Raw genomic sequence first — 71,256 nt, 5'->3', positions numbered from 1 at the left:
TTGGCTTCTAGGGAAAAGTCATGATACAGAAACCAGGTGTTTTGTGTGTTTTACTTAGCTGTTAATTGCAGCTTGCACCTTCCTTGCAGAAGCTTAACTCTCCCTTGTAATGTGATGGAGTTTTCTCACTTGTCTCCACATTCCTTCTAGTCCATGCACTAAAAGAAAGTGTTGTGTTTCTAGCAGAGATTTCCATTTAATGCAGTTGCTTTGCACTAGTGTTTATTCACTGTTACATGCAGGGTTTGTTCCAGCTGTTCCTGGTTATGACAACTCAGGTACTTAAAGTCCTGCTTGCTCAGGGCTCTAAGTGGAGCTCTTTCTTGGCAAAAAATCTTACAGAGCTGCCTCATGGTTCCCGTGAAAAATAATCCAAATTCATTTAGATGCAGGCACTGGAAATCGTCAGAAAATCTGCAGAGATGTGGAAGATAAAAATCCATTTAGGGTGGCAGATTTATGTCCTGCTCCAGCAAAAAGTCCCATTTGCCCCTATGTCTCCTTTTATCCCAACCTCTCAGCTTGGCTCTGAGGAGTGAGGTAAGCCACACAGCAGCACTGCTCATGGAAGATCTGGCCATATCCCACCCTTTCTGGGGTGCTGCTGGATTATGGAGGGCTGGGAGTAGTGATAGCTTGTTGGAAAATCTTAGTGAACATACAGATGTGGTCCCTAGATAGGTCAGGGCTTCATCCTGCTCTGGTTGCAGCTCTATAAACACTTGGGAGAGCGTGGGGAGGGAGGCTCAGGAGAGAAAGGGCGTTTACAGGTTGGTGTCAGGACCTAGGAAGAGACAAGGTGACACCTGCAGGCCGTGTCTGCACGGAGGAGGTGGGGAAGTCAGACAAAGGGAGATGTGGTGTTACCTCTGCGCTCCTCTGCAATGCCAGCCTGGCACAGTGCCTGGTTTTGGGGCACGGAGTGGATGATGGAGGAAGATGTAGAAGGAACTAAAAAATACCCAGGGAGGGAGCAACTAAAGAGACAGTGCTTCCCTCCATGCCATAGGGAAGGAATTGTAGCTAGGAGCCAGAAGAGTGGCAGAGAGGAGAGGAAGAGGAAAAATTTGCTTTCAAGCCTTCTCCCTCTTTCAGGCCTACATGGAATAAAACATGGGGCAGAAAGCAATAATACAGATGGAGGAACCATCAGGCAAGGGCAGAACTGGAGAGCAGCAATGGATGGGCAAGAGCCAGGAAGCTGTCACATCCCAATCTGAGGGTGCAGTGGCATGTCACATTAATCTGAAATCCCAATGCTGCCTCTCTGCCTCCTGTTTCTGCAGCAAACAGCAGCAGCTGGATGAGACAGCTCAACTCATCAATCCAACAAAACACTCATCATCCTGCAAAAATTGAAATGAAATATCATTTTGGGAAAAGCTCACTGCACACCTGCACCTGCATTACCTTTGACACGAAGCAGGAGCTTCTGCAGGATCTGGAGGCCAAAAAGAAGCAGACAAGGAAGCAGAGAAGAGTTACCCAGGGGGTCATGGGTGCAGCATAGCTACTAGGAGAGTTTCCTCACCTTGCTTGAGTTTTCTTCTGCAGCCTGACACATCTTGGCTGTTGGCCACCTTAATTTTCCTGCTGCCACTACAGAAGATATCCCCCTTTGCCAGGAATCTCTCCATCTTCTGCCTTCTCTTAGATGGCCTCTGCTACATCCCAATCTGCTTTTTGAAGCCATCACTTACTCAGTATAGAGAGACATCCTGAAAAAGGGGGACCAAGGGAAATTTGATGAAAGGGAGCCTTCAAAGAGGCATAGATTGTTCCAGCTGAGGACTTGGAAGAAGCATAAAGCCAAGAGCCAGTAAAGGAGATCTAGGCCATGGTCCAAAACTAACTGCAGCCAATGGGACTGATTTGAATGGGCTTTGGACTCGATTCTTGAACAGCAGCTGTAAAAGAGGATCAGGGAGTATGATGAATGTGGAGAACTGAGGATAGGAAAGTGAGGAGGAGGAGGAGGAGGAGGAATGATTTGCTCAGCCATTCAAACATGGTTTATGTGGGACATGTAAAAGCTTTCTTTAATGCCACCAGGGCTCTCCAGATGGTGCCACAGCCATTGGCAAGCTCTGCTCTGTGAGGCCGTGTTTTATATGGCAGCACTGGCAGATGTCTTGTATTGCAGTAACAACAACTATCAGAAGAAAGAAAAACACTGCAGAGGGGAGAAAACAAGTGGAACTGTGCTCGAGACTGCTGTGCTGCCTGGTGGGAAAGGGATGCTGAGCCATTTCAAACCCTTTATATCGATCCCTGGTGGCACAAGCCCAGGGAAGGGAGGGAGGATGCGCCAGACTCCTCTAGTGAGGTCAGCTGAAGACAGCAACACAGTTTGCAGGCGGAAACGCCTTTCTCATGGCCGGGATCCCTGCGGAGCCCGGCGGGAGCTGCCGCCGCCGCCTGCCGGCCGCTCCCGTGCCCGCAGCTTGGCAGGTGGCGCTGGCAGCTGTCCCTGTCCCCGCTGCCCAGCTCTGCCAACTGCACGGGCACAGAGCTGGGCAGCGCCTTGGCCATCACGTCAGGAATCGGTCCTGTGAGCCCAGCGCAGCTGGAGCACCTACCCCAGTCCTGGTGCTTTTGCCTTCCTGCGGAAGAGGTAAACAGAAAGGAGTGGATCTCCAGGGACATTCCACTGGGAGCGTTCACATCTGCAGGTATCCACGTCTTCTTACAAAAAACGCAAGAAGGAATGCCTTTCTGGAACTGGCTCACACGATTTCAATGCCACTTAAGAATCTGAGCACACCCATGAGTTGAGGATGCCTCAAGATCACTCCTCAGCACCGAGCCAAACTGTCACCAAATGGTCACCAAATGCAGATGACTTCTATGTTTTACCATCTAGAACAGGCTGGTTGTACCTAAACCATATCCCAAAAACTATTGCTTGTCCTAACCCTAAATCTCCACCCAGAGGTTTCCTGAGCAGCAAAAGCCGGCCCAAGCCAGCTGCTGGCTGCGGACCATGCCAGCCATTCACTGACCCAGCTGGTTGAGCTGCAGTGCCCAGGAATATTTCCTGGCACTTTTCAGTTTGTTAGGACAGACGTGGGAATTCAGCCGTACCTTCGCTTATCAAATGGGCAACTTGACTGCAGCAAGGAAGATCCCTGTCACCCAAGTTGGTTCTGGATGACTTCAGAGAATTTCCAGGAGAGTGAAGAAATGTGACTACATTGATCTTGACTTTGTGAGACAAGTAGTCCTCTCAAGGGGCTTGATATTGCAGGATGCCAGGGCAGTGAGGATGTGGGAGCCAGGCTGAGAACCTCTGAACCATGACTGAATGGTAGAATTTGAAGAGCACTGCTGAAGGGATCTGAGCACTGCTGAAGGGATCTGAGCACGTGCTGATTTGGGAGAAAGAAGTCTTGTGTCTTTCATAAAACAGCATATATAGAGTATGATGTTCAGAAAGGAAAAACAGACTGAGAGAGGTTAAACATTTAAGGTCAGATAAAAAAACACAGCTGATTCCTTCATCATGAATCATCATTTTGTGCCGACTGTGTTCCTAACATTTCATACTGGCCCTTGCTTTTTCCTGGACTGTCAGGAAGAGACCAGTGAGCTAAGCAGGGTGGGTGGACAGGGTGTGGCATGGTGAGACACGGTGAGGAGCCTTCCTGGAAAGGAGCAGTGGCTGCTGGGCTCTCACTCCTTCCTTCCATGTTTTTTGTGGTGTCTGCAAGCTGCCGTGGTGCTGCTGTGTCCCTCTCAGTGGGCTTTCCCTTTGCCCTGGACCTCAGAGCTCATCCCAGACCACAGGAACTCCATGGGGCGCAGGCAGCTGCCAGGTTGAGGTGAGGGTCACTGCACTACACCTCAGCAGGGAGGCAGCAGGTGCCTCTGAGGGCATCCCCTGCCTCCAGGAGCACTTGGCACTGCAGCCCCAGCTCTTCCCCTTACCAGGGCAGAAGTAACCTCCTTATCTGTGAGTCAGGAAAATTCTTTCGTTTCTTTCTCATGCTGCACTTCAGTTTTGCTGTCTCTTGCACAGGGTGTCAGCACCAGGGTATTTGTGTGATAGTAGCTCCCAGCCCACGGACCTTATAGGAGCACTTTCCTACTCAAAGAGGGAAGGAGGCATGTTTCCAGCTGTCCATGGCAGCATGCCTGAGTAGGCATGTGGAGGAGGCTGAATCCCCCCAGACTCTGGACCACCACAGACTCTGGTGGACTGCTGGCCCCTCGCCATGCCAGCCCCATCTGCCCCCGCTGGAGCAGCTGCTTTCCTCGGGCCAGTGTCGATGTTTTCCTGCTCCAATTCAGGAACGTGTGCCCACAGGCAAAGAGATAACAAAGGGCATGTTTTACCGGCAAGACCAAGCCTCTGAGGATGGAAAACACCTTTGGAGCCACAATAGCAGATTGGTGAGGGAGTGACTGAGAATGAAAGAGTAGGTCCAAAGCGTTGCTCTGGCCTTGGAAGAGCAGGATGTCGTTACTGGGAACAGAAAAAGGATTATGTTTCTGGATTGAAGTCCTCGAGGAAGAAACACAGCTCCTGATAAGAGAAAGTCGCTTTTTCTTCTGAGTCACTACATTCCTGGGAGTAGTTGTGCAAGATGTTTTCAGAGACCCCTTTTCAGATCTCCATGGTTAGCTCTATCTCCACCTCTATAGATGCTGACAAGCTTCTTGATGGGGAGGAAAGAAGATCTCAAAACATAGGCATAATTGTCAGAGAAACAACATATGCTTGTGCACTTAATATACATGAAAAAAGAGTGGTTTGATTATTTTTAAAATAACACATCTGTATTTTAAACTGGAAAAAAAAATCTTTGGTATTATGGATAGGAAGGAATTCTCACTAATGGAAATTCTGTCTTACCCGAAATTTTACAAATAACAACAACAAAAAATCTCTAGATCAGGTGAGGACTGGAATTTCCCTAAAATGCAATCAAAAGCTGGAGTTATCTTTAAAGAGACCTCAGTAGTTAACTGTTGCACCACTCTTTATATGACTTCCAACTATCTCCATGAGAGGAATCGGCTCATTTTCAAACTGTGGAAAACTGGAAGAAAAACCTTTGATACTTATGCCTCTTGTCTCTTGCTTGATTTAGGAGTCTAAATGTCTTTGGAAGCTCAGAAGGCCTCTTGGTGTCCATGTCTTTCCCATACTTCACTTGAGGTGACTAAAAGCTGAATTGGGGTCTTAAAAATCCTGAGACTCTCCTGATTGTGGAGTGCCCTGAATCATGCACCTGGTTTAGGTTTGAGTTCTGCATCAAGATGTTCTCCAAGGACTTAATTACAAGCAAGCCTTTGCTGAAAGCCCTAACTGTTGACACTCAAGTTGGGAAGAGACCACACAAGTCTTGTAGCCCTAGGTGATCTTTCTGTTTGCATGTTCACACCATGGCATGGAAAAATTAGACCACAAGCAATCTCAGTTTCCAGGGCTGAAAGTTTGTCTTGAATGCCAGCAGAGGAAGGGACAGAGTAGTGAGGAGCATCCCTTTCCCAAGAATGCAGGAGATAAGGCAGCTCTTCTCTCACAAAGGACTTTGGGTCTACAAGTTATCTGCAGGACAGGCTGTAACTCTGTGGAAGGCAGCAAGGCATGTCAGGGGAACAGGATCTGACTCAAAAGCAAAACTGCACAAGCTTGCGACAGCTGCCCAAAAATACCTGGGTGACTAAGGGAAGAAGAATGCTGAAAGCAGAGGAGTTCCATGTGCTCTGTTTGGCTTGTTCTCTTCTTTTGGAAGAGCACTAAAAGCAGTGGTTTTACCCCCAATCCTGCCTGTTGCAGCTGGGCGCAGGAGCGCTGAATGGCAGATGTTACATTCGGCATCTTTCTAATTTTCTTCAGTACAGCTCAAGTGCTAGGGATCAGCGAGTTGGAAATGAGCTGTCAGAAGTTTAAACTAAGGGAGGCTGGATTTAGACTAGATACAAGGAAGAAATTTTTGCACTCAGAGTGGTGAAACACTGCAACATGTTTCCCAGGGAGGGCATGAAGGGCATGGATTGTGCAGAGAGGAGTGGGTGCCCCATCCCTGGAAACATTCGAGATCAGGTTGGGCTGGGCTCTGAGCAACCTGACCCATCTGAAGATGTCCCTGCTCATTGCAGGGCAGGAGGATCTAGGTGAGTTTTAAGGGTCCCTTCCAACCCACACTATATTACATGATTCTATGAAGTACACTTAAGAAAGGTAACAATGAACTTCCCTTAGTTTGAAAAATTGAATCAAAACACCTACCTGGACCAATAGGTTAGATATTACATTAAATAGATTATCTATTATACAGATTGAATTAGATATTAGATTAGCTTACTCAGTGTTTTAATTAGAGGAAATTAGGAGCAATGAGAAAACTATTCATGTCATTTACCAGTGGTTAACTGGTCTGGAGTCTAATGAATGTCACAGATTGGTATATCCAGACATCCAACATGTGTGAACATGCAATGAGAATCATCCATGAGTTTTCATCCCCTATTTTCCTGTTTTTGAAGCAGGGGGATCCAGTGGGTGTCATCCCAAAACAGATGATACCTCAATTTAGAAACACAGGGCTTGAAAGGGATTCCCAAGACTTTAATTCCAGTCTCCTGGCAACAGACTGTTTGTTTTTGTGAATAGCTCAAATTTTTCTTGTTTCTTTGCAAGTAACTCTCTGTTGCCCTTTTTTAAAGAGGGTAAGTTTGACTTCTGGAGGTGTCAAAATCTGAGAATGGAACTGGGGGCATTGCAGAAGTTGAGACATTAATTAGAAGAAACTGTGTTCACCTGAGTCACAGCATGGCAGGACATGCAGGTGAGAGGGAAACAGTCGTTCCTCATCAATGAGGAGAGCGGGAACATCCTGCTCCATCAAAGAGCTGTTCTGGATCAAAGCCCAGAAGGCTGCTAAGGCTTCTGGGAGAGTTTGTTCCCATCTGTCCCCAGAGGTTCCTGGCACTTCCCTGCCATGGCTTTCTGACAGAGCTGTTTTGCTAGGGAGATTCCTAGCACGCACCTCCTTAGTACCTGTACTCTGCTGCATCAGGCCACACATCCTATGACCTCTCACTCCAAGAGGATCCTTGCTCTCTTGCTGAGCTCCTGGTGCAGCTGGACTGCCCTCAACAGACTGGTGTCCTGCTGACTTTTGTTACCATTTACAAGCTGTTTGCTTCCTGGAAGGCCTCCAGAGCTGCTTCTCTGGCATCAGTTCAAGGTTTGCTTTCAGCTCTAGCTGCTCTAAACTTCAGCACACAGCTCCATTACTAGTGTGGGACCAAGGGAAGGTATTTGGTCATGAATTTTGGCTAGAACACAGCTGACCTGTGTCAACAGAATTGTAAGCTCCATGACTGCCTTTTCCAAGGCAGCTGCTGATGGAGTAGCAAGGAGAAACCTATGGCCTCACACAGTCCTCTGGAGCCATGATTTCAGTCAGCCATAGCAAACCCACACTCAGTTTCTGGAGGATGGGCTCTGCCCTCTGTTAGATGGCTGGCATGTTTGCTTCCAGCTACTGCTGCATCCACAGATGGAAACAGCCTGGACAGAGGTCACTTGTGTGGGAAAAATGCTGGATGGAGAATGTGCCTGAAGTTGTAGCTTACTCCTAATGTAAGATTTTTATTTATTCTTTCTTTTTATAAAAGCTTCCTGTCTTCATCCTGTAGACGCAGAGTGCTCAACCATCAGACTGAGGACACATAAAGTGTTCCTAAGATACTTTAGGTCAGAGAAAGCAGACATTTGCTCTTGATGCCACCCGAGTCCTCTAAGAACCTTACTGGTCTTCCTATAATGAGGCTATGACACATGTTGTCGTCCCTTGCCCCAAACCCGAAGAGCTTTCTTGAGAAGCTGGTATTTGCCTAAGATTTAATCTGAGAGAAGGAATACCAGTTGGTTTGTTACTGTACAGTGATAGAAGCAGGAAAATCTGACAAGAGAGGGAAACCAGGGTACTTCCATCTTACAGCTTTGGGGCCAAACCTTCTGATTTCCTGGATTTTATTTCTCATGGACTCCTGCTCCAGCCCGTGCCAGGCAAGCAAGATGCAGCAGCTCTGACCTGTTGAGCCCCACCAATCTGGGTTGGTGTGCTGCTGCAGGACTGCATGGAGCTCTGTGAGAACCGAAAACACCCATGGGTTCCTCGTGGGGGGTCAACACGACCAGCTTGCCTCTGACAAACAGAGCTTCTGGTTTAATGTCATAGTTCAGCTATGGACTGATTCAGGTGCCTGTAAATATCCACTCAAATAAACAGGATGCCCAGTTTGTTCCTTTTTACACTCCTTTATGGTGCATGAGGAATATAAAGGAAGATAGAAGCTGAATGGTTTGCTTGCTTGGGGACAGGAGAGGGGACATATTTGAAATTGAAGTGGATATGGTTTGCTTGGTTACTTGGTCCTTACACTCAGAAATCTGACTTCTGTGTTGCCAGAGTCAAGAATTTGAGGAGAGCTCAGCAAATGAATGCTTGCTAACAGAGAGCAAGAGATCTGGAATGGGGATGTTTAAAATGTGTCATGTTTGTATATCTCTAATGAACTTTTTGGAGAAAAGAACTTCCGTGGACATCAAACAGTTCATATCAGTGAGGGCAGCTCTCTTCCTCAAAAGCCCTACAGGCAAGAAAGAAATTTTCACACTTTCAGCATTAAAAAAACTCAACCCACGAAGCACACTACTGAAAGATTACAGGGTCTGCCCCGAATCTTGCCGTGCCTGGGCTGGTGCCAGGGGCAACTCTGTGCCACCACTGCAATAAGGAGTCCCGGATTTTGCCATTCCCGTGTCACCCCAGCCCCGTGGGCACGGGTAAATGCCAACAAAACCACAGCAAGCAGCACCTCTTAAACCCTCAGATCCTTTGTGATTAATTTACTTATTGATGGTCTTTCATAACTGTGTGGTCATCTTTTTTCTCACTGCCATTAATTATTCCTGGAAGCAAATAAAAGGGCCCTCCGATATCTCTCCCTCCCACTCAGCACAGCCAGCTTTTCCTTAGGGAGAAAAAACTTGCTCGTTTGCAGTGGGACAATGCCGACTTTTGAACCTCTAACCACTAAACAAACAAACCTTGCGCTCTGCTCCACAATCCAAACAGGGTTTATTGACAGGCGTATCGCAGCAACGCGCAGCAGCTCCGGCAGCAGCCGGGCTGGGATCAATGCTGCGGGGGTGGCCCCGGGCGCCAGAGGACATCCTCGAAGGGGCGGCCCCGCCCGGGGCTGCTGCCGCCCGAGAGCCCTCGTGTCCCGGGGACAGCGCAGAGGGTGGAGTGGGCCGTGGTGCCTGCAAAGCCCTTCTAGCTCAGAGCCCTGGGGCAACTGCTCTGCGCTGCTTTGGGACCGGGGCTGCAGAGCCAAGACTCTCGGCTGGGGTGTAGCTCAGCTTTGGTTGTCCCCAGCAGCTCCTCCAGAATGATCCAAGGACCCTTTAGAGTCAGAGAAGGATGAATCCAGCTCCTGCCTCCCTCTGATCAGGAGCAAACCGTGGACGTTGGACTCAGCAGGACGTGCTCGGTGTCAAGCCCATGCGTAATGAGCATTACTGCTTTGGGGCTGCACCCGTGCTTCCTGGCCAGGCCCCCTTCAGAGACCACGTAGGCAGCAGAAAATCAAGCAGGTTCTTTGCACTGGAGCTGCTGCCTCCCACCATGATCTTGTCCCAGGCACAGGAGCCCTGGATCAGGTTTGCATGGCCACATGTCTGCTCTAGGACTGCCAATCCCGACCCTACAAGGCACGGAGCTACATGCAGACAAAAGGCAGTGCAGAGCTTTGGGGCTGATGCCTTCTATATCCCCCAAGTTCCCTTAGGCAGAGACAGCAGCCTTGTCAGTAGGGTCTGGCCCTGACCAGACCATTCTCCCCATGCAGTCCTGCAGACACTGTTAGGATTTGACTTTGGCTTTCAGCGAAAAGATAAGGAAAGCTTCAACAGCAAAAAAAAACAACAAAGTGCCCCAAAGAAGGCAAATGGAATAGCTTAAATAAATGTGATGACCAAAACTGAACAGCATGGGGTTAGATCCTGGGCAAGTAAATAATCCACATAATGTGTTTGGGGCTGGACAGCGCTCCCATCATCCCTTCTGGGCCCAGACCCACATCAGCTAGTTCCACACCCAGCCAAGGGCACTGGCTGTAGCGTGGCTGCTCCAGCCTGGCCTCACTTCACAGCTGGACTTCTCCCATTCCTGAGTGGAAAGTGGCAAACAGCCAGGATGATTTGGCCAAATCAGCTGGACTTTCCTTGTTTCCATCTTTGCTTAAGTGAGTCTTTTGGCCTCTCAGGGCTCTTTGAGGATTTCTGTGTCTGATGGAGCTGTGATGAAGCCCACACAATGCTGATAAAATCAAGGGAACTTTGGAAAATCAACTGAAAGAGCCCCCCACAACAAGACAGAAATTTCAAGGATGTGAGAAACAGTGTGTAGTTTAACCAAAGGGACATTGCACGTGTAAACAAGGCTCCTCACTTCGGCGTGACAGGACACCTTTTTCAGAAGAGACTAAATTCTTTCAATTTCTCTGCACTGCAGCTAATAAATCTGGATGGATGACTATCAGCACTGGATTTATGGGCTCTTTTACAAGTGTCTAACATTAGGCAATTCACTTCTGAACGTTTAAACAGTGTCTTATCTTGTCTGCTCTGACCCTCGGGGCAGAATGAACATTTTGCATATTCATGGTTGCAAGAAGAAAATGAAATAAAATATAAAATAAAAAACCATGTGCTTTAATTTTTTTTTTTTTCCTGCTAAAATTCATCATTAGCCCAACAACATTGCAAAGGTCTTTTGGACCGATCCCTGAGATATACCGGGGGTTGACTGGCAGGCAGCGCCCCCACTTTTTCCAACAAATTCCAGGGTAAAAAAATGCACCCGAACACAATAATAATAATAATATTAATAAAGCGGTGCACACGCTTTCCCCGGACGACGAGACACATACACTGTACACCTGTACACACGGCCGGCCCCGCGGGGCGGTGTAGTGCATCGGGGGGGCCGCTCCCGCCGTGCCCCCCGGCCCGGCCCGCTCCGCCGCGTCCTCCCGCAGTCCCTGCGCCGCTGTCCCCGGCCGCTGTCACTGCGGGCCCGCGGGGCCCAGCCCGGCTCCGCCCGCCCCCGCCGCCGGAGCCTGCAAGGAGGCGCTGGGGCTGAGGGGCTCCGCGCCGCCGGGCTGCGCCTGCTGCAGCTTCTTCTTGTTGATCTTCCTCTCCTTCGCCCGCCTGTTCTGGAACCAGATTTTCACCTGCCGGGAGGCGGACACGGGAATGAGGGGGGACAGTCGGCCGGGGATGTATCCCACTCTCACGGGGTGTCACCGAGAGCGCATCCCAACCCCACGCGTTCCGCCCCTGTCCCGCACGTCCCTGCCCCCGCGCATCGCTCTCGGGACAGACCTGCCTCTCTGACAGCCCCAGGTTGGAGGCCAGCTCCGCTTTTCTCCTGATGGTGATATAGCGGCTGTAGTGAAACTCCTTCTCCAGCTCGAGCCGCTGGTGGTCGGTGTACACGACGCGGTACTTGTCTTTCGTCCTGGTTTTAACTGCGGAGCACAAAGCCAGAGTTGAGAAAGTCAAAGCCAAAGGGCAGAGCTCAGCAGTCCTCTCTGCGGTGCAGAGCGATCAGGAGCGATCCTATCCCCCCCCTCCCGGGATTGCTGCTCGCCTCCCCCTGCCCTGGGCTCTGCTGAGCAGCAGAGGAGGAGACGTTCCTCAGTTCCTTGGGGACATGGGACATCAATGCCAGGCACGCCGGCGGGCGCAGGCTCCCAGCCCTGGCCCCACCGCACACCCCTGCCTTGCACGGGGACACCTTTATTGTTGGCTTTTGGTTTTGTTTCTCCTTCCCTAGCGACAACAAACATTTTATAGGGAAAGAGGGAAAAGGAAAGAAAGAAAGAAAAGGCCCATTCATGGCACAGTGATTTCGTTTCTGAACAGCGAGCTAAGGGTGGAGAATGGGGAGCGGCATCCGGGAACCACTCGTGAAGCTGCCCAGCTCCCCCTTTTCTGCTACGGCATGGGGGCTAAAGGGATTTCTCGGGAAGCCTGGAAGTGTGACGTGGAACTTCAGAGATCAAAAAAACGCAACCCAACCCGAACCAACAAACAAAAAACCCCAAACCGAGCCAAACACCGAAAACCCGATGGAATCCGAGGGCGAATGCCAGCTAGCAGCCGGTGAGAGTGCATCGCCGCAGCCGCTGATCTCCTTTTCCCGAGGGTTTCTTGTTTAACTGGTTGTGACCCCGGCCCTCCCGTTCCCCAGGGAGCCGAGGCGGGGAGTCTCTGCCCCAAGGTGCTTAATGGCTAGTAGGCTGACTTTGTTCAGGTAAACTCTCTGCAAACCACAACAAAAGCACCCTGTAAAGATACAAGCCTGATCAGAGAAAACTCCCCAGAGCCAGTGAATAGGGAACACAGTCCCAAACAATGCAGGACAAGGAGATCTTATCAAAGAAAAACCCTTCTCAAAGCCTTAATGACAGCCACATTCTGTTTGAATTACCACTACTGAACAAATGGCGGCAGGCGCTTTCATCCCCCCAGCTCTGCACATTAACATAAACACTGGCTCCAAAGGCAGAATTTGAATGGAGACAAGGGACCGGCCACCGCCGCACAAGCCCAAACTGTGGGAACACCACGGGCTGCTGTGGGAAGCGCGGTGGGCCTGTAAGAGTTCCACCGCCACCGGCGCCCGGGACGTGGCTGTGGCAGCGGTCGGCACCGGGGCACCGAGGCTCTTCCCCCGGGGCGCGGCGGCCACAGGCGCAGCCGGGACTCCCTCTCCGACCTGGGTTCCCCCGCCGGCCCCGCCGGCCCTGCCGTCAGCCACGCAAGGCACGGGATGAGAGGGGAACGCCGTAAGTCCTTATTTACTTCGAAAGTGGCCATCCTTTTTTTCTTGGCCAGTACATATAAATATTTAAAAAATAAAAAAAAATAAAAAAATAAAAAAAAAAAAAAAAGAAAAGAGAAAGAAAATAAAAGGAAATAAAAAAGGGAAAAGAGGAGATAGTAGCCGTGGAAGGCGTATATCAAAGCGCAGGACACGCACGTCCCCTGGCAGATGCACGGTGGGAATGAAAGAGGGTCTGCGGGGGTATTAACATGACAAGGGAGCGCGGCGCCGGCTGCAGCCTGACCCGGGAGGGCACGCCCTCGCACGGCCCGGCCCGGCCCGGCCCGGCCGGGGGCACGGCACGGCCCGCAGGGATCGGGCTGCCAAGTGGCCGCCGCTGTCGCTCGGGAGGCCTGGCCGCACGGAGACCTTAATAAAGGGCAGGCGCCCAGTGACTCAGAAACAAATGCGGAGCGACACCGGCCGATGATTTATATGACTATAATTGGTTATAAAAATCTTCTAAGTGGCTATAAGCAGGAGAGCGGAGCAGGGGGAGGAAGAGGGAGCGTTTCCTCGGGATCCTGGCCGTTCCACCCTGCTCCGCTGGAGCTCACGCCGGGCCACTGAGCCCCCGGGCCCGGCACCCGGCGGCGCTCCGGCCCGGCACTCGGCGGCGCGGACGAGCTGCGGGCAGAGCGCGGCAGTCCTGCTGTCCCGAGGACCGATCCTCGGGCGGGTTTGCTCCGGGGACCTCTCCACGAATAAAGGTTCTGCCCGGCGTACGGGGAGCCGGGGGACTCGTCGGCAGGGCAATCCCCGCCCGCCTGGCCCCGGCCCGCACTTACCCTGGCTGCTGAGCGGGGGCTGCGCCGGCTTCCTCATCCACTCGCAGAGGCCGCGGCGCTGCCCACCGGGGGAGAGCGGCTCGGGGGCGGCGCTGGCGGCGGCGCTGGCGGCGTTGAGGGGCTGCATGACCCCGGCGGAGCAGTGGGGCGCGGGGCCGGCGTGGTGGTGGGCGTGCGGGTGGTGGTGGTGGTGGTGGTAGTCGGCGGGGCTGTAGGCCATGGGGGCGGCGGGGGAGCCCCCGTTGAGGCCGTGGACGGCGCCGGCGGCCGGCGGCGCCCCTTGGCCATAGGTGCCCCAGTCGTCGCGGAGCGGGGCGGCGTAGGGCGCGGGCCAGGCCGGCCCGGGGGACTGGGCGCCGTCGAGGTTCACATGGTAGCCTCCGTAGTCCGCGTACTGCGGGGCACCAACGAAGTTCTGCGCCGCCAGGTTAAGCCCCCCCGAGTGCCGCACCGGGCCGGGGTACATGGGCCCGTCCTTCTCCAGGAGGTAGCTCACGTACATGCTGGCGGAGCCCCGGCGGCGGCTCTCCACATGCTGCTCGGGGTTCTCGCCGCGGCGCGCCTGCTGCTGCCTGGGGCCGGGCTGCCCGGGGCGGGGAGGGGGCAGGCGGAGGGGCCGCGGCCCCGCGCTGCGCTCCGCGCTCCTCCGCGCTCCCGGTCCGAATCCAATGGCCGGCAGTCCTTACATGATTAACGATTGTTTACAAGGCTGTATTAGTAATGGCCCAGACACACCAAAGGCAGGTGACGTGGAGAGGCGCTGGGTATATAGCTACTACCCCTAAAAGACGATTTGCATTTAAAAAGATAAGGAGAGGGCAGCGACCTGATCACAGCTAAATATTCAAGCCTTTATTGTTTAAGAGCTTCCTCCTTCCATTGCAACCTGGTGCACTTTAACCTCCAATCACAGGTTCAAAGGATGAAATCAAGAGACTTGCAAAAGACAGAGAGGGAGATCTAAGGGCGAGGGTGGGAATATGGGAGCCGTGTATCACGACCGATCTGTAGGCAGCACTTTAGCCAGCTCTTCTCTGTGCTTTGGGATTGGGGGTGGTGGGGGAAGGGGCGGAAGAGGAGGGAATTTTGATTAAAAATCCACAAAGTCATTTTGTCTTGGTTGTTTTGAGCAACAAACCCCATCACGACGGCCTACTGCTTTTTTGTAAAACGCTTCCCTCCCGCTCCCGCTCGGTCATGGGCGATGAAGGCGGGGTAAGAGGAGAAATCCCCCCTCTCCAAGGGCGCTGTGTCCTTCCTCCTTCTGCTCCTGCAGTGCTTCGAGGTCGGGCGCGCCCAGCAGGTCCGGGAAAGGACGAGGACAGGGGGTACCATCGTCTAAAACACCTCGCGTTCAGACCCACCGCTGGAGCGAGGCTGGATAATCCTGTCGCCCGGGGGGGGCCTTGTGACCGAGGCAGGGGATGGTTCTCCTCGAGGAGGGAGTCTGTCACCTCACTGGGCGGTTCCCTCGCTGGAGCGCGGCCGAGCCCGCGGGGAACCCGACGGCTTGTTCCTCCAGGCACACTCACTTCTTCCCTCCCCAACTCCTTGGAAACCCTCTGGAAATGCTGGCTCTGGAAGGGCGGCTCCCAGGCAAGCGGCAGCCGGCTCCCCTAGCCCGGTCAGTCCCCTTTGAAGAGGCGACCCCCTCTCAGCTTTCCCCCGCCGCTTTTATGCTTTAACTTTTCACCCTGAGCGGGGACAATGCGAGACGACGTTTGCATATTCGCATCTTTTCCCATGACACAGCGAGGAAACCTTTCACCCGCCGAGAAAAAAAATGGATGGGGACGGGAACGTCCCCCCGTTTTCCCAGGACTTTTCGCCGGTGAAGCGCAGCACCGTCTCAGCCGTTCTCACCGGCTTTCCCTGTCCCGTGGGGCGGCTGCGGCTCGGTCCTGCCGGGGCTCCCCGGACGGGCCCCGTGCTGTCCCGGACCTTCCTGTCCCGGGTGTTACATACGGAGATCCACGTGCTCGTGTCCCAAGGGTGTTTTTCCTTCCACGTGGGTGATTGCTCTGCACACCGAGGAGTGTCACTGAGACGGGGCGTCCTGCAGCTGAGGGCGGATTTCAGATATCCGAGTAAATTCTCTGTAAATATCTGCCGAGTAAAGGCAGATATCCCGAGTCCATTCTCTGAAAATCTCCCTCTCCTTCCCCACATTCTATCGTCCCTTTCCCGCTGAGCGTGGGGTTGACACGGAGCCACGCCAGCGTGGGTGATTCAGTGACCTCTCTCAAAACGACCCAAGGGATCCAGTGTCAGTGGCCCCGGGAGACCAGGACGCTCAAGTAGGAAAGGATGCAGCATCTCTCCTTGGGAAGACGCCACAGACGGACCCCTCGGAGTCCCTGTGGATGTTCCTGATGCGAGGAACGGGGTGTCCCCACCCCGCACATAGCCGCGAACGCTTGTGCCTACACCGTCACTTGTTCGCAGGCTGTCGCAGGTGGCCGCGGTTGCAACCCTACCATAACACCAGCACAACAGCAGGGATGCAGAGAAGCCTGCCAGACGCTTGCTCTGGAGGGAATTTCTCTCTCTGTTGGCTATTCCCACCGTGACACTTTCCCCGCGCCCCGGCGGTGGGGTAACGAGGAGAGGGGAGCGGGGCTTGGAGCTCCCAGCGCTGTCTAAGCAGGAGACTGAAATGTCACTCTGGAAAGGAAATGCTATGTCCCTTCAATGTAATCGCCTCTCCCGATAAGCACCGACAGAGCCGATCTATGCAGATGTGAATTTGATGATGCCATAAACAGAGAAAGGGGCCATTAAAACGACAAAACTCTGGATATATTGTAATAAAACGCGCTACCACCCTGATCAACCCCGAAACAGCCCTCTTCAGTGTCTAGGGCTCCATCAGTGAATCCCTGGCAGACAGGTGGCAGCTTTTGCTGGTGAGGCCCGAGCTGGCTGGGCTGGGGACCATCGGCCGTGGGATCGGATGAGAGTCTCGGGGCTCCGGTGAAGGAACAGGATAAGGCTCCGAGGCAGCTCCGTGATTACCTGGAATAGCAACTAGAGAGCTTCTCCAGTACTTTGCCATTCTGACAGTGATCCCAGTTGCCTTACCTCCCCACTACGGGGAGTACTTGGGAAGACGGGGCCCCACCAGCCGTACCCTAACCGGGGTCGGAGGCGTGATGGGGACGAGTTCCGCTTCCCCGCGGATAAATGCTTCCAAGCATCCTCCACGGCTGTGCAACTGTTTCCCAGACTCGACCCATGGCAGCTGCTGGGGACGGGGACACGCTGCTCCGGGACACTCTTGTCTTAAAATAAGGGGGATCCCGATCCACTCCTAGATGCCTTTGCGGCCCTTCGGGCTTTTTGTTGTGACTGACACATGATTTGTCCCTCTCCGACCCTACCTGGCTATCGGGACCTCTCAAGGAGGTTGGGGACAGAGAACATATCTCTCGTCCGGGTTTCACTGCTTTTTCCCCTCCATTCTGCCTGCTCCCTCTCTGCTTCCGTTTTGGTTTTTCCCGCCAGCTCCGGCCCAGAGCTGCAGATCCGAGAGGAGTGGGGACCCTGGGACCAGACCCCCACACAGGAGCGTGGGAGAAGGCCTGATCTCTCCCTCTTTGCTTCCTCCCACATTTTTCCTATTTCGTTAGATCCCGAGCAGGGAACCTCAACCTGACGCCTCTCACGCTGACAAGAGCCTGATGAGGGACACCATTCCCGGGGAAATATCTGCCGCTGCCCCTCCACGCTGACCTCGATATTTTCCCCGTAAAGCTATTTCACCCGGAGCTGCCTCCTAGGCAGAAGCTGGACTCCCCGCCTTCCTCCTTCCTCAGCCTTACTGCTTGATCTGAAAAAAATAATTTCCGACATTATTCCGGGGGGAGCCAGGGCAGCGGCATGGCTGCGGGGCAGTGCCGGGGGCAGGGCGCCCTCGCACCCCGGGCAGGCGGGGCTCGCATCCCGAGCGGACACCTCGCTTCGGGGCCGACCCCCATCGTCGCCTCGGGCCTCAGGGGTGACGCGGATTGAGGGATAAAGGGGTCGAGCATCGCAGACCGAGGACTCCCGTCGCAGGTCAGAGATGTCCCCATAAGCTCCGGGAAGGGTCGAGTGCTGTGCAGCCCCCGCGATCCCTCCTCCACAAACCGCTCCCACTCGGCGGGACCCCTGTGGGGATGCAGATTCACCGTCTGTATTTCTACTTGTTTTGTGGTTTAAATAATTAATTTTTCTGTGATTTAGGAGAGTCTCAGGGTGGGGGGGAATCTTCCCGTCTCCCTCCACCTTAACGACAAGGAACAGGGAGCGCTGTTTGCAAGGTAAAGAAAAAAAGAAAAAAAGAAAAAAAAAAAAAGCCAGCTTGAAAGCCCTTTGGCGGCCATGGAGAGAGAAGGGAAGGAGGAATCGTGTGTTAGTTAGTCCGACCTGTGGAATTTATGACTCCCCCTAAGCACAGACATGATAAGGACTTAGAAAACATCTTGGATCTTTTCAAGCCGGCAGCCCCCGAGGCTTTGATGTAGATTACCTTGCAGAATAACCCAATACTTTTATCGTGGGGTTGATACTCGTTTAAGCACATGCCTCTAGGAGGGGGTTAGATGCTGAGCGCTCGCTCCCGAGCGGATTGGCGTTGCTGGGAAGAAAGCAGGCGGGGAGGGAAGGTGGCACCTGGTGCCTGGCCGGGGCACAGCCGCCCCGCACCAGCACCGCCACGGGCCGGCCCTGCGGCCCCGGCCAGCCCTGCCTCTTTGCACAGGTGCTGCCAGGCCTGAGTTCACATGGCCCTGGTCCCCTTCAGGAAACAGGAACGTAAACAGAGAAGAAGGAAAAAAAAGTCGTATGATACACCGGAGATTTCTACAGCCAGAGGCTGGTGAGGGTGTCCTCAGCCTCCCAGATCCAGTGGCCGGCACACCTCTGCTGACCAAGAAAAAGCCTTGGTTGGATTTAATTTCTTTACTTGACTTTACCTTACTTTATAATTTTTAAATGTCACAGGGGAAGAAGGCCGCACCAGGGCGTCCCGGCTGCCCGCAGAGCCCTTGTGCCCGGGCCCTGCTGGCATGATCCTCCTGGGACGGCCGGGACCCGGTCCGGTCACGGGAGCCGTGAGTCACCGGGCAGTGCGCACCCGCAGCACGGCCCCGACGGGCGGGGACGGTCCCTCTGACCCTCTGGGGGAGCCCAGGGCTCGGTTGTCATCACCCCTGCCCCCCGAGAGCTCCCCCGCCCACCCAGGGACGCTCCCCGCGGCACGCAGGACCGCTGTTATCTCCCCCGGCACGGGATGCAGCGGCAGCGCGCTGCTCCCCAGCCTCCCGCTCTCGGCTTTGCGGGGCGGCACGGCCGGCACGGGAGAGCGAGGCTGAGGTTGCCTCTCGGTCTCCCCGTCCTCGCCTAGAGCCACGTCACTCCTCGGGAAACCGCAAGCTGGTGGGATGGAGCCGCTAACACGAGTGTCATCTCCCGTGCCGAGCAAAACACCGAGTCTGAGCTGTAAAATGGTTTGCACGCATTTACCACCAGCGTGCCTGCCCCCGTGCTATGTCCCCCTCCCAAGGGCAATCTCACGGCTGATGTCCTCACCGCTTTCCTCAGAGATTAATTTTCTATATTTCCCAGCTCTGAAACCTTAGCAGGGAGATGATGCATGCCCCTTGGGTGTGTTATCCCCATCTCCACAACACGTGCTAGTCTTGCTGACTTTTCCCCACCGTTCCCTCTTCTCCAGGCCTTTCCATGGCAAGTTGCTATTGCCCCACACCACTGTCTCCCTCAGCCTTGCTCTCCTTGGCAAGCCCAATCCTACAAACCCCTTCAGTGAGCAGAGGCACGGGGTGTTGCTGACCCATGTAGGTGTTGTTTGCAAGACCATAATTGTACATATCCCTGAAGGGCCATGGCGCTTTGTGGATCATATTTTGTGCTAGCAAATGTAGGAATCCAAAGCAGAGACGTGTCAAGCACTTCTTCGGCCTGGTAGGGAGCAGGCCAAGGCTCCCACATGGAACTTTTCCTTATGGTGGGGCTGTAGGAAGGCAGAAGAAGACTCACCTTTCTCCCCAGACAAACCTTTACTCTCTAAACCAAAACAGCCCTTCTGGCTCCAAGGATAAATTGGTACCTGACTGCTCTCCCCCATCTCACATTTGCTCTCAGCTATTTTATTCTAGTTCTGGGGAAAAGGAGTCTCACTACATTTTGTTTCTGGCCTGAAAAGAAGCCCCAAAAGGAGCTGAAGGTAGGGCCAGGCAGCTCCAGAGCCAGCTTCCCAGCTGTGGCCCACACTCCCTTCCCCCAGGCTCTTCTCCATGACTCAGCTGCCAGGGACCAGCCCAGCCCTGCCTCAGTTTAGCCTCCTCACCCAGGGCAGCCCTACACACAGGAGGCTTTTCCAAAGGAGAACCCAGTACACATCACGTAGTCGCTTCTCCAAGAGAAGTATGTTGGAAACTAGAGCTAGGGATCTCTTTCTTTTTATGATCTGATGCCTCCAAGCCTCATCTGAACACGGGGCAGTCATGTCACTGGTGGGACTGGAGGGCTGTCATTAGAAGTAACTTCAGTGTTTTCTTCAGCCAGAAGATGCATAGAGCATGGAGAGGAACTCTAGTGCACCTGGAAAGAGGCTTCTCTGGGCAGCAAAACTAAGTGTCAGAGCTTAGCTGGGGCACAAATGACCGTGAGTAGGTGTAGACAATACATGGCAGCAGGAGTGGGTCCCTGTCAGGATCTCCTGTCTGTTTTCACCCCAGCTAAGCAGTATTAAATGGACTGGATCCCACACCAGTCAATGTGCCTGAGTGGAGGCAACCACGAGAGCACCGCCACTTTTCCATCTCTCTCCACAAGAAGGTTTTCAGAATTTCTTCTCAGCTGAGATCTGAACCAGACTGTGCCCCAGGGCACCCACACTTCGAGGAGTGTTGCTCTATCAGTTTTCTGGCACAGCCTTAAACATTTTCATCTGTCAGTGACCTTTAAGGCAGGATCCCTACCCTAAGCAGCTGCACTATTTATCTCATTACAGTGCATTTCAGGAAGCATGAATCCAGCCCAGGTCTCAGAAAACCTACCTGGAAGAGCTCCTGCTGGAGCCATTCCATAGTGCTGGGATGCTCACCAAGGGTGAGAAGGAGCTGGGCTCAAGTTCCAGCTCTTTCTGAAGCCATTTGAGGCTTTCTCAACCACAGATCTGGGTGGGTCTTTTTGTGCGTTTTTTTTAAAAGCTGCTTTTCTTTGCATGATCTAATTAATTAGCCAATGATGCAGGAGGGAATGTGGCAGAATGGGAAGCCTGAACCCACTGAGATTTCATTCTGTGTCTGGGAGAAGGGGGCTGAAATTTGGTGTATCCAGCTCCATGGGAATCCACTCATCTTCAGTTGATTCTTTTGTCCCTGTAATAATTTCCAGCAGAAGTTTTGACTCTTAAAATATTATCTATCTGCAAATAGCTCTGGAATAGCTACGACCTTGGATTTCTTCATTGACTTTCACAATGCCCCCATGAACATGTGGATGAAAAGCCACTGCTAGCACGCATGACAGGGTCACTTCTGTTCTTCTCTTCTGGTTTAACACATGGTTGATCCAGCTTCTCTCAGAGGGACCCCACAGAGCCCATCCCAGGCATCCCAAACCCAAAAGCATGACGTGTTGGAGGAGTACCTCCAGTGTCTCTCGATCGGGACAGAGAAGGGTCTCTTACATTTTTGGTCCCTGCTGCCTGTGACACAGGGACACGGTTGTTTGGCAAAACTCTCTGAGGAGGGGCGGGCGGAGTGGTTCGTGATGGTGCTGGCCTTGTCCCATCGATGCTACGAGGTTTTGGCTATGGAATCCTTTTAACCGACATCCCCAGCCGTACTCTCCGGGTCTCCCGTAGCTCTGCTCCAGAGATGTTACGGCGGCTGGCCCAAGTCCCCGTTCCGAGGGGGGCCAGCCGCGCTCCCTGTCCCCCGCCCAGCGCCCCCGGCACGCCCCGGCCGGCAGCCGCGGTGGCGGAGCTCCACCTAGCGCCGGCTGCGGCCCGCGAGCATCCCGGGATCCCGCGGGGAGAGCTCCTCGGCACCGCGCTCCCGGCTCCCACTGCGCTCCTGCAGGGAGAGGGGAAAGAAAATTCGGGCGGAGTCCCCAGCGCCATCCTGTCTTTCAGCCCGGGTTGTCAAATTATCTTTATTCTTATTTCTGTTACTGCTATGAGGGAGAGCTCAAAGGTCCTTTGCCCTTCAGTGCTTTTAATTCATCTCAACCCTTCTATTGCTCTTCTTGCTGGATTAATGATTACTGAATCTCTGCCAGTCTGTGCCTAACTTAAGGAATCCACCTTATACTAAAGGCATCTCTGCTGGAGGTCTTCAAACAAGTTTAACTCTCTCCATTCACTGCAGAGGAATTCATCACTTTCTTCTGACAACGTGCTTCTGGAGGCACAGCTTAGGGGTCTGGATCCTAATGAGTGAAGTGTGGGAATTTCCCTTCAAGAATCACGAAACTGATCCCTAAACAGAACTGTCTGTGGCTCTGCACAAGCCTCAGGAGTGGACCACCACTTTGCTAAGTTGTGTTGGAAGCATCCTGGAAAGAAAATGTCCTAACAGAAATTATTTTTCACTCAGTACCTCCTGTAGCTTTGTTCCATCTATTTCTTCTGTGTGGAGAAGCAGATGCACAACTTCCCACACATTCAGCCCTTACAGGAGGGTTTTTCTCCTGATTGCCTCCTGATTGCACTTCCTCACGGAGTGCTGTGTTGCCTGAGCTGCTTTTCATGAGTGAATCATGAGAAATTGTACTTGCTCCAAGGTTCTCTATTTGCCTTTATGTTCCCAAGTCTCAGCTAAGAAGGGATGATGGGGCCAGATGATCCATGTCCAGTTCTTTTCAAGTTTTGTGGATAAACATGTGACACAACTCCCTGGCATGTTTTTAAGTACATGGGATTCCCATCTGCTCCTCTTTGGGCCAAGTTCACATCTGCTACATTTCTAGGGCCAGCCAGGCTTGGAAGTGACTGGTTCAGCATTAGATTCCTCTGAATTTGAAGGTTGAAAACTCCTGTCTGCACAAGACACTCAACTTGCACTGTCCAGCCACTGCAGGCTGTGTGCTAACAGCCCTGGACAGTGACATCTTGCAGATGAACACTTTCAGACTGTTATGGGTATGTTAAAAATAATACACGATTTCCAGAGAATGCAGTGTTAAAATTTATTTCTGTTTTAATATCTCCAAACTGCTCTTCATCAGTTTGTATCTGATTAAAAAAAATCTGATGATTCATTGGTAATTATTAACAACATTAACAAAAATATACAAATCATTATCACTATATTGCAACATTATTTTCAGACAGTGTTAGTAAAGAGCAGCTCAATTTCTGTGATAGCATATTCCAAACAGTTATTAACTTATAAGACATGCCTCTGAAAAATCCTAACTGAAGTTAACTGAACCTTGTAAAATATAAAAGAGGAAAAAACTATTAATCAATATATTCTCATCTTGATCCACCGTGATATAGACGAATGTGTCCTATTAGTCATGATGAAAGTTGCATTTAGAAATTCCTAAATCTCATAATGAAAATAGCTGTGTTTTTAACTATACTGAAAACACATCAAGCCTATCTGGATATTTTCCTGGGAGTCAGTGAGAAAGTTAAAGAGACATGCTTTCATTTTAGTGCAGCAGTGTTCATACACCCCAGCTGAATTCTGTGGCTTTGAAGTGAAGATAGTACACTCCTAAATTACAGAACATAATTTCTTCAAAATGAAACATTTTTTTTTAAAATTTGCTATTGAAACACACAAAGCCCCATGAATGGAATTAGGTGTAACTTATCTGAAGTGAGACTTCCAACTGGAGGCTGCCATCTAGAGTCTGCCACCTGGATTTTCCTGACCAGGGAGGTAGAATGTATATCACTCCTCCTGGTTACTTTAGGTGCTTATTTTAGCTAGAAAGGAATCCCTCACTATGAGTGCCCATCTCTCATCAGCAGCTGCAGAATGTAGCCTGGCTGAGAAGAGGCCACATGAGTAACTAAATCTTGATAAAATGAACTCACCTGAACTGAACACCCATCAGCTGCTTCACAGCTCTCGAGATGTCCAGGGTAAGACAGTTACACTCAATCAAATAAGGAGCTCCTTGTGAAACAAGACTGATGGAACTGTAGATTGTGAACATCTAAAATTGGTGACTCCAATGGGTTTTTTTTCCAACATTCACTGACATCTGGAGATGAAGATGTGAATGGCACTTCTGGAAATCACACCAGCTGTCTTTAGCTGCGTAGTTGATGCTTGTAAACATTTATGAAAAAAATTGTGGGTATCTCTCATGTTTGCTTGCAATGTGGCAAAAACAGTATGAATTCAATACCTTGATTGGGCACTACTTACATAACACCAGGAAAAGAGATACTCAGTTGGAGAGAGGCAGCAAAAAACCCCCATCTTGATATAGATGTGTTTGCTGAATTCAAATAAATGAATTACACCTTCTTTCTTCTTCTCAAAAAGTCACATAAATATGGACTGGCCCACAAGAAATACAAACAGTGCAGGAATTGGTTACAATCTCTTTTCTTAGAGCTGATAAAAAACACCCTACACAGAGTTTATGACAATACTGAGACCAAATCCACAACCCAGATTATTTTTCAACCTGAGGGTCTTCATGCTGGAGCGCAGTTGGGGACAGCAAAGATTTCTCATCCCTGCTTACACTTGATTTAGTTTTGATGCTGGAATGGCGTGTTGCAATGTTTTTCTTCATATTATGATAAACCTAGAATTGGGAAGAAGAAATAAAAGTTGTCTTCTGTTATTATTTATTGTATTTGGAAAACTGCTCTTCTCCCCATGAAGCAGGCACTGAGAAATAGATTATCTAGTCCAGAATGGATACCCAAGTAGGAATTGGTAACTTGGAAAGGAATTGTTTATCCTCCATGAAGAGGAGATAAACATCTGGTATGGATAGAACAGGACTTCCTCAATAATAATAATAATCTTTATTATTTTGACCTCTGAGAACAACATACAACATTCTATCTGCGAGGACATGGCATGATGATCCCTCATGTGACCCTCTGGCCCATGCTCAGCTCCCCTCCCATGGCAGCTATCAGCATCACCAAAGCTGACTGCACTGGCTGCAGCACAAGGGAATCCTGTTCCCTCAGCACAGGCTGAAAGACTTCAGCTCTGCAGAGACCTAGTGCAGGCAGCGGGAGGGAGGAAGGAAATCCTCATCAGGAAGGCCAGGATTCCTTCTGATGGCAGGAAAGTATGCCCCAAGCTCTTATATAGATCCATGGCCAATGTATGTATAACAGAGTTGTGTACTTCAGTCAGGAGTCTGTCCCTCAGCTCATTGTGATCTGTGGAGCTGCATATAAACCCCACAAAAACCCAAAACCAGACACTGTTCACATGTTCATCTTCCTGTGTTTACTTACTGCTCCTTCTGCCTCAGCCAGCTGACAGGCCAGAGAGGAAACCAGGCAAGAAAAAGAGGGTCTTTTCCTGGAGTCAAGGGCCCAACAGGACTGCATCATGGCATAGCTGCAGAAGCAAAGACATGGCACAGAAAACATGCTAGCTCTTGGACTCTCTGTGACTACATGGAGTTGCAGGACTTGAATGGGGAATCATGGAGATCTGAATGGTTTTATAGAAAGAGGCCTGAATTACAGTGTTGCATCAGAGGAAAAGAAGCAGAAAGATAAGGAAAAAAGGTGAAATGATCTTACAGTGACTTGATCAGAATCCTTAGTAAAATCTTCATTGTGGTAGGACACGTAATGGCATGACTTTTTTTTCTGTCTTCCATAGAAAAAATGTTAGGAAGACAAAGCCTGTCTGTCACTGGGGCTAAACCTGCTTCTTGTGGACTGTGTAGTCTTATGTAAACTTTTCACAGCAAGTCTTTTAATGTAATTTGATATCACATTTCTTTTCTGAAATGTAAACACTGCCTTAGAAATAGTTTAACTTCATCAGGCATCAGTGCAGCACCTGACTGCTGAAGTCCCTTACAAAGTTACTGGGACAATAGGGTCCCTGATATTTAACCCCCCACAGCCATCTTTCATGGATCAATCTGTCGTATTCCCTGTAGTTTTAATGCCATTTCAGACTTTATGTGGTGAGGATAAGAGCAGTGCAGTGTCACAGCAAGGCACTCTGTCCCTAGAGCATCTATGAAACGCCTGCCAGAATTGCTCAGCCAACCCAAAGTCCTTCCCTTTCCTCCATGTTCCAGACCTCATAATTCTCCGTCACCTTCTCTTCTCTTGTTCCCTGGGGGCCACCTCTAGGCAGTGTCCACCCAGACACAGAGGGAAAATAATGTGAAAATAATGAAAATAATGTGCTGAGAGCACAGAATTAGTTTCCCCACAACTCTTCCTTAGAAGGGTATTTATCTAAGAGGATCCCTAGACACCTGGGACTGAAACAAACTTGTTTAAGCTGGTAAAGCTCGATTGAAAAAAGAAAGTTTAGGAAAGGACCCACCAAAAATTTAGTCAATATGGGAAAACAGCTTTTTGGGGGAAAAAATAAAAGGAAGGAAAAAAGAGAAAAAACAAAAGGAAAAAAAAGGGGGAAAACCTGTAGTGAGAGAATAAGAAGTTCCCTGGGGAAAGAGGGCACAACTAAATAAATACAATGAATTAGTCCTGTCAAATACACATTTAGTGTTGATAATTTCTGCTTTAGAACAAAATGAACAGGATCAGGCAGCCTTTGTTAGATTTAGAGGAAGATCTCATGTTTTGCAACTAATTTTGGGTAAGATATAGTGTACAATAAATAAAAGGTCATTCAGACAGTGACTTAGTAAGTATAAATTCTCATGCTGTGCATCACTTGTAAATACACTTACACATCTTTTGTAGCATAGTATGGTTGGTCCATTTTAAATCCACTTTGTATTAATTTGTAGAAATTTGTGTCAACCTGAATACCAGGGTAAGGATTTACACCTGTGGAAATGGTTGGAGAATATGTGTTAATTCAGAAGCTGCCAAAACCAAACCCCTCTCTTTTGTACCATTGCAAAACATACCCAAGGAGAATATTTCCCACAGCAGTATCCCATACGACCAGACATCACTCTTCATCGTGTATGTCCTCTCAAACAAGCTTTCTGGAGCCATCCATTTGACTGGCAATCGAGCCTGTGCAGACAGGGGGATGGAGGCCAGGTCATGCTGTGACACAGGCTGTGACACAGTCTTTCTAGGTGACTCACTGTGCTTCTCAATACCAACATGATCGATTCAGGTTTGCTGTGTGCAAAGCTGTGTCTCTGTCAATGGTCCCTGGACATTCCCATTGCAGGGAGAAACAGACACTTCTAAAGAGCCAATTCATCTCATCCATTTTAGATGACTATTTAAGGAAGAGATGAGCTCAGTCCTGGAAGAGCCACCTTCCTTCTTCTGACTTCAAGCGAAGAGTGGCCCAGATGGAGATGTCCACACTGTACTTCTTCATAAAGCCAGAGGATCTGGTACACCCACACACATATGCTGTTGTCCTACACTGTTATTGCCCATAACAGTAAACAACTCCCAGTGCTTCCATAGATGGGTGTTTTAGAAGAAGCATGGGTACCATTTCATTTACAGAACCAGCTTGATTAGTTTAATTATAATCTAAGAATTTGTTTTTGCCTAGGGCAGGAAAAACTGAGATTTCTGCATTGCCCACACAGATACGCACAAATTTAAAACTTTTCTTTAGTTTCTTTGAATTCTTACAATGGTGTGAAAACCAGAGAGCCCTCATGAACTTACACTGCCCCTGACAATGTAGTTGGAGTCGTTCATTACATCTCTGGCAAGGCCAAAATCACATATTTTCACCACTTTCCCATGGGTCACCAGTATGTTCCGGGCAGCGAGGTCTCTGTGAATGCACTTAGAAGGAAAAGAAGGATTAACCCTTTACAGCATTTGGTATCAGAGGTGGACAATCCCTTACTCTCTGAGCTGGCACCTCCTTCCACTTAAATAGTTTGGTGAATGGCCAAGCTGGACACTCCCTGGTTGCTGGTGGCAAAGAGGCAGGGCCAGACCGAGCACAAATGTGTGAGCAGTTGTTTCTTACTCAGGGTGCTGCCTAAAAGTGCAACCCTGTCTTCGCTGTTAAGCCAGGGAAGGAGGTATAGTTCAAGCTCGCCACTGAGTGGCTCTGTTCTTCAACCTGTCTTTTATAGACTGACCTATTTTTAGCATCTTTTCTATCTGAAAACTTTGCTACCCTTCACCATACCGATTTGGACTCAAGAAATTCCATTCCTTTGGCAACTTGATAAGAGAAGCAAAGAAGGTCTTCAAAAGTGAGCACATTAAAATCCTCTTCTTCATCCACCTGTGTGCTTGCATCCTTAATTTTATCTGCACAAAATAACCAAAAGTATCAGTTTTCCATGGACTTCCTCACTCTCTGATTAATTCTGCTGACTGCTGTAAGGATTTTCACATGCTCCTACCAAAAGCAACATCACAAAGAGTGTCCACCTTTTTTATCCTTCACTCAGGTACAAAATAAAGGCTAGTATTTCCTTATTCAAATACTATGTATAGCATGAGCAGAAACATAAGCCTCTGATCTTAAATGTTGCTGAATCCTCCTCCAGCAAAATTCCTGCCAGGACTGAAGAGAAATGTATGATAGAAAGAGGCCTCTTTTGTCATGGAATCTAGGCTAGTCATATCAATAACACAATAAATACAAAATTTACAGCATTTCTGAAGATATAATCAATGAATCTCTTACCTGCCTCAGAAAACAGCACGATCCCATCTGACACTGGTGTCAAATTTATGTTTTGACTTCTTTGCATCATTTCAAATTCATCCTCTCTGCACAGAGTTGTGTTCACACCATACTTCAGGTGAGTCTCCATCCTGCAGCAAGCAACACATTTTCAAAGGTTTCACACAGTGTATCACATAATCTTCTACACATGAACTCTTTTGCAGTGAAAAACATGAACAGTTACTACTACTAAAAATACAGACTCAGACATGACTCTTCTCAAAACTGGAAAGAGAAACAAGGGATTGTTTGTCTTCTACAGTCTCCATAAGGAGAATCAAATCTCACAAGTAATCAAATCTCACAATAAGCAATCCTCCCAAGGCATTGCTTATTAAAGTATATGAAGGCACATTCTCAATAATTCAATGATTTCACCAGTGTACAGCACAGGCAAGAATGCAGATTAAAAAGCAATAGCAGTTTTTAAAATTATCAAACTGTTACTAAATTCTTTACCTAGAGTTTTGGTCCTGGTGGATGTTGTGGTAAAAGCTGAAGTTTTGCTGCTTAAAGATATCTGTCAGTGTCCAGTGAAACTTTTCTCTCTTGCTCCTTAAGTAGTTCAGAAGGTCACCATAGCAACAGTATTCAAATATCAAGTAGATTGGTCCTGAAATAGTTGGAAATGTAAATGTCTGCTGCTATTTATAGCACTCTCCCCATTAAAGTCCTAATGCTGCTTCGTTTTCTCTCAGGATTAATCTGCATTAAAAACATCCCAAGAATCTTCCATTCCCAGGTAGATAAGCTGTACTGATGGGCATGTAATGAGAATTTGTTTACTGACTATAATGTCCCTTGGAAAGTCTATGTAACTTTGTCCTTGCAGTGCATCTCTCAAACTTGTATTGAAAATCCCTATAGAAACACAAAAATCCTTTCCCATCCCAATGGCAGTGGGAAAGACAATACAGGCTATAAAGATGCAACATATTTTCTAAACCATGCAGGGTTCAAGCAAAAGATGACCCCTGCTAATTATCTGGATGGTGTGAATTTGTATCCTTTGACTACATCCTTCTGTCTATCTGTGCAACCTTCATGCTCTGGAAACATCCTTTTGTTTTTCCCCAAGAAGACCACCTGAAACCCAAGAGTTCTTGCTGAGGGGACCTAAAGAAGGGAAACCCCTTGCAAGGGAAGGTGTTTGAGTAGAGCACTGGTCAGGACACTTTCTTAAGAAAGGAAAAATACATCCAGTTCCTGACCCAGGCAGGCTTGGATAAAAGCCATGACCAGCCAGCAGGAGCTCAGAGTGGTCACACGTCACCCTGCAAAGCCTCACACTGCCACCACCACTTCTGGTTCAGAAAGGCTGGCCATGAATCTGTGGACATTTCAGCCAGAAGGCCACTGTCAAGCAAGGTAGGGCGTGCTGGAAAAAGCTGTAAAGTCTCCCAGAGAATGGATGGATGGGAAAGTCTTGAGAACCATGTAAATGCTTCTGAAAATGGCACTTGGATAAGGCTGGGAGTGTCCCTGCCCTATCCTATCAGACTAAGCAGGTCTTCCCTGCAGCTCTCCTGCCCACACCATCACATCCTGCCCACTGTTCCAGAAGGCAGTAGCAGCCTGCATAGTTTTAAATCAGCTAAAGCCACTACGAAAAATCTATTTCTCGGTTTTTCTCCTACCCCTCACGTCTGTGCCTGACAATATTGTCACTGATGTAAACTGAGGAAACAAAAGTTAACTATTCTGCTTGGTTTTTCTGACTAAATAAATCACCATGCTGGAAAATCTGTCAAGTTTTTCAGTGTCAGGTGTTACAGTTCATGATACAGATCTACACTGGGTGAAACCCTGGCATTTCCCCAAGCTGATCTATTTTCTGGCCTCTCTTCAGCCATTCTTGTTCACCATTGGGCTGGCCAGAGAAACAGTTCTTGGGACAAGAATAGCTGTGTTAAATTGCCTCAATGATAACATGAGTCACATAATAATTAATCAGTGATATTATCTCGATACTTTCATCTTAGCCCACCTTTGCTTATTTTTTTCATTCTTCAGTTTTGTTTTTACACTTGGTCCTTTAGAACCTTGTCTCTCTTTCCATTATTTACTTCTCTAATTTTTAATTTTGTGTCCCTCCTACCCCTGTTATTTTTCAGTGTCTTTTGTTTCCTATCTTTTAGCCATTTTTATCTATTCATTGGTGAGCCACAAGAATAAAAAAACCCCAAAATTATAATTTTCTATGTGAACATAATCATGTGTATACAAATGTCCTTGACACCAAATAAGTTTTTCCTTTTCACTTATAAATTGGCTCATGCCAGTGCCATCACCACCGTAACAGGAAATCCTATTCTACAGAGGGACTGTTGTATCACTTCCCGCCAGCATAATTAGAAACAACCCTTTTCTGTACACATGCATGACCTTAAATTTGCTTTCAGTTCATCTTCATCTCATTTTGGGCCAGCACAGAACAGCAAAATTAGTCCCTGTTATTCTGGTGGTTTTAATCGGTACTTTTCCACAATTTCAATTTACCTGATACAGTACAAGCTCCTAGTAGGTTCACAATATTTTCATGGCTTCCAATGTGAGTCATCATTTTCAGCTCAGACATTAGAGCATCTTTTTCTGACACATCAGGTTTTTCTGTAAAAGTAATAACATAGATCTGAAAATCTCCAGCAAAGAAATGAAAATTTAAATGGTTGTGATGCTTTTCACATGCAAATCTTCATTTCAAATTCATTGGACTGACAGTACATTTGGGAACATCCTGAAGAAACCTTTCCAAAGTTTAAAAAGATTCAGTCAAAGGTGGAAACTAAATTTGTATGTGAGTGCGTATCATTTGAAAGCTTGGGAAAGTAGTCATTAAATGTCAACATTTGTCATTCTGGGGCTGGCAAGGAATGACAGCAATATATTAAAGTGTTCCCAAGCACAGAAAAAATGGCAGTCAAGCCTGTTGAAGAGAAATGTTAAGAGAGAGAAATGGCAGCCATATGGCACACAACCAGCTGCAATCCAATAGCTGAGGCGGCCACCCTGTGTTTCAGTAATAGCTTCAGTCTTGTTTTTCCACACATTTGGTGCTCACAATTTCAGTGAAATGGGTATGTGAACCAAAATGATCAAGTTGAGCTTCCACAAAGACAACAATCACAAAGGAGTGGACCAAGGGATATAAAATTGATGCATATGTGGAAATGGGGGATGAAAACCTGAATGGCAGTGCTGGCAGGAAGGGGCTGTGTGGGCACACGGGTGGGCAGGGTGCTGGTATCAGTGTGAAGCTCATTTCAGTATATATCAAAAGGTGGGTGAGGTGGATACCAGTCTCTTTTCCCAAGTAACAAGTCAGAGGATGAGAGGAAACAACTTCAGTTTGTGCCGGGGGAGGATTAGATTTGATATTCAGAAAAAAGTTTCTTCACCAGAAGGGTTGTCAAGCACTGGAGCAGGCTGCCCAGGGAAGTGGTTGAGGCACCATCCCTGAATGTTATTTAAAAGATGTGTAGATGTGTCACTGAGGGACATGGTGTAGTGGTGGACTTGACAGTGATGGCTAACATTGGACTCAGTGATCCTAGGGATCTTTTCCAGTGTAAACTACTCTGACATTCTGTGAACAGGGTTGTGATTAGTTGGGACACAGGGAGGCAGCCCTCCTCTGCTTGCTGCCAGGGAGGCTTGATCCTGGGCATGGCTGTTATGAGGAGTCAAGACAACTTGGAGAGAAGCCAGACCATACCAGAAATGAGTATTCAAGGTTTAGAAGCCTAATTCATAAGGAGGGATGGAAAGAAACAGTTTTGTATCATCATCAAGAAAAAAAAAACTACAGGAAATTGTGCTGGAAGTTTTGGAAACAAGCTAGCTCACAGCAGGCAAAGGGCTTGCCACAGCTAGACAGCACTACAAGAAAAAGAGGTTTTACACCAAAAGTCATATTCGCCAATATAACCAGTAGGCTAATCTGCACTGGGGATTTACATTTCTCCTCTTCAGAGGCTCCGTACTTCCCCACACAACACAGACCTTCTGTAGTGCGTATGCAACCTGCTGAGGAATGAAGGCACTTCAGCAATACCTTTCCAAACTGAAACAGGGTTTTGAAAGCACTTTGAAAGGATTTTGAAGCCAAGCATTTGTGAGGTGTAAGTGCTGAAAGATTTTTATATAAGGGGGATTTCTAATGCCTCTTCTACTTTGGAGATACTAGAATACATCACTGCTTGTGGAAGGCACCAGAGTTTACCATACCTTTTAGCATTTTGACTGCAACCTGGACTGAATCTCCTGCCTTGTTAATTCCATAAGCTGTTGCGTTCACTACTTTCCCAAAGGCCCCAGAACCAAGGACCTGTCCTACAAGACACAAAATGTCAGTATTATTTACTGCTGGTACAGCACAGACTACTGCCCCAATATTGGGATTTACCTTATGGATTGCTCACCAAATTCCAGATTTTCCCTGGGAAACTCCCATTTTATATCATATTCAAATTCTCTGAAGTCAATGTAGATGTATTCATTATCTGATGGCCCTATCATCTGTATCATTTGCCACTGGCTTTCATATTTGAATTGCTTTGGAAGATAAAAAACACACAATGAAATAAGTCCTAGAGAAGAAACAGCCTGGCAGGAACAAAAGAAGGACGGTCAGGTATTTACATTAGCTTTTACCTTTTTGTATTTAAGAAAAATGAATACAAACACAAAAGCCATCAAGAGGAGAAAAAATCCAACGGAGACATAGAATGCAGCATTATCCAGGGGGGAAGAAACAGCTCCTGCAACTTTAAAAGACACATATTACTACCCACTGAAACAGAGTTTGTGTGTACAGCTAAAGATGTAAGGAGAGCCCACGGTCAGTCTGCAGCCCTCTCACACCCGAGCCTCCTCAGCATGGGGAGTGAGATGCAGCCATATGCAAAGCAAGATGGGCAGTAGGCATTAAATTCTGGGTAATTCTGACATCTGTTTTCATTAAAAAAGAAAAAGAAAAAAAAGAGAGAGAGCTATATCTATGAATGAACCTAAGTGCATGGAGGTGTTGCTGTGAACCTTGGATTAAATTTTGTAAGCATAAACAGGAATAAGGTGGTGAGTGGTAAATGAGCATGCAAGCATGAGACTTACCCTCATATTTTGGTTGTTTCTAAAAGCCTAAGTATTATGATTACTTTCTATTCTAATTTCAACTTGAATGCTCAAACTCTGACATGTGGTCACAGCTTCTGTCTGCTGTAGTCAAAAGCACCAATCTACTTGTTCATCATGACAAAGGAAATCCCTGTACTGCAAATACCTGCGTGTTTAGAAACAATTCCTGTCACCACAACATATTCCCTCTAGCTGAAATGTTTTTCCCTATGGAATACATTTGGTGTTACAAGTACAAAATGAAAATAATCACACTGACTTTCTGGTTCAACAAGGAAATAATCTGTCATTCCCTTGACAAGAAGAGAGACTACATAACCAGGACTTAACCTTCTGTCACCTGCCTACAGCAGTGAAGGTCTCTTTCCCACTACTGCTTTCCAGACAGGGATTGACCCTTCAGTGGGCTCAGTAATGATCTTGCTTGGGTGTGCAATGACCTCTCTGTGGTGAGGAGAGCTCCCATGGGCATTTCTGGCAGCACCACAGGGGCCTACAGGAAAGTAGCAATAGATAGCACATGCCACCAGCTACCCAAAGTGCTTTTAGCTCTTGCCAAAGATGATTCTTCCAGATTTCCTGTAGGGATGACTAAGGTAAAATAAGAACTCAGCCCCAAACATTGGCATGGCTCAATCCCTCACTTCCTATTTGTTTCTGTTTATTTTAATGAGAGAGGCCTCTGCTTTGGGCCTAGAGAAAAGAGAAATGTGTGTCCCATTCACCCACGATTTCTGATACGGTGTACATACAGAACTTGTGTTTTACCTGCAGTGTCATTGCACCATCAGCCATTTAGCCAGACAAAAAATATTGTAGGTTCTACCATGTCAGCTTTAGTTGAGAAAGCCTGTGCTAAAACACTGGCTTGTGGTACCTGACAGGTTAATGAAACTCTTTTCACAGGCTGAACCAGCTGAATTGTTTGCACAGCACTCCACTGAGTAGGTTGTTGCTGTCTCCTTTACATGTAAAGTACTGCTTGAAATCCATGACCCCAGGGATCTCCTCTCAGGCAAGAAGTTCTGAATTCCCTCTGTGATCTCCTCTGAGCAGCTGAAAAAGGAAGCAGACCAGTTTTGATTTTTAGCTTGCAGTGACATTTGCCAGGGGAGAAGGTGGGAAGTTTTAAAACATGTCTTATGTTTGTGTTGGAAGAGAAGAAGGGAAGTGGCTTGTGTTTTGTCAACGATAGAGTGAGACTTCTGGTCACTTACCAGTCTAATTTTTGGTGGCAGGGTTAGCAGGGACTGAGCTCCTTCCTACACTGGGCACACCCCCCCCTCCACCACTGCCTTGGCAGGGGACTTGCACCCCCTGAACTCCGGAACCTCCATCGATTTCACAACTGAAACAACACCCTCTGCCCTGTACCTCATCTATTCCCACTGCTTTCATACTTGCCTCAAACATTCAAACCACTGAGCAGCTGCAAATGAGCCACTGCTAATATTATAAATGCAATATGAACCCAGAGTAGAAGTTCTAACTCCTTTCCCTGAAGCAGCCATGAAGTTTCTCTCACTCATGGTGGACAGCCTCCATCCACCCAGATGGAGAGTATTAATGACTTATTTAAGGCCTGAAAAAAAGAACTTTACACTTGAGGGAAAGGAGGTCCACATAGATAATTCTGACTTCTAGCTTTCAGCTTACTGTCTAATTTACTCTCCACATAAATAAATGAGGAAATAAGAAATAAATTAAATTTATTAAGCTTCTACATTTGTAAGTTCCTCAGAAAAGATATGTCACAGCGTTTTCTTTCCAGAAAGACTATTTAAGGAGTATTTTACACCTAGTAGCTGCATGTTTATTTTCCCCTCTTCCATTCCTGCACAAACAGATTGATATAAGGAAGCCTTTTAAGAGGTATGGATAAGAAAATTGTCTAGGTATTTTTTATCTCTAGCTAAAATAAATATTGAAGAGTTTATCCACAATCTTACAGAGGAAAATTTGACTTAGTAGTTTTCTGCACCATGGGATGATTAGTTTCTTGGCATATCTAAAATAAAAACTGCAGAGTTCACAAACCAGGTCAAAGCTGTTTCACCATTTTTAAAAAATTTTAGAGCCTGACTCATTGCCCTAAATAAATAGAGGAAATGGGGAGACTCTAACTAACTTTACTGGAAATACTCTCACTGACTTTAGTGGCTTTGGTGACAGATCACCGTAGCAGGTCTTTTAACCAAAGCTTAACCAATTAATCAAGCCTGTATTAACTAATGCATTCCCTGAATCCCTATAACTTTGATAGGCTAAGAGAAAAACTTAGATTTAACTTTGTTACCACCTAAATGTTGATATAAATCCAGGGGGATCTATTTTGGTGTTAAGAGCCTGAGATACATATCTTTATAGACTTCATTTGATGTCAATAAAAAAGAGGAAACCTTTCCCTAATTTTGGTGATCTAATTCCCCTGGAGTAGGGCAACCTACTAACACACTAGTTAAGTGTGCGTTTTAGAGTTAGTTTCTTACAGGCTGGTCTTCATTCAATCAAGGATAGCTCAGATAGTCTTTGCAATGAATAAAAGGAAAGAAAGTTATTTACTTGGATGAATTCAGTTCAAGACAATTTCTCCAAACCCAGGATGAGGCAGGATAACCTTCAGCAACACAGGAGATCTGCTTGAACAACAGCTGCATCCTTATTTCAGGCTTTCCTGCAATAAGACAACGCAAGGCTTAAGGACATGGCTCAGTGGTCCCATATTTGGGAGTGCTGGGTTAATTGCTGGATTCTATTATTTCAAAGATCTTTTTCAACCTAATCAGTTCCATGATTCTGTAAGACAATTTCTGCCAGAACTTCAAGTGACAAAACCTGTACACTTATGTGGCAATGCTGTATCTGCTGAGACCGAGGTCTGCTTCTGTTTTCAAAATAAAAACCCCCATGTCACAGTGAGAGCTGGGTGTAGCTCACACTCCTCCTCCTTCCTTGGTTTTGTGGATGGCAGTGTGGCAAGGCAAGGGGAGCAGCCACTTCTGTGTATGGGCACAGCCAGACCAAAACAATGGCAGAGCCAAAATTAGAAGTTTTGACTTCTGCTTTTCTAACTCGGGCTAAGCAGCTGGCCCTAGGACTACCCTGGCACTGAGGTTCTGGGTGTCCAGCTCATACAAAAGTGCACAGAAGATCCTTGCATAAATTATGTATCACCAATGAAGCCCCCAGACCTGGAGCAAGGGAGAGATGCTGCAGCCATGTGGCAGAGCTGAGATAACTGGGAGCATTGGCCATGACCATGCCTGTGTGTGAACTGTGGGCAAGGGTGTGTGAGCATTGAGCCCAAACACACAAGTTACACACCAGAGGGTCTCCACACTAACTACATTAACTCATAAATACCGTTAGGGAAACATTTCATAAACATGGCATAGAAAGCTAATTCTTAATGGGGATAAGGGTTTCCCCCCAACTTTGTATCTCATGTGGTTTCTGCAGCAGCCATGTATGTTCCAGCTTTGTAGAGATAGAATGGAGTTACTGTATTTTACTGAGTTCCTAGGCTTGTAATTTTCTTAAGAAACATTAATCTTCTCAGTATGCAGCTGGTTCCTCATATTCTGTTTATGGTAGACTAAAGGGAAGAAAAAAATCAATAACTTTCTCCTCACTTCTCTGTTCTCTATCCTTAACAAGAAATACAACCCACAAGCATGCAGGGTCTTTCCCTAACCCAGTACCTGGATTTCAGCAGTGTGATGCAGTGTGAAGAAAATCATGTTTTTGCCTTTTGATCCTCCATTTTTAACAATAAATCCATGTAAATGAAATAGGGAATACCAGTGGAAAAAATTTGTAATAGCTCCATTTATACCAGTGACAAAATCTCAGACCTTTCCAAATCTTCAGCTATAGTTTTGTTACTTACTTCTCACATACAGAGTGAATTTTTTTGTTACAACTGTATCATCATTTTCAGCATAAAATATATATATCCCAGACTGGTGCTGATGGTCGCAGAACTTTGATGAAATGCTGTGGAACAAAGTCAAAAAAAGGAAAAGGACAAAATATTGACTTGAGAAGTATTTCAAATGCAGTCAAAACTCATATATAGATTTTAAACAATTCTGCATCTTCTCATGAAGAATACAAAGGAAATTATTTTTTGCTTAGAGAATATAAATCTCAGAATCTAACTGCCCTGGTGAGAGGATATTTTTTTCCCCTGCAGTACTGATTTAATTCTGCATTTTTTTCTCTCACTGTTCCTGGAGTGCACACAGGCTGTCAAGCTGTTATTTTGTTACTAATTCATTGGAAGAAAAGACACACCCAGGCACATCTGCTAAGCCTGGCAAAGGATCATTCTTCTCTCTGAGGAACTTTGAAGGGAGCTTCTAGCTCTTGGAAGGCTGTGTTAGGACACAACAATGACAAGGAGGAGCATAAGAGACAAACCTCTCCAAATGGAAAGGTCTCATATAGACTCAGGAATGAGATCATCATCATAAGTTCATTGTCATGAGATGAAACACCAACCCTCAAGGTATTTCTGCAGGAGGAAGACCAGCCTTCTACTAATTCCTGTGGCCTTTGTGCCAGAGGATGGCAGAAAACCAAGACCCAAACCATGCAGGAGACAGCTTGTGACAATGGAGACAGCCAGGAGGGCCTCTAGCAAGTCTCTGGGCAGAAACCAACAGCAGAGAGCTGCAGAGACTTAAAGATTCATGCCTGACCATCCTGTTGAGTCACTGGTTTTTGGGACACGGGATGAGGCAGGGAGAAGGGAGTATTATGGCCATTTTACAGTGATGGTATCCTTATTTCTGTGTTTTCAACTTGGTTATTGCAGTCAGGACAATTGTCAGCTTTGAACAGTAGATAATGGAGTTCATCAGCATTAGAAAAGCAACTTAAGAAAATCTCTCTTAGGTATAGTTGCTGACAACTTAAGGATAGATGTTTTTGCTGACAACTCAGTGGTGAACATGTTGTAGGTCCCCAACTCTGTTTTAGTGATAAAGGGAAGCAGAGACATCAGAGAGTTTGAAGAAGGAATGACAAAAACCAACCCAGACATCCCATATCAGCAATATACAAAGTAGGAGAAAGCAGTAATGAGATCAATCTAGAGAACTAAAATTGGGATATTTCTCCTTAAGCAAGATACATACAAAGGCACCAAGTACCACCTCGAAATTTGAAACCAGGAAAACTCCCCTTGAAGCCACTGGCAATTTTGTCTTTTGACTAGGGCCACACTTTCATATAGTTATTGACTTTTGAATGTCTTCATCTGAAATGGCCTTAACGATGTCTCCGAACTCATGGATTATTAAAGCCAGAACCCTTTTAAGCTGCCTCAAAAAAGATACTGAAGACAGGGAAAAAAAGGACCAAACCAAAACTAATTAGTTACTTTTGAAATCCCAGGTTGGAAGGATTATATCCTAATGAAACAATCAGAAAAAAAAATAAAAAATTAAAACCTTATCTTCAATACCTGAAAATGTAAGGGGATGTGAGCTAAGTATTATAAATTTAACAAAGGACACTGTGTGTATGAAAAGTCATTAGCTCTTAGGGGGGAAGTGAAAATGAGCAGTGTGCTGAAACAGATAGCCCACAAAAGCAAAGAGAAAATGGAAAATCTGAAGGAATGTCTGAAAATATACTCTAGGTGTAGTGACAGGAGAGATAGATTGTTGGGTTTTGAAATGAAAACCTAAAGAAAAGTACAGAGCTAATTATTAAAATTTAATATGATCTTTAGTCTGAAGGAATTGTTTTTACAAGAAACTGGCAGAAATTAAAAAAAAAAATAAAAACAGGAAATGAAAAAGGATATGAAAGGAACAAAATAGAAGTGCTGGGAGACTAGAATCAACTAGAATTTGCAAAGTGAGACTCACAATGTGCTTAGATATGTGATGACCTTTTTTGTGTTGCTTTTTTTTCTGTTTTAAAATTGCATTGAAATCTGCAGGGCTACAGCTTGCAGGCAGAATGTCCTGACCTCCCTACCCCTTGCTGCTTCTGGGTGCTTCAAACTGAATGAAATATGTACCCCTACTCTTTGTCCTCAGGTGAGACATGTCTATCCAATGCTTGTATTCAGCCAAAATTGGATTGTCTGTACAAAAGAGATGAGGGATGTCTGTACAAAAGACTGTACTTGTCAGATGAAATAATCAGCAAATTCAAGTGTTTTTCTTGCTATTTTATTTTTCTGTAAAATAAATAGGATGCAAATAAATGCAAAGAATAACTGCTCAAAATAAACATGAAAAATCCTATTTGTCCAACAGCACTGTCAGACAAATGGCAGAGTTATCTGCTGGAAGCAGCCACCAGCAATGCTTGGTGGCTGTGGCCATGGCTGTGGCTGAGCCAGCCTGGACACAGAGCTCCAGGGACAGAAGCTGGCCTTTTCCCCATCCAGCAGGTGGTGATCAGCACTCAGCAACTGCTGCTTCTCTGCTGTGATGGCTCTGAAGTGACTCATAAATCCCAGGCCAGCAATTGCACCTTACTGACTCATGACAGCTGCCTAAACTATTTCGAAAGTTCTCAATGTTATTATTGTTGGCACGGTCTGTAGCACCTAATTCTTGTCTGGATTGTATTTACACCCACTGCCAATCATCCAAGCAAAACTGAGTCCTGCTGGTTCAAGCAGTGAGGAGAGGTCTGTATCAGCTGCAAAGCAAATCAATTCTGTGTTATCAGCTGGAGGGAGGTGCCTATTGGACAAGGATGAGCAAATGCTCGTGGCTGTCCCCTGAGACCTCATTTCCAAAATCAGTCTTGTCACAAAGCACAGTTCTGCCAAGCCCACGTCAGGCATTGCAGATTAGTCACCAACACCCACCCAGTGCTATCAAAGTTTGCTGACAGCCCTCACTTTATCAGCAGCGACAGAGTTCCTGTGGCCACTGCCAGGAGATGACAATTTGCTAACCTGAACTGAGCTGTCTCTGAACTTCACTGAGGTCTGGCTCTAACACATCATCTGATGCAGATGAAAAGGCCAGTCTATTGCAAGGGTAACTTAACAAGCTAGTGGATAAAATCAAAGGTACCAAATGTACTATGGAAAGAAATCACAAAAAGTGAAATCAAGGCTTTGACACAGCTTTATGCAGATGATGACTGGTTTTAAGAGTATGAGAAAAAGTCAGAGCAGCTGCATTAGCTCCTGCTTGCAGCCTATTCACTTTTAACATAAAAACTTGGAAAGAACAACTTGGCTTTATTTTCACTGAGGTGAGTAAAAGCTGTTACCTGCAAAGCCATGGGACTACTTTGAAAGAAACCCTGAAGGAAATTAGATAATGTTATCAAGAAATTAGAGAGCCTAGGGAATGGAGAAAACATTAGCCTTAAACAGGATTCATGCCAGAAGTCCATTGTAGGAAATAACAGAAAAGGTAGATAACTAACAGGTTTATTCAAAACATGTTTTGCTGCAGCAGCGGAAGAATCCATGACCTGGGTAACGAGCAGAACAGCATGTTTCTGTGACACAGGCACAGGCCAGCAACCCTAGCAGAGGTCTGGGAACTGCAGCACCCTGGACTTGGTCTGAGCTGCTTGAAAGACACTGGGAACATCATCAACAACAGGATGAGAAAATGAGAACGTGCAGAACCTGTGATCCAGAATGAAAACTGCAACAGATCTGTAACTCAGAAATTATGTTAGAGGGAAGGAGGAATGGCAAGATGCATATAAAATAAAGGGTTGCTGGATGCATAACTTAGTAAAGGGTTTATTCTACACAGAGAATGAAGTGATTCTACAAGTTATCTGTAAACAATTATTGAAAGCCAAAATTATATTTGAGCGTATTTTGTTAACACAGTCTCACCATACGGCCCATTCATATTTTAAAAACACAAAGAGAGTACAAAATATCTACAGTAAATTGTTCAAATGAGATATAAAGAGGAAACATTATTATATTAAATTATTACAAAATATTAAAATACCTGCGTCCATCCACACTGTAACTTTGCACACATGGAAACATTTTTTTGGAAAATAGCCACATGCATCTAACTGGAGGATATGCTGTAAAGTTAACTTCAAAGCAAAACTCTTCCTCACCAATTTCAAAATCTTCTTTAGAGTCAGTTATATTTATAAATCCCTTTTCTGGAGAAAAGAAATGAAAGAAAAGGTGTATTAGAAAGGCTGGACTTTAATGAAGACATTTTAACATCTGTATGTTTTCCATTTTGGCTATCTCAAGCAAAAACCATGATACTTCATGAAAGGTATACTGTTAAAATAAGATAATGCTTCAAAACAGGATTGAAATATTGTCACTGTGTTCAGTTGCAGACAGATGATTTGATCCTGACAAAGTTGTGTATTTGGTCAGACCAGAGCACTTCCAAAATGGTCTGATATTTCTCTTCAGTTTAACCTACAGAACCACAGGGCCAATAATGTCATTAAGTTGGTTTAGTTTGGGTGTGTATTCCAGGTGTTAACAGCTGCAATTCCTGGCTTTCTTTCTACAGGAACAAAACCAGGTGGCACCACCATCATAATCAGTAGTTCTTTCTCCTTTCCTGAAATAAGCTGAAGATTTTGCAAGTGAGTCCTGTGGCTTATTTCTCCATTTAAATTAAACGTATTTAATGCAAGATGACAGCAACATGGAAAAATGTTTTGAAGAGGTTCATGAAGCATGTGCTGCTGGTATTTTCCCTGCTAGGGTGGGATTTGTTTTACACAGTGGAGATGTCCAAAGTTCTGTGATCCACCTAAGCTACTTGTTTGGACCTCTGATAAACTCAGTGGGATGAAAAAGACATATTCAGATGTATTCCACCCTAAAGCAGAAGATAACAAAGATGTACTCAGCTGATTCTGGAAATACTGTTTCTTGGCACTGACTGCTGAAAGAACCAAAGTCACTGCTGGGACAGGATGTCTCATGGCTTGGAATGAATCCTGCCCAAAGAGACTGAACAGCAGACATGTGGTGGAGGAGGCTGTCCTAAAGACACCAGTGGTGCTAGGATCAACTCTGTAAAGATCACAGAACCATATACACTGGAAGATATATGTAGTCAAACTCCTGTCCAGAGCAGGTCCAGCTAGATGAGGTTGTTCAGAGCCATGTCCTGTTTGGTTTGGGTGTCTCTGAGGGCTGCAAAACCTCTGAAAAACCTGTGGTGGTGTTAAATTAGCTACATGGTGAAAAAAACACACCATAAAAATGTTGCTGGACCTGTTTTTTCCTTTTGAGTGTTTTTCTTCTGATTGTAACCCTATATTCTGCTTGGCATGTTTTATCTGTCTTAGCCTACTTACTACCTGGAAACTCACATAAAAACCACAAACATTTCAGTATTTCAAAACAAGAAACTATTGCTTTCATGACTGCTCTCTTATTTTTGGTATTAAAAGCTTATTGATTTTATACATGGAGTCTTCATCTTTTGGCCCTCATCTTTTGCCTCATCCTTCCAGGCAGAATACTGTCTCTGAGTGTACTGTTAACAACACAACCAGCCAAGAGTAAAGGTTTTCTCCAGAGAGCAAGTAAAGACCTTGGAGCAATGTATGCCATTTCTCTGGAAAACAACTGAGAAAAAAAGTAGTTTCTATATTGGAGGCAAAAGAAAATGACACATTATTTCTTGGTTTAAGATTTTTGGCAGGTTTAAGTGTATTTTTGACTATTTACACTTAGCAATGACAAAGAGGTGAGATGAAACTCTCGAGACCAAACAAGTCTCTATGTTCCTCATGTTTCTTTATTTTTTGCTTTTAATATAACGTGCTGCAAAATAACTTACGTAGTCCTAAAGTAAGATTTCATAGTGTTGTTAAAGTAAGATTTCATAGTTGTTTGGTGGAAACTGAATATAAGATCTGCAATAACAAAGAGCCTTGCAGCTGTTGTTGGCATGATCTCTGCTGTGCTTTGAAGTGGCCTAACCACCCTGCCTGACCCGAAGGTCACACAAAATGGGATAAATTGGTAAGGTATCAATTACCAAAGAGCAAAGCAAAGCTGTCTGGCTGCAAGGCATTATTAGAGATTCAAAGAACACCCATCCATACAGCTATGGTAGCCAGGCTCCCCAGGCAATGGAGTGTATGCCAACCAAATCAGTTTTCTCTTGGTTGAGTTACACCATGATGATTCCCAATGAAGCTACAGGCATTGAATCATGCACAATAATGGTTTAAAGGTGGGACGCTGATTGTTTCAGAAACTGCTACCCTAAGACATGGGCAACCAAGTGAAATCTGTATCTGTATCACTGCTGAAATGGAATCAGCATTGTCAGCGTAAATTCATGCCCACAGTGATTGTTATCAGCACATTAGGCTAAATGCTGGGATCAGAAGCACAGGATATTCCTGTAGAACCTTGGAGAGAGAAGCACAGCTGATAGCTTGGTATGTCAACATCAGCCACTTTAATCCACCATGTAAGTAAACAAATACATTTTTTCATCACAAAGACAGTGAACCCTTAGAAGTTTTGTTGGCATTAGGGGTGTTAAGGAGGGCACAGACAATCAATAAAGTTCGGTGCATTGCAGTGAAAAATATACCCTGGTCAGAAGCACAGCCTTCCAGGGACAGTGACTCAAATGTTCTCTCTGACTGTCAGCCATGCTCACACCTGATAGTTCACAGATCCAAGAAGCCACTATTTCTGACCTATGCACAGCTAGGTCAGAAAGGTCATAAAAAAAGAGGATCTTTCCCTACCCCTACAGTACACCCTCACCTCTATGTTCCTGTTTACTAAGGAGATGTGTGCAGAGAAAATGCACAGGTATTGTACTCAGTTATTGTAAATGACAAGAGAACTTCCCGCTCAGTGGTAGGCAGAAGCTGAAAAGAGGATATCACACAGGGAAAGTAATTTCTGTAGTGACTGAGGTAAGTATTCTCACTTCCTACCATTCCTAGCCTAGGTATCGTAAACCCTGAGAGCAACTACATCTAAGGTCAAACATATGATGACTGCTTCAGAGAGCCTTGGTTTTCAGATCTAGAAGCTCCATCTCCAGGCACATAATCATTAAATTACACCCCTTACCTACTCCAGCAGTGTGGTCCTACCTACAGCTTTCCTTTTTATGCCTTATTTCCAGACCAAGGCCTATTTGTCTATTGTTTCCACCTAAGAAACAAAGATTGCAGTTAAGACTGCACTCAAGTAAATTCAACACTGCTGGCTTTTAAATCAGCATGTTGCTTAAGCAGAATGAGATTTGCTTTTTAAATTTACGACTCTGTGGCACACTGGCTGAGAGTCACCAACATATGAGATGAATCCCAGCCTGTGTTTCTGGGAGATCCCATTGAAACAATCATACAGACTGCATCTGTGAACAGTGCCATTTCATTTCACTTCTAAAAGTACTGTCTTTTAAAGGGAATTATTTGAAAAGCAATATAAAGAAAAGGTTAATTGTATTCAGGTACCAGAATGACTCAGTTCAGATTAATCTTTTGGCTCTCCTGGACTGCTTGTAAGTGCAAACAGACTTCTTCCTTAGCAAGGGAGCTATAAACATACACTGCATATCTGCAAGTAAAGAACAAATACATGGAAAACAAAACAAAACAACTGAGAGACAAAATTAACACCAAGGACTGGAATTACCTAGAACTGTGATCAAAGCAGTTTGATTCAGATGAGCAGTAGAAGAACAGGTGTAATGTCCGCTGTCATTTCTTTCTGCTGCTGGAGCAAACACATGCTGGATCCGAATTGCTGAGAAGTTTGCTTGATATTCTAATCCTTCAGAGTAGTAGCCCTGGTTTTTAACAGAGATTCACATTTAATCAGTTGATAGTGCCCAGTACAACGAATTTTAAAATATGTCCTGTCTTTTTACCTGATCAACTTCTCTGTTTTCAAAAGATAGTTGTATTCTGAATTTATAATTACGGTGAACAGCTCTGCATCTGATCAGCAATGGTTCCCCAACCTTAAGTAGTAGTTCAGGTAAAGGTGCTGCTTGTCTTTCATTTAAATCTACAAAACCAAAACATAGACATTGAAAAAACAATCACTTTGCCTGGAAAATGCTCAGTTAAATCAACATTTCTTCTGCTAATGCTGTATAGATATTAATTTTTATATTGTCATGGTAATTAGCATAATCATTAAATTAGTAACCTTCATGGATTTAGATCACTCCAAACAAATTTGGTCATGATTCATGAGACACCTCCAGGGCACAATGCAGCATAGAGCTTAGCTCAGGGTGTGTTTTTGTAAAAAAACAGGCAAGCAAACCTGATTGCATGTATTAGTTAATAATTATATATAAATATATATGTTGGACAACACTTTGGAGAGCTTTTCCACGCACACAGTCCTAAAAGCATGAACAAAAAGTCAATACAAGTATATCAAATGTAGAAAGGCAAGAAGTTTTTACAGAAACCACAAAGAGCTATTGGAACTAGGTCATATTAAACATGTGACAGAGCAATCATATTCACTGTTAGCTTTATTGCAGTGATTAAAAGCAGGTAGCTTAGACCAGAAATCATGCTCATATGGGCAGTGCAACTAAATTTAGCAGCAGGACTGAGCTCACATGCAAGTAAACCTTAGAGGGAAGTTACCTATTGTGAAGAGGCTGGTGCATTCTCTGCCCAGGACATTAACTGCACAGCACCATATGTAAGTTTGAAATAATTCATGTTGCACCATCTGGTTGCCATCTATTTCTCCAGTTTCTTCATGCCTTTTATAAGGGCAACTGCAATTACAACCATAATTATTCATTGACTCATTTGGTTAACCTCAAGCAAATAAATCTGATAAATCCCCAAACCATGAGAATATGCAAACAATAGTGGGAAAACTGGATCTCACATATTGAATAAAAAGGAACTAGGAAAGGTGAAGATAAGAAAACAAAAATGTCACAGCCTAGGCATAAATGTGGGCTGAAATGACCTGAATATGCTTAAACTGTTTCTTAGACAAGTAATGACATGATAAAAATCCAGAAAATAGTGAAATCATAGAGGCTGAGCTTTCACACCACATCTCTGATTTCCCAGTGGTGGGAGGCGCTGCAAATCCAGAGGCTATTATGAGATCCAGACCCCAAAATTGCCATGCTGCAGAGAAAGATAATATTACCTCTGTTAATAGAGTGAGTTTATACATTAATAGAATTGGAAACATTATTTAGCTCACAAAATCATGATCCCTTCTCAGCTCTAATGCTCCTGGTGAAGCGCCCAGTGACTGGAAAAAGGGAAACATTGCATCATTTAAAAAAGGTAGAAAGGAAGACCATGGGAACTGCCAAACTGTCAGCCCCACCTCTGTGCCTGGGATGAACAGACCCTCCTAGAAGTTCTGCTAAGACACAGGGAAGCTATTTGGCTTCACCATGGGCAATCCTGCCCGATCAGCCTAGTGGTCTCTTGTGATGCAGTGACAATATCAGTGGACAAGGGAATGGTAACAGATGCCATCTGTCTGGATTTCTGTAAAAAAATGGACATCTTCCCCCCCAGCATCCTTCTCTCTAAACTGGAGAGGTACAGATTGGATGGGTAGGCTGTTTGGGGAATGAGACTTTGGTTGGATGGATGGTTGCATTCAGAGAGCAGTGGTCAATGTCTCAGTGTCCAGTTGGCCCTCAGAGACAAGCGAGGCCCCTCAGGGCTCTGTACTGGGATCAGGACAAAAGTCTTCATCAATGACAGAGACAGTGGGGAGCTTACAGATGGCTCCAAGCTGTGTGGTACACATGTGGCACACATGAGAGATGGGATAGCATCCAGGGGGACCTGGAAAAGTTCAAGAGGTGGGTGGGAAATTTTTCCTATGGGGAAAAAGGTTTCCCATGAACATGTTGAACACAAAGTTCAACAAAGCCAAGCACAAGGCGCTGGCACCTGTGTCAAGGCAATCCCTGGTATCAATCCAGGCTGGGGCATGAACAGACCTTGGGCAGCCCTGCTGAGAAGGACTTGGGAGAACTGGTAGATGAAAAGTTGGACTTGATTCAGCCATGTACACTTCCAGCCCCCAAAAATAATCATATTCTCAGCTGCATCAACAGAAGTGAGGCCAACAGGTAAAGGGAGGAGATTCTGCCCCCCTACTCCATTATCATGAGACCCCACCTAGAGGATTGCATCCAGTTCTGGGGCCTTCAACATATGAAAGATGTGGCCATACTGCAGAGAGTCCAGAGGAGGCCACAAAGAAGTTCTGAGGGCTGGAGCACGTCTCCTGTGGAGACAGCAGGGATTGATCAGCCTGGAGAAGTGAAGGCTCTGGGAAGACATTACAGCTGCTGTTCAGTAATTAAAGAGGGTTTATCAGTGAGATCTGGATAAACTTGTAGGAGGGCCTGTTACCATAGGACAAGGGGTAATGATTTTAAACTGAAAGAGGAAAAATTTAGACTAGACATAAGGAGTATGGTTTTTATATTATGAGGATGGAGAAACACCGACACAGGTTGCCAGAGAGGTGGCAAATGCCCCATGCTTGGAAACATTCAAGGTCAAGGCTCTGAGAAGCCTGATCTTGTTGAAGATGTACCTGCCTATCGTAGTGCACTTAGACTTAAAAATGAGTTTTAAATGTCCACTTTCCAATCCAAAGTGTTCTATGACTGCAAGATTCAAATTTAAAAACAATGTGAAAAACTAGAGGGAAACAAGATGCCTTTGATTTGCTCTTGTGACATCAAAATATAAATCCGGAATAACATTTCTAAATCCAAGAGCCGACAATTTCCAAAAGAGCACAGCTGTCAAAATTTCTAGGAAAAATGTGTTGTAGCATTCCAAAAGTGTATCACATGGACATAAGTTTTCAACCAGCAGTGGGTGTGCCAACCAGCAGGGCCCATCTCCAAAAATTCTGAGTCAAAAGCTCTTCTTCAGTTATCTCCCCAGCTCAGTAGGTACACTAAGCAGTGTGGAATTGTAGAATCATTAAGGTTGGAGAAGACCTCTAAGATTATTGAGTCCAACCATCAACCTAACTCTGCCATGTTCACCACTAAATCAGGTCTCCAAGTGCCAGGTTACATATTTTTTCAACACTTCCAGGGATGGTGACTCAATTGCTTCCTTTGGCAGCCTGTTCCAGTGCTTAGCAACCCTTTTAGTGAATAAATTTTTCCTAATATACAATCTAAACCTCCCCGTCACATCTTGAGGTCATTTCTTTTCACCCTGTCACTTTTTCTTCAGAAGATGGCAAACTTATAGTCTAGAGATTCAACATGCATATAAACATACACATACCTCTTTTCAGGTGTTTTGCAGAATATCCATTCCACAGAGGCCTGGGGGTAGCTCTCAGATATGCACTCGATAGAATCTGATTTTTCCCTTTTCCTGAAATAGGGTTTGGCTGGTTTTTCTGATAAAAATCATGCAAATGTTTAAGAAAGCTGAAATAATTTTGAAACACTGTTTTGCTCATTTTGTAGTACATAAAGTTACAGAGCTGTGATTTGTTTCAGGAGTTTCAGTACTGAGGGAACAGAAAATGATTTAGCCCTGGGCGTATTGTGGGTTGGTTTCATGAGCCTTTCAGCCTTGATTGCTAAATGCACAGCTTCCCTGTACCAGAGGCCTGCCTCTATGTGTCAAGGGATTATCCTGAGACTGATACTGAAAGGTGTTAATTTGCTGTGGTTGCTATTCATTTCACTGGACAGGAGCACCTGTGATTTTGAAATCACATCCTAAGCCAGTCCTTTGCTGGAGTATCTGTTGAGACTACAAAATCTGTACACAAAATGGGGTTTGCTCAGTCAGATCAGATACTTAATGCAGACAGAAGGGGTGATAATGACTTCTGATAACCAGCAAACTTCTCTACCCTGCGTCTGTAACCCAGAGGGAAATGATTTGTAGACAATTTCCAGAAACCTGAACCTCTCAGGCACAGACCTGGACTAGGAACAAAATATTTAATGTATAAAAACTACTAAAGTTTTGACTCAGAATGAAAAGCACTGAGTCCCGTTTTAAGTCATCTTTCAATGAAATTGCAGCTGCCACATGTAAAAGTGGCATTTTCCTCAGTCATACTTCCGTTGCAGGCAAGGTGATGTGCTAAGGTGAAAGTAATACTCATGGCTTTGTAATTTCTTTCTTCATTTATATCTTATAGAATAGGCCAAGAGGTTTTCTTTACCTACAGAGATTCACATCCAAATTGAAGGATTCATATCTAGCCTGAAGCGTTTTATAAGAAATGTAATTATGGCATTAAATTCACACGAGCAAAGAGAAAGCAATCCAAGCAATTGATATGGAAAAGACCTTTACTGACATTGTTTCAAACTATTCTTGCTTGCACATGTAATAACACTTTTTACCTCTAAAGCCTAATTGATATAGAGATGGCAATTCTTAATGAAAAGTTTAATACCTTGTCCCCTCAATGAAGCTGTTAAAATTATAATTGAGGTATGCAGTAAGTTTCCAAATTAAAAAAGGGAGATTAGAGGTGACTTTTCTGACACCAGAGAGAGAAAAAAAAATTAAGCAGAAGAAATACTTTAAAAACCAATAAAGAGGGAAAAACAAATGTTGATTAGTCACAGTTTATTAAAATCAAGGCAAGTAAGAGCTCTTGTTAAACCTGGAAGGGCTTGCTAGTCTTTCAGCTGTTTGGATTGAGGCTTTACCTTTGAAATTTCTTCTTGCAGTTTTAAACTTTATCTTTAAATTTCTCCCTCTCCAGACAAAATAATATAATCTTCCTTTTCTGTTAAAAAATCATGCCACCATGCTTGTTTATGGGGTTTTTTTTTGAGATATATTTTGACACCGCTAGTTAGAAACAGAAGCTTGCACTTTGTTGCAGCTGTTGCCTTTGCATCAGAGATATCTCTTGTGTGAACCCTGAGAAAACTCAATCAAATCTACTCCCACTGGGAGCCTTTTAAGAAGTTGCACCTCACAGGTGCTCTGTCATAAGCCTTTAACAGCAGCTAAAACCTCAGCTTCTCGAGCATGCTTGTGTTGAGTAGCTGCAGAACTGATGTGTTTTGCTTTAAAAGACAATGAACAAGTCAAAGCTAGCACTGAGAAGAGGGACCTTTTCTTTCCCCTTTCCTCAGCGTACCTCTTGCCACTCAGAATTGTAAAAGCAGTGAGAGAAGTGAGAGAACCAGCAGCAGGCACAAGTGAAAAAGTGACAGCAGGTCAAAGTGTGCCCAGAATATCAAAGGCACATCCTCATCTGGTCCAGATCACAACCCAGCTAGCAAAACCAACAATGAACAGGTTAAAATGAAAGCTAACAAATCTAGCCCATGAGCCTTGAAAGCACAAAAAAAGACACCAGCAATCTGTCCCTTTTGACACAGAGGGGAATTTTTCACAGGGGAGAAGAAAGCTTCTGCACATTTACATCTTTATTTGTTCATTTGCATGGTTTATTGACTAGAGAAAGCTGACTCTCACATGGTTTGTAGTTCTGACTTCAGCCTCCAAAGACAGCTCCAAGTGCTCTGCTAATCTAGGAAGAAGCTTGAAGTGCAGCACATGAAAGCTTCATTGCTTTGACTGAACTTGAGCCTCTGCCCTTGCTCCTACTGATGGAATGACCCCTTTCATGTAGACATACTTACTTCGGATGAGAACAGGCACAACTACTGTGTAATTGCCAGTCTCACTCATGACCAAGAGGGTGTATTTTCCAGCTTGTCCTTCTTTTATTTGGGAAAAAGCCAAAGATGTAATATATCTATAAAACAGAAAGTAAAGTTGTGTTTGTCACTCTTATATGAAGAAGGTAATATGCAGCACACACAATTAAATGTTAGCTTTTTAGTGCTTGCAAAAACCCTTCAAAGATACTGGCGTTCCTTATTGACATAGTGCCTTTCAACCTGAAATACTTCCCTAATGTGTCTTCCTACACAAGCAGCACACAGGAGCTTAGAGCCATAGTACCATATGCTCAGTGCTGAGCATTGGGAAGGATGACCTTCCTGAGCTTGAGGCAGTTCAGAAGCTCCACAGACAAATGCTTTACCTACAGTCTCATTTTACAAGTTTTGCATGAGGAGGCAATCATGCAGTTTCTCAGGTTCCAGTCCAGGTTTGGCTGTGAGAGTTAGAATGCTGTCACTGTTGTTCTTGATCTGCACTGTGATCCTAAAAGTCACATAATTCTTCATGCCTCTGTTTCTTTGACTATAAAATCACAATTTTTCCTCAAACATGGCAAAGCTCAGATCCATCACTGTCAGAGAGTGCTTGGGGACCCCTATGCATGATGCCATACAAATTAAAAGAACAAGCTTATTTTAAAATGTTCTTGGTTTTATAATTCAGATGTGTACATTGACTTAAATGACAATCAGTAATGTGCTGCTGGGTGACAACAGTTAAGGATTAAGAGATTGAAAAAGATAATGCAAAACATGAAATCAAACACAGGCACAATCACAGAAAACATTCAAGTTGCATTCCAAAAGAAAAGATCTCTTAAAGGATCTTTGATCCAGTACATCCCTTGACTTACCTATTCTCTGAGTCAAAAGAAAGTTTACAGGTTTTGCTCTTTTTAAAAAACCAAAAGCATGAAATGATATTTGAAATGCTCATTGTTATTCTTAGTTCAATATCTTCAAATATGTTGACTTCCACATTTTTAGTTGCTTGGTAGATGTTCTCTGTTCCTTGAAGACTCAAGTAACACCCAAGATCTTCCAAAATATTAGAAACCTGCAATGCAGGACAACAGACTGTTAGGTATTTATTAGCAATTAGCTTTATTTGCTTTTTTTTTTTTGGTATTCAAGTATTTTTAAAGGATGCTCTTTTTTTCATTTCTACCACCCAACATATTAATAAATATATTGAATTCTACTGCATGAGGAAACTCTATAGGGTTCCTGTTGAATTAGTCAATTCTGTTCTCTAGACAGACACCACAGAACAGTCTTAGCCAGAGATAATTTCAGCTAGTGATACAGGTTATTCTTTACACTTCATTTTGTTTCCTGTTATTTAGAACCATAGGGAGACACAGAACTGTAATAAAATATTTCTTGCAACTTGGATACAAAGGCAGGGTCAGAATATTTGATTTATTTTAGCATCTCACTGCTTGTCACTGCATCATCTGGCTAGACTGCTCCTGAACTCCTTGGGGGCTTTACAGGGTTAAGGAATATTTGGGCTGGACGCTGTCATATTTTTCATTTCTCCACCCCTGTGTACAGCTAAATGAGAATTGCAAACAGAAACAGAATCTTCCACAGTCATTCTGAAAGCCACCAACGGATTTATGAGTCTCTAAGATAAACTGCAGAGAAAGCTGGCAAGCAAGTAGCTCCATCTGAAGAGGAGCTTGCTTTGTTGGGTGAATTTTATCCAGTGTAAATTTATGAAAGTACAGACTTCATTGCATCCCCATTTTGCTTGTTTGGTAGATTCTTCTCATGCCTCTCTCCTTTTTCCTTTCTCTTGCCCTGAGAAGTACTTAGAAATAACAGCCATATTCTGTCTTGTCAGATACAAAGACAGCACAGCTTTGGCTGCTATACCTTCATTTGTTATTTGAATTATTGATTTATTTGTTCAGGAAAGAAAAATGTTTCCTAAGACTTCCTTGAAACAAGAATCCTCAGGAAATACTTTAACCACAGGTCTCAGCTGATTTATAATTTAGTTACACACCACCTCCATCTTGCTTTCTACCATTTTGAGTCAGAAGGGAAGAAAATAAAATTGTATTTGCTTCATTGTTCAGCTGTGGTGTCTAAGTCAAGGTTTGGACCTGGTAGGAGTTTATGGGCTTTGGTGGTGGGAATAGAGAGTGGTACAACTTCCCTGTCAGTCCCAGCAGTCATGGCACACACACACCATGGCCTTGGCAGTCTCCTCCTCTTAAGGGCACTTCTTTTCATGTATATATTTTTACATTGATATGTTGCCAGCAATATGCAGCAATATTCAGACATGCTGATACAAGATAACATCAAGATATCAATTAAAAAGCCAGTTTTAGAGAAAACTGGTACTTAACTATTCACAGTTTCAAAGTATGAATTGTGAGATATATACCCCTCTAACATTCTGCAGCTATATTTGGCATAACACTGGTGATTTTGGCTGTGATGCCCTCACATTCTAAAGGTTTAGGGTTTTGTAAGTGCCTGGGAAGGTATTTCTGGAATGGATAGGAACATTTTATAAGCAACTTGTTCTCTATTATATCACCTTAGGAGATACTGATGTCTCTGGTGCTCCTGAACCTTCATCCTTCTGACTGATAAACCCACACGTGATCTCAGATGTATTTTGAGTCACTGCAGAAGTGAAAGCAACTGCTGTCACAACAAAAACTGCAAAAGAGAAATACAAAACATACGCAATAAAATCTATATCTCTGCTATGGGAAAGTAATTTTTTAGTTAAAATACAAAGAAACTGTAAAAAGATTACATCTTTTTAAAAATAAACAAACTGAATATGCAAACATACGGTATGAATTTGCTAACTCTGCATTTGTGTATTGAAGCTGAGTGGAAGCTCTATTTGGAGAACCTTTTAAAAGCACAGGCACATCACACTTTAGAAGTATGTCCCATGATAGTGCAGAGAAAGTCTAAAGACAAAAGCCACTTTGTGTTATGGAGGCTCCTTTAGAAACAACATTACCAAGCACAGAAGACCTCTTGCACTTCCCTTTTTCATCCTTGTGTTGGAAAGCACCAAACCCTGCAGCACCAAACTCCAAAACACAGGTCAGTGTTTGCCCACTGTCAGATGGAGAATGATCATGCACCTTCCTTCCCACACAAGGCAAAGGCAAGCACTGGGAAAATAGAGAACTGCCTACTATAGGAGATCAGATTTGAAAACATCTAAGGAACCTGAAGGTGAACAAGTCCATGGGACCTGATGAGATGCATCTGAGAATCCTGAGGGAGCTGGCAGAGGAAGTGAGTAAGCCCCTATCCATCATATTTGAGAAGCTGTGTCAATCCTGTGAAATTCCTACTAATAGGAAAAGGGAAAACATAAGTCTTCTTTTCAAAGAGGGAAAAAAAAGACTTGGGGAACTACAGGACAGGCAGTCTTGGTGCCTGTCAACATCATGGAGCAGGTCTTCCTGGAAACTATGAGAAAGCACAAGGAAACTAAGAAGGTGACTGGTGACAGCCAACATGACTTCACTAAGGGCAAATGGCACCTGGCAAATCTGGTGGCCTTCTGTGATGGGGTTACAGCTTTGCTGTGTGAGGGAAGAGCAACGGACATCATTTACCTGGACTCATCCAAAGAATTGGCCACTGTCCTGCGTGAAATTTTGTGTCTAAACTGGAGAGACGTGAATTTGACAGAGGCTCCAATCGGTGGGCAAGGAATTGGCTGGACGGTCAATGGCTTGATGTCCAAGCAGAGAGGAGTGGTGTTCCTGAGGGGTCGGAATTAGAACCAACATGGTTTAATATCTTTATCAATGACATGGACAGTGGAATCAAGTTCACCTCAGCAAGTTTGCTGATGACATCAAGCTGTGTGCTGCAGTCAACACACTGGAGAGAAGGGAGGGACCTGGGCTGGCTTGAGGGGTGAGCCTGTGATGATGTTCAGTAAGACCAAGTGCAAGGTGCTGCACCTTGCTCAGCACAATCCCAAGCACAAACACAGGCTGCGTGGAACGTGGATTGAGAGCAGCCCTGGGCAGAAGGACTCAGGAGAGTTGGTGGATGAGGAGCTCAACATGAGCTGGCAGCGTTCACTTGCAGCACAGAGAGCCATCTTCATCCTAGGCTGCATCCAAAGCAGCGTGGGCAGCAGGTCAAGGAAGGGGATTTTGCTCCTCTGCTCTGCTCTTGTGAGACCCCACCTGGAGTGCTGTGTTCAGCTCTGGGGCACAGAAGGACATGGAGTCATTGGATCGTGTCCAGAGGAGGGCCGCAAAGATTATCAGAGGTCAGGATGATCTCTGCTATGGAGACAGGCTGAGAGATTTGGGGTTGTTTAGCACGGAGAAGGCTCTGGGGAGGCCTTCTAGCATTTTGCAGGCACCTGAAGGGGGCAAGAAGAGAGCTGGAAAGGAATGTTTTACAAGGGCATGTAGTGATGCGCGAGGGGAGTGTCTGAACTGAAAGAGGACAGGTTCAGATTAAATCTTAGGAAGAAATTCCTGACTGGGAGGGTGTTGAGGCACTGGATGAGGCTGCCCAGAGGAGTTGCAGATGCCCTGAATAGCAGAAGTCCTTTATACTTACGCTTAAAGAGCAGAATGAGAAAGCTTCTGATTCCTCAAAGACATCATCTCTCCAGAATGCTTCCTATAAGCCTTTCTGCAGGGACTGCAGATTGAAAGTCATCTTCTAGCCTTAAAAGAGCTACAGTAACCATGTACCCACCACCACACCAAACAGAAGTACAACTGTATAACTGGCTGGGTGAAATGTGTCTGATTTCCATTAATTCCCTAAAGCCAGCAGTCAACAGTACAAATAAGCAGTGAATCATAAAATAACATCTTTCTCCTGGCACCCTGAAAGATTTATGCCCTCAGGCCTTGGCTTTTTGCTTTGTTTTCTCTTTTCCCCCCCCCTCAGCTCCTGAGATGGTTGCACATAAAGCTAGGAGCAGAGTTGAAAGAAGGAAAAAAGGTAAATATATCAAAAAGTACTTGAAGGATGAATATGATGAGTCTCTTTCTGCAGGCAATGAAGGAGCAAAACTGGGAGCAGGAAGAAATTAGTAAGAGTTGTTGCCATCTCCTCCTTGCCATTTGTGTCTTCTGGAACTGTCTGAGCTTTGAGCTGGCAACATTTTGACAACCTCTTCTCCTTGCCAAAGTGTATTAAGGCTGAGTCTTTCTCATTGAGGCACCCAACATACACTTCATTTTGGGTGCCACCTTTCCACAGCATGCACAGGCAATGGTCTGCTTTTACAGATGTCTGATTAAAACCCTTTGTGTCATCCCTAAGAAAGATGAACGTGATTTTTTTGTGGAGACATGTATCTTCATCCATTGACTATAAAAATAATAATGGCACTTCTTGAGACAGGGAGTGCCAGAGAGCAGCTGAAAGGCAGGTATGCGTTAGGTATCTACACCAAGCATGCTGAATTCCTTCCATCAGTGCAACTCAGGTTTCTAGCTCCCTCCTTAGCCTTTCACCAAGTCCTTCTCTGCTCAGCTTTCTCCACTTTTCTTGGTTTGTTGGCTGATTCTGCTTTTACCCTTTTTAAAGCAGAGACCATTCACCTGGCTCATGGCCAGGAATTTAGCTGATGGAAACCCACCTATGTCCTCTGATTTCTAAAACACACCAGCAGAAACCACCTGGAAATATGACCTCAAAAGCTCAACTCATTTGGCTTGCTGAGCATTCCCTTGCTTTAGGTTTCTGATTTGTGAATAATTTTAACTTCTGATTGTACAAACTAAGCCTGTGTATCCCAATGTGGCATTACTCTACTTTGCTCATGTTGCATTGTTAGAGGGATTCCTAAGGCCACAGCAGAAAAGGGAAGGATGTGTTTAAACACCAACAGGGAGCAGATTTGCAGCTGAAAGTTAGACAGCTGTAGCAGCCAGACTGTGAGTGAGACATGCAAACAAAGTGTCTGATGAGCTGGAACTGCATCAGTAAAGGACGGTATGTGGGACTATGCTGGAAATAGTGAGCACCCTGACACCCTCATGTGTAGGTGAAAATGGGACTTCTTTTCATGCAAACTGCAAAAGCTTGCCACTGCTGTGGTGTACCTTTATTCCTGTGAAGGTTTTTAGGGTAAGGAAGGATGTTTTGAACCTGACATGATTCCAGGTGATTTGCAGTGAGAAACAAATGAGTAATATGATAGTAAGAAGTATTTACATGATTTAGAGTGGCCTAAACTTGTGTAAGCCTTCAAGACTTGTACAGGACAAAATAGAAGATCAGAGTATGAATGAGCCTTTTAGAAAAAGTAAAGTCAGGAAAAGAAACATTGGGAAAATGATAATGCTCTGGTTTGCCATCTTAATCTTCCAGCTTCTATCTGACCTGTTCAAGGACTGCTGTTATGGTTTGCACATCAGCCATCTTCCTGAAAACCCAAATTAAGATCTGCAGAGGCTGAAAGCACAGGATAAAGAATATCAAAAATGTAGCATGCATAATCATATTGCCTATTGCTGAACTAGAGTGAAGCTGAAATGAAAGTAAATTGCTGCCTCTGAACAATGTTTGTTTCTGCTTTCTATCTTCATTATCTTTTTATAGGTGACACAAAAATAAAGGCAGCAGGAGAAATCTTGTTCTCACTTCAGTCAGACAAACATCTAGTTGCCATAGACAGAGCCAAGACTTCATAAAGAAGTGTTGGCACATGCTTGGGGAAATGCCTGTAAAAGGCAAAAAGGGAGCTTAAGTGTTATGGTGCTGACAAGAGAAGCTTGAATCTCCTGGAGAGATACCAAACCGAGAAGCTCTGTTTAAGCTATAGTTCAGCTATCAGATGAATGCATCTGCTTCCAAAATTTTATTTTCAAATGGGGGGGTGACTAAAGTAGCCTTTGGAAGACTGGGAAAACCACTCCAAAATATGCTGAAAGTCTGAGTTTACCAGGGACACAACAGCTTGGGAACTAGAGAACAGTGAAAGATTAAAATCTTTCTCTTCATACCAAGGGATGCATCTTGTGTTTGTGTTCAGCTCAGGGTGTTTAATATTTTACATAGCAGTCAGGCCTTTCCTAGATATAGAACAATCTTCCACCCTGCTTTACAGCTCAGAAGATTTACATAAAGCAAACTATAATTTGGGTCTTATTTGGCTTCTGACTATGTCCAATGGGTGTGGCTCTCTGGATCAACTTTACAAAATTTTCTTTGTGATCAGGGGAGGTAGAAGGAACTTTTCTTCCAGGAAAACTTTTTTTTTCCAGGAAAAAAAGTCATGACTTGCTAGAAAGTAGTGGCATGGATGAGCTTCATATTCATTCATTAACTCTTTAAAACCCCTACTTTTGCATGTGGTAATCTTTTTCTCAAATGTCCCCTAAAGTGATGGATCCTGAAGTGAGAATTGTACTCAATACAAATATGCTAAAAATCAGGGGGAGGCAGGACAGGCAAAAAGAACTGATCTTAAATTAATTCCTTCCTTTTAACCATATCTTATTTCTCTCCCATCAAACTTAACTTTTGTCCTTCCTCATCTTTTTGCACATCAGCAAGTGTGCAAAAAGCTGCACATTCCTCAGCATCTTCATCCTTTCAGCTTAAATAACTTCCATCTCAGAAAAATATGCTCCTTGTGAGTTTTTTCTCATATGATGATGGGGCCAGAGGTGTTGCTTTGTGTTTTGGAATAATAACCATGTTAGAACAAGGTTTAACAAGCAAGGTGGGTGACAAGATGGCTCTGCTGCAGCTCATGCTAATTGTGACTAGCTGTTGTAACACTGGCTGGGGTACGTCTGGGTCAGGAGCAGTCATTTATCTGGTCTTACCAGTTAATTACAATAAATGTCACGTGAATTGATTTAATTATTCACAGTCATGCTCAAGCATGATTGAGATTTGAGATGGAAAGGAAAGCCTATAGAGTGTGATAGCCCTGTGTGAGGGTTTAGAGGGAGGGGACAAGAATCTCTAGACTTGAATCACTGAGCAAGAAGAGCGGAGCAGGGGAGGTCGTGAGGTTTCAGAAAGTGCTCAATTCGGGTCTGTGTACCGAGTCAAAAACTAATAAAACACTGATACTATACAACATCCTGGAATGTTACGGTCGCTTGCCAGTCTTGTTTGCCGTGGCCTGCAGCCTTTCGCGAGGATTATTTTTCCACCTGCATCTGCCACTACCCCCTCCCCCGCCTCTCCGGCTCCTCTCCAGTTTCTGCCCCCGGTGCAGGCGCTGGCACACCGCGCTCTTTGTCCCGGGACAGTGTCATTGCGGGGACACGCAGCAGCTGCGGGGCGTGCGGGCGGCAGGGGGAGCTGCGGCCCTGCGCATCCCACACATCCCGCACCATCCCGCACTATTCCACACATCCCGCACATCCCGCGCATCCCGCACATCCCGCGCATCCCGCGCACACCGCACCATTCTTCACATCCCGCACATCCCGCACACCCTGCACCATCCCGCGCATCCCGCACATCCCGCACACCCCGCACACCCCACGCATCCGCACATCCCGGCGCTCCTGAAGGACTGACTTTGGGATACAGGCGCTGAGCCGACCCCCAACTCGCCCAATTCTGGCTCCTGTGTGATTGCAGAGGAGACGCCCTGCTTTTCATATTCTTAGGGCACGAAACGTGGCACAGGGGTTCCTTGAAAATTCTTTCATGCATTAGTTAAATCGCTTACGATTGATTTTATTTTCTTATATTTTTTTTTCCATGCAGTCTCCAGCAAACATTTTCTGTTATTGAAAGACAGAAAGCTTAAAAATACTCAAAAAAGTTAGGAAAGGCTCTGGAGCACAGGTCTGATGAGGAGCGGCTGAAGGAGTTTAGCCTGGAGGAAAGAAGGCTCATGGGGAACCTAATAGCTCTCTACGACTACCTTAAAGAAAGTGTGGTGAGCTGGGGTTCAGCCTCTTCTCCTAGGTAACAAATAAAAGGATGAGAGGAAATGGACTCAAATTACATCAAGGGAAGTTTAGGCTGGGTATCAGGAAAAATATTTCTTTGAGAAAGTTTGAACAGGCTGCCCCAGGGAAGTGGTTGAGTCACCATCCTTGGAGGTATTTAGGAGATGTGCAGATGTAGCACTTCGGGACATGATTTAGTGGTGGACTTAGCAGTGCTGGATTACTGCTTGCATTTGATAATCTTAGGGGTTTTTTCCAACCAAAGTTATTCTATGATTCTCTGATTTTGAAAAAAAAAAGAAATAGAAAAAGGTTTGGGTTTTCTTTTCCTAAGAACAACTCATACAGTAAAATCTTCTTTCTCAGAAGAACACCTTTTTGTAGGTTTTGCCCCTGTTAATTATAGTGGTCTGAAAAGAGTTTCTTCAGAAGAGAGATTAAACTAGAACTTGTCACAGTGAGTAAACCATTTCTATGCATCCAATGAAAGCCTCAGCAAAGGGTTGATAACTGGTTGATAATGTTCATTTTATGTCGGTTTCTGCAGTGAAACCATACTGCCTTTCCTAAGAAGTTTGCTTTCCCTAGTCCTTCCAAATTTAATCTGTGCCTTAATCTAAAGTATCTTCTTCAACATATGAGAAATAGAGAAGTTTCCTCAATCTGCCTCAGAAAACTACTGCCAAGACCCACTTACTTCAACAGTCATACACAAGCAATGGGGAAAACTCTGTCCACAAATTTATTTTCTGTATTTTAAATTTTCCTCATCTTTTTATGAACCCTCCATTTTCAGGTCCCAGATGAAAACAGCTGCAAGAAATTTGCTTTTTCATGTTTTTTAAAATAAATACCTAATCATATGGTCACTGTTTTCAATTTTTCCTCTGTCTTGTTATGTCCTAAGAAATTTTGGTACAGATTTCAGCAAGCTTCATCTTTTAGATACAAATATGCTTTTCAGTGCTATTACCTATCTTCTTAGAGGAGGACAGTCAGCAACCCAGCCTATGGCTCATTGCAGACAACTTATAAATTACATAGAGATTTTATCAAGGAATAATTGAGGTGGCTGAAGTTTTCAAAAAAGGTATCACACGGGGCATGTATTTTACACTCCTCTGTTGGAAAAACAGACAGAAACTTGCCCCAAAGAACAGGTAGCTGTGAGTCAGCAGATACTCCTGTTCTTTACTGATTCCTTACAGGTATGTTAGATTCAGTCCCTTATGTAGCAAAAATAAGCTAACAATGAGAGGAAGTGCAGGTGTATTTTTCACATGATACTATTACATATCCAGTGTTATTGATTAATTTTCCTATTGACGTTATTACAGACTGATATCCAAACCATGCTTTGTGATAAGCATTGTGATTTCAGCATTCATTAAGTCAGGAAGAATAACAACCTAGTTTGACTGCTCAGGTTGGTGCTCACAGGGAGCTCACTGAAATCCCTGCTGCTTTAGCCACATTTGGGGCCATTCCAGCCACTTGTGATCCAGTTTGCAAAGAATATCTGTAACTGCTGAGGACACCCTTTTTTGGGAAGTGGCTGAAAAGTGGCTGAAAACACAGTGAACCTCAGCTACCATGGCAACCTCTCTGAGGAAGAGCCTACGTTGTGGCTGGTTCTTCTTCTGCTTCTTGTCCACATCTTCCATCCTCTCAAAGGAGCTTCTTCTCGGCTCCCACATTACCTTTTCACCCCACTAAGTATGGTGAACAACGAGCCACGTTAGGAGGTGTTTTGCCAGCAGGCAGAGGTCCTTTGCCACTACTCAGCATTGTCAAGGATATACCTGGAGTCCTGTGCCAAGTTGTGGGTTCCTCAGTCTAAGAGAGACATGGGCACACTGGAGAAAGTGCAGTGGTGTGCCACAAAGATGATTATGGAACAGGAGCATCTCTCCAATGAGGAAAGCCTGAGAGAACTGGGACTGTTCAGTGCAGGGAAAAAAAGGCTCAGAGGTACAAACACCTGAAGGGAGGGTGCAAAGAGGATGGAGCCAGGCTCTTCTTGGTTGTGCCCAGTGACACAGAGGCAATGAGCACAGACTTTTCCACCATGTGAGTGACCAAACATGGACACACATTGCCCAGAGAGGTGGTGGTCTCTACCCTCAGAGGTATTGAAATGCTACCTGGACAGGATCCTAAGCAGATGGTTTTAGGCAGCTCCACTTGAGCAGTGGGGTTGGACCAAATGACCTCCAGGAGTCATTTGATTGTGTGATTGTGTGAACAAATGCATAATTTTGTGGGCAAAGAAGCACTGGTGTGATGCCACCACAGAGGCCTCCCACGAATCAGAAAGTGGCATTGGGCTGTCCTTATCCTTGACTATTCTCTAGAGGATGTTTGTTCATGAGAATGGCATGTTTGTGCTATTAAGAAGCTGGATAGACAACTCTGAAGTAAGGTAAACAGATCTGTCTCATCTAATGACATAAGTAAGTTTGCTTTAACTCTTTTTTTCCCCTAACTGCACTGTGTTTAAATACTCCAGTCTCATTACACTCTAGCACTTCTACTGACATTAGTGGAATTATTAACTTCTTGCAAGCAAAGGCTACTTTAACTTAAGTATCTAAAGGTAAAGGTATAAGAGTTCTCACACATATTCAAGAAAGAGAAAAAGATCTGCCTGAAACAGAAATGAAAACAGAAGATGGCAGATAAAGAACTGATACTCCTTGTCATCCTAGTATGGTAAAACTTCCCTTTTAAATGAAAACAGGTTTCTATAACAGATTAGGTGATATTGTCCTTACTTTCCCGGAAGAGGGAATGATGAGCAGGGAACACAGAAGGCCTGAGGTGTGTATGGAGTAAGAATGGACAGAAAGAGGGAGAGTGGGAGAGAACAATTTTGCTGCAAAATGAAAAAAGACAAAAATAAATCTAAGGTATTTGAAAAAATATACTTGCTATTCGGAATTAACCATGGTAAAAATTAACAAAATAAATACTAATTCTTCTAATTTATCTCATTAGGAGGTTAGGGTTAAAAATAAATTCCAAATCAGCTGTACAAATGTAAAATCCAACATATTCCTTATAGAGCATGTTGTAACAATAAATCACTTTTCAAACTAGCCCTTGTATCTCACACATTAGAAATCTTATCTACCACCAAAGGAGTAAACACTGTCATACTTTTACAATACTAACAGAGCTAAATACCCAGGCAATAAGCTACCTTTTCTGTCTGTTTGCCCTGCTCATTTTTTTCAGCAGTTTTAAAAGAAGATTTTATGAAAACCTAGATCAACCCGGTGATCGAAACCAGCTTCTCAGCTGAAATGTGAGTTTCATGAAGTTCCAGGCATTTTGAGAGATGCGTTTTCAGAAGCCTGTGAACAGGAGGTGCTCCATGCTATATTATTCTGGGGGTCATTATAGGAGTGGCTCCTGAAATGGATGCTGCAGCGGGACAGGATGCCCATAGCTCTGCTCTGCTGACAAACCTGCCTCTGCTGAGCAGCCACAGCAGCAGCACCCATCCAACACATGTGGGGCAGCCCAGGAAGTCGGGCTGCACTCTGGGCATCTTCCTTCTCAGTAGCTTGGAATATGGGTAACCAGAAGGATTTTCTGAAGAAAAGAAGGGGAAAAGCAAACGGCTCCAAACCTCAAAAGAATCTAAACACCCATAGTTTTAAGTGGCATTTACTTCCATTGGAAAATAATTGTTTTCCTTCACAGTCCTTTCACCTTCAGGAATCTTCAGAAGTGATACCTTATCTTCTGATCCATGAAATATATGGTGATGGATGACCATGAATATATGGTCTGCTGGGCCCAACAGTTTTCCTGAGTGAGCAGACCATGTACTGGCCTTATTCAACATTCACAAGCAGCTTGCACCCAAGTTTTTGCATGTTTTGGGAAAGAAACAAGATCAAACTTGATTCCCCCTGGGGTGCTCATTGATTTCACCTTCCTGCCAGTGGCAGGGCTCAGTGCCTGAACTTGCCCTGGAATGTTTGTCAGCTGTTTTGTTGGAGAGAAATCAGGGTATTGCTGGGAGTTGAACAGATCCTGCAGGTGGCTGAGTCCCACATATTTCTAGGTTCTCCTACAAAAGAAGTGTGCTGGCCCATCTCATATTTTCCAGGATCTCTGCCATAGGAATGTAATGGACACTGGTATGTTCTGTGAGGGAATTCTCAACAGTATTGCCCTATAATTTTTGTGCAGTCAGACACACCATAATCAAATCTGTGTCTTGCTGGGATCTGAGTTTGCAGTCCTTGCTCATATACAATCTTGTCTCATTTGTTAGCCACAGGGAGATCTTAGGCAGCTGCTCATGTCTTAATGTCTCTCAGGTGCCCTGAAATTTGGTTTAATGAACATCTCTCAGTAAGAAAGGGGTGCAATTAAAAAAAAAGGGAGCAGGAGCAGTTTTCAGTGGAAAACTTCCTCTGATGAGAAAAGTCAGTGAAAGTATCTTTTTATAAAATTCTCTAATTTTTAAAACACAAAACTACTATTGCCTCTGCTCCCAGGCCCCATCCATGCTTCTACCTCATCCACCAAGGTAAGGCTAATTTTATGCTGGATAACATTCCCTTTAGCCACAAACTCTTGTTTGGGGTGACCAGAAGAACGTAAGATGAGAAACTGGAATAGTGCTTTTAATGTATATAGCTGTATTTACATACATATTGCATATATTGTTCTCTGAAGTTCTTGGAATTAAATTTCTTGCTGCTGGGGAGCATTTATTTCCAGCAAATAACACAGGCACAGTGCTTGTTCTTTCTTGAAACTTTTGCAGTTCTGAGCCTGTAATTTTAAGACTGACCCGCTGCCTTAAGTGTAAAGATATTGTGGAGATTTTCCTCCAGGTGCTATTAGGGTTTAGCTTCCCTTTGCTGGTTACATGTTGCCACTTCTGATGATACTGGTTCATCATACGGATACCATCTGTTGTCTGCACAATTTATTACTCAGTCTTATCTCTAGACAACAGATTCTTAAAGGGGACATAGGCATTTTTAAGAAAGTATATATAATTCATTAAATGCTTAACGTTATTTACAAAATTGTTTTTAAGAGTGATCTGTTAGAGACATGTATAGAACTAGCAGTCCTCAGGATTTTTGTTGTCAACTCTGTCTCTAATGCTTCAGATCCTAGCTGTTTTGTATGTCCAAAAGCATTTGCATTTTTTCCCCTAGAATAGTCAGCCGTACAAGAAGTAACACTGCCTCCCTGTACACCTTGTCTTGACTAAATAATATCTCAACAGAAAGAACAGCAGTCCTCCTGGAGGATAATCACATGGTGGGGTTCTCACAGCTTTAGCTCTCTGCAGAACCATCTCTTAGTCATGCTGACAGGGGTCTTTGGGCACCATCACATCCCAGATGCTAATAATTTTTATTTCTTTTGTTATGCAGGCTGTAAAAGTAGCAAAGCTCAGTCAAGAAGAAAATACAGAAATCTCTCTTTGACAGGGTTTGCTTAGTAGTATCAGCAGTCATGCAAAGCATGAGATCATAAAATATTCATTTTCATTTTTACTCCACCTTCTCTTCAAATAGCTCACGTAGACTTTCAACCATGAATGAATAATACCTAACAATTTCTCTTTGAAGTAAATAATATTATCTCTGTATATGGAGCTGAAAATGGACCACAGATTGTTAACAAACTTTCTCAGGTGTGTATCAGAACTATATCAATCAGGAGAAAAACATGCACTCAGTCCTGGATTCTGAATCAGCAAGATCATTTTTGATAGGAACAAACCATTAATTTTAGAAAAAAAACAGTTTCAGGCATTTGAGATAGAAACAAATGCTATTTCCTTTTTTTCTTAACAGTTAATTGTTGGGCTGATTTTCAGTAGAAGAAATCAAGCTTTAAATTCCAAAACTCTTCACTCTAAGAGTAAACAAAGGTACGTTCTATATATTAAAATCACACCTTCCTCTATTTAGATCACTAAACAACAACAAAACCTGATAAGACAATGTTGCACCATTATATTTCGCTCCACTAAAGTATCTGATTCACAGATTATTTATGTGGGAAATTGCAGGTATATTATTAAAAGTGTTCAGGTCAAGCTAACATTAACAGCAGGAAATATATTTACATCAGGAGAAAGAGAACAAAACAAACAAAAAAAAAATCAGTAATTTAAATAGTTTTTGCCATGAGCATAAAATGTGTCAGATGCAGTAAGAGCAAAAGCCAGGCTGGGCTGGGAGAGATAAGGGTGATGGGAGGAAGAAAAGCATCACCAGAAGAGAGAAGAAAGGTGAGACAGAAAATAAAAGATTCAAGAGAAAAAGAAATCAAAGGGTAAAGAAAGGAAATATGTGAAGGGATGCAGTGAGAGAGAGGGAAGTGGAGATGAAAGGGCCCGAGGAGTGTAATGAGAAGACCTCACCTGCGAGCTGAAGTGGAATTCCAGCGGAGCAGCCGTGGGGCCGGCTCGCTGTCATGGCTGGTGGTGCCCTGCAGTCCCCTGGCCCCACAAGTGAAACTGAGCCTGCAGGTGGTTGCCTTAAGGGTGCATGTCACTGCCCACAGTGAAACCACTTCTTCAAAAGAGAGGGCTCGAGACCTGAGGAAACAGCTGTGGGACGTGGAGAAGAGGGGCCTCTCTGGGGGTTGGGGAGCATCTTCCTTCTGTCAGAGGATGCCTCCACAAAACTGAGCAGCTGCCTCCACTTCAGCTGCTCAGTCTTGAGTCCTTTGCTCACACTTACATACTTTCTCATGTAAATTTGGTGCAGAAGACTTTTTGCTGTCTCACTTCAAGTCTTATTTTTGAAGCAGTTACAATTTCTGCTTTCATGTGCTGGCAGTAAGCATAATTTCTACAAGTCCTGATGAGGGGAAGAGCTAGTGTTTTGCCAAGCTAAAGAGCTCAAAAAAAAAAAAAAAAATCCAAATGAAGTCTGTGCAACACCATGGGAATACCCTGCCACATCTGTCCTGGCAGGCCAAGGGAGGTTTCCCATGCTTGGTGAACACTTGCTCTGCTGGTGACAGAGGACCTGCTGCGGTCACCTCTGAGATCCTGCCACCCAGGCAGAGGCAGGGGCAGGTTTGCAGCATGAGGCTGTGCTTATACCGGGGGAACAGGGAACTAGCACTGTTTGCACGAAGGTTCAAAGTGAGCTACAGATGTCCTGAAGTCGTTACACAGATTACTTATCTAGGGGATAAAGATAAAGGCCCCCAGGCTAAGACAAGCCTGTAGAGGCAGAGCCCCTCTGCCCTCAGCCTGTCCCTGCTCACCTTCTCTGGAACATAGTGCTTCAGGAGATGCCTCCTCATCGGCTCCAGGACACTGGTGAGTAAGAGGTGGAACTGGCCCAGGTGTAGCTGAACTTGCTGGTGCCAGCAAGCCCCACTGATTCGTACCAGAACAGGACAGTGCAGAGGGGCAGACAAATTTCCCTACCTTGCACAGCTATGCATCACAGTCTCCGGGCAGAAAGTGGATTCAGTTTCAAGGACTGAGCTGGAGCATCTCCCCTATGATCCCCCAGGATAGACTTGAGGGAGTTTTATTATTTACTCAGCTGTTGTATTTTCTATATATATATTTATATTTTATTATTCATCAGTTGTTATTTTTACTTGCCAAGGACTAAGCATTCATTCTGCAATTGTTCAGAACCTGGATACAAAGAATCCCTAAGCAAATAAACTCAGTGTTGGTAAAGTGTTCTCAGAAACATCTCAGAGATGATATCTAGGTTTTTTATTTTTTACTGATACCCGGTATCAATAATAAAATACTTTCTTGCATTAGGGAAATCAAATAAAAATGTAGATGAATCAGAGCTAGACAGACATACCATAGCTAAAAGAAGACACAGAAAACATCCTGAAGGTAACTGCAGGGGCAATGGGGCACAGAGACCAGCATTGTTCATGGATATGAATGCATGATCTCTCACAAGACAGCCTTAGACACACTGAGTCAATAGCATTGTATTGTGCTGCTGAGCAAAAGTTCGTGTGTTATGCAGTGCGAAGGAGCTGAAATGATATGAAAACTAGAGAAGTACATATTTGCAAGGATGCAAAAATGAGAAAAAGAAGCCTAGGATTCCATGGGCATTAAAGAAATCAATGCAAACAGGAAAATACCATACTGGTCACAAGCTTTCTTGGCTGGCAGGTTACTCCTTTTTTTTCCACAGCCCACCCTGGTACACAGTCCCTCAGCATGAATAAGTTTTAAGACACCTCTGAAGACTGCCTAATCCAGTGCTATACTAAAAATATGTATTTATTTAGTATGTGTGTGTGTATATATATATATATATACTAAAATTATGATCAGCTAGCACAGGCTGCCCCAGAGCACATCCAGCACAGTTTTAAATACCAACAGGGATGGGAGACTCCGTAACTTTTCCTGGCCATCTATTCAGCATTTAAATCACCTCACAGTACAAAAATGTTTCCTAATATTCAGAGTGAACTTTCCCTGTTTCAGTTTGTGCACATTGCATCTGGTCCTGTCAATGGATACCACAGAAATTAGTCTGGTTCCCCCATCAGATATTTACACATTGATAAGGTTCCCCCCAAAGCCGTCTCCTCTAGAGGCTAAGCAGTACCAGCCATTTCACCACAAATCCTTTACCAGATACCACAATTCCTTATCATCTTTAGGAAAAAAGGAAGACCTAAGGAACTACAGACCAGTGTAGTCAGTCTTGGTGTCCGTTGAGATCACGGAGCAGTTCCCCCTAGAAACTATGAGAAAGCACAAGGAAACTAAGAAGGTGACTGGTGACAGCCAACATGACTTCACTAAGGGCAAATGGCACCTGGCAAATCTGGTGGCCTTCTGTGATGGGGTTACAGCTTTGGTGTGTGAGGGAAGAGCAACTGACATCATTTACCTGGACTCATGCAAAGAATTGGCCACTGTCCTGCAGGAAATTTTGTGTCTAAACTGGAGAGACGTGAATTTGACAGAGGCTCCAATCGGTGGGCAAGGAATTGGCTGGATGGTTGCACTCAAGAATTGTGGTCAATGGCTTGATGTCCAAGTGGAGAGCAGTGACAAGTGGCATTCTAGTTTTGAGATCAGTTTTGGGACCAAACTGGTTCAACATCTTTATCAATTACATGTTTTGTACTTTCCTGTACCCCTTTCAACCCTACACTCATATACAGGTTTTGCCCTCAGGGATAGACAGTTTGTACCTATCTGGTGACACTGAGTGCTCACTGTCAGTATGGTGGCCTGACAAAGACGTGTCTGAACACTTGCATATCTACCCGGCAGGTAGATACTTGTCCTTTGATTTAAAATTGGCAAGTGACCCAAGTGCTTTGTTTTCTCTTCCACCTAATGCATTCAGCATTGGTAGCTCCTAGGACTCCATTGAAGACATTTTGCTCTTTTCTGGTTCAGACAAGGAGAAACTACTGTTTAATAATGAAATTGTGTTGCTGGCGATTCAGCTGATCTGGTATCAGAAGTCTTAATGTATATGTCAGATTTTCAGTGTAAAAGTTTCTGTGAAAGATACCATCAACTAGGACAGCTCATATCTACTGAACTAAGCCAAAATATATTTATAAATTCAGCCATGTTAGCTTATTCCTAAAGATGCTGGGGTCAGAAAGGGTATGCACATGTATATGATAGTAAAGCATTCTTTGAGTGAGCAGGGCTTTTTTCCACCATGAGAAAGTGGTTTTTGTTAACAAGCATTTTATCCAGTTTATGTCACATCCTGGTTGGCCATCAATGAAATGGTTTGATAAAGCCTATGCCAGTGGAAGCAGCCACATGGCAAGAAATTCTCTAGCTAAACCATACAATTGGATTACCAGTACAGTGAAACTAGACTTACATTTTAGTGCTCATACTAATTCTAGCTTAGGGCTAGACCTCCCCCCATACATTATTAATATAAGTGTTAGCATACATTATTAATGTAGGTGTTAGGAAGAGCACTTCAGGGTCAACTCCTGATTTGCGACTTGATTTGAATTCAAAACTTCACTGTTGAAGTTGAGTTGAAATGAATTTCTTTTTGCACATGAATGGGAGTCTGGTTGGGAGCAACACCTGGTTTCTTCTAGCTACTGTTGGTAAAGTCAATCAATATGTGTCCAGCTGCCCAGTAAGGGACCCATGAGTATTGCCATAGCAGGCCACTGCATGCAGTCCAATATCCTGACTGACATGTTAGTAATTCTCAAATATTTTACAGGCCGATAAAAAAAATCCCCGGTTTTGTGGAATAATCTCCTAAAGAGTAGCAGTCGCCCTCTGACTTCAGACAGCAGCTGGTATATATCCTGAAGTATCAGGTTTTATTTGAAAAAAATACTAACTACTAGCAATTATGAAAAAATTGTAAATGCTAAATTCTTGTCTAATATTACTGTGGACCCTGATCACATCTATTTTTTTCCTTAATTATATACTATAACGATAGACTTTAAAAGTTAAATTCAGATTATGTGAAAGCTTTTTTTAGAAGTATTTCCTTTGATCTGTTTCAATAATACTGAGGCTAGTTTTGTAAGTAGAGATAGTATCTTCTAATAGAGCCAACTGGTACTGTTGGAAAAAACCCAGTGTTCACACATTACTTTTTTGGTTAAACTAGATTCCTACCTACAAAACTTGTCTTGCCTATCCCTTAAAAAAAAGTCAGCTACAGTAACTCTTTCTCTTTAAAAGTATTGTTATTCATTTGCATTATCTGATGCCAGCCTGCACTTAAAGATCTGTTTCCACATGATTTAATAAACATGTTAATTCTGGGTTGGCACAAAGAGAAGCTGTCACTCTCAGTAGCAAACATGGCTTTCTCAAGAGTGGTTCAAATGTTAGGGGGGAGTTGCTTGGCACTCGTAAGCCGATTTGGCTGGAAAAAAAAGAGCTCTTGGCAGATGTTTCCTTTCCAAGGATTCCCTCCCCCTCCCTCGATTTTTCATCTTATAATGTTTGGTTCTGCCTTTCTGGCACAGCTCATAAAAACTCTGTCACTTGGCTATGGCTGCATGCATGCATACTGTGGTATTTCTCCCTT

At 44.8% G+C, this 71,256-nt stretch overlaps 2 protein-coding genes across 2 annotated transcripts; both read right to left on the bottom strand.

Annotated features, from left to right (window-relative positions):
- Positions 1 to 10,717: 10,717 nt before the first annotated feature.
- Positions 10,718 to 14,532, bottom strand: CDX2 (caudal type homeobox 2). Its single transcript, XM_015617594.1, has 3 exons — positions 13,706 to 14,532; positions 11,411 to 11,556; positions 10,718 to 11,259 (listed from the first exon to the last, which is right to left on the bottom strand). The coding sequence occupies exons 1-3, from the start codon at positions 14,205 to 14,207 to the stop codon at positions 11,092 to 11,094; spliced, it is 816 nt and encodes a 271-aa protein (XP_015473080.1). The 5' UTR covers positions 14,208 to 14,532; the 3' UTR covers positions 10,718 to 11,091.
- An 8,363-nt stretch (positions 14,533 to 22,895) lies between these two features.
- FLT3 (fms related receptor tyrosine kinase 3) lies at positions 22,896 to 66,973 on the bottom strand. Its single transcript, XM_015648419.3, has 24 exons — positions 66,621 to 66,973; positions 53,869 to 53,993; positions 52,166 to 52,368; positions 51,267 to 51,382; positions 48,922 to 49,039; positions 46,261 to 46,397; positions 45,522 to 45,661; positions 45,287 to 45,440; positions 41,631 to 41,796; positions 37,562 to 37,668; positions 36,235 to 36,346; positions 34,550 to 34,728; positions 33,190 to 33,302; positions 32,958 to 33,090; positions 32,764 to 32,868; positions 31,036 to 31,146; positions 28,996 to 29,149; positions 28,495 to 28,625; positions 27,988 to 28,112; positions 27,510 to 27,632; positions 26,777 to 26,888; positions 26,594 to 26,693; positions 25,164 to 25,269; positions 22,896 to 24,490 (listed from the first exon to the last, which is right to left on the bottom strand). The coding sequence occupies exons 1-24, from the start codon at positions 66,673 to 66,675 to the stop codon at positions 24,356 to 24,358; spliced, it is 3,060 nt and encodes a 1,019-aa protein (XP_015503905.1). The 5' UTR covers positions 66,676 to 66,973; the 3' UTR covers positions 22,896 to 24,355.
- Between the last annotated feature and the right edge of the window lie 4,283 nt (positions 66,974 to 71,256).

This window comes from Parus major, chromosome 1, assembly GCF_001522545.3.
Source record: "Parus major isolate Abel chromosome 1, Parus_major1.1, whole genome shotgun sequence".
Taxonomy (NCBI): Eukaryota; Metazoa; Chordata; class Aves; order Passeriformes; family Paridae; genus Parus; species Parus major.
Note: the sequence above shows the minus strand (reverse complement) of the source record. Positions and strands in the feature narration are given on the sequence as shown.

What these genes read in the sequence shown, in the direction of transcription:
- FLT3 (XM_015648419.3), bottom strand. Translation starts at nt 66,675, where the DNA reads ATGACAGCGAGCCGGCCCCACGGCTGCTCCGCTGGAATTCCACTTCAG. An exon ending in AATTCCACTTCAGCTCGCAG is followed by an intron (nt 53,994 to 66,620) that starts GTGAGGTCTTCT and finishes TCTCTTTTGCAG; the next exon opens with TTTTTGTTGTGACAGCAGTT. An exon ending in AAAACAGAGAAGTTGATCAG is followed by an intron (nt 45,441 to 45,521) that starts GTAAAAAGACAG and finishes GTTAAAAACCAG; the next exon opens with GGCTACTACTCTGAAGGATT.
- CDX2 (XM_015617594.1), bottom strand. Translation starts at nt 14,207, where the DNA reads ATGTACGTGAGCTACCTCCTGGAGAAGGACGGGCCCATGTACCCCGGC. An exon ending in GCCCCCGCTCAGCAGCCAGG is followed by an intron (nt 11,557 to 13,705) that starts GTAAGTGCGGGC and finishes TGTGCTCCGCAG; the next exon opens with TTAAAACCAGGACGAAAGAC. An exon ending in TGGGGCTGTCAGAGAGGCAG is followed by an intron (nt 11,260 to 11,410) that starts GTCTGTCCCGAG and finishes GCCTCCCGGCAG; the next exon opens with GTGAAAATCTGGTTCCAGAA.